At 31.7% G+C, this 72,089-nt stretch overlaps 5 protein-coding genes across 5 annotated transcripts; 1 reads left to right on the forward strand and 4 right to left on the reverse strand.

The window, feature by feature from the left end:
• Window positions 1–3,586: 3,586 nt before the first annotated feature.
• Window positions 3,587–10,877, reverse strand: LOC122597160. The gene is made up of 10 exons (XM_043769791.1): window positions 10,628–10,877; window positions 10,192–10,316; window positions 9,557–9,802; window positions 9,109–9,346; window positions 8,804–9,007; window positions 5,687–5,947; window positions 4,885–5,012; window positions 4,548–4,793; window positions 3,967–4,204; window positions 3,587–3,863 (listed from the first exon to the last, which is right to left on the reverse strand). Exons 1-10 carry the CDS (start codon window positions 10,875–10,877, stop codon window positions 3,649–3,651), a joined length of 2,151 nt encoding a protein of 716 aa, XP_043625726.1. The 3' UTR covers window positions 3,587–3,648.
• Window positions 10,878–13,222: 2,345 nt separating this feature from the next.
• Window positions 13,223–20,965, reverse strand: LOC122597161 (GDSL esterase/lipase At1g29670-like). Its single transcript, XM_043769792.1, has 9 exons — window positions 20,873–20,965; window positions 20,312–20,557; window positions 19,880–20,117; window positions 19,327–19,529; window positions 14,779–15,043; window positions 14,372–14,496; window positions 13,966–14,211; window positions 13,615–13,852; window positions 13,223–13,540 (listed from the first exon to the last, which is right to left on the reverse strand). The coding sequence occupies exons 1-9, from the start codon at window positions 20,948–20,950 to the stop codon at window positions 13,326–13,328; spliced, it is 1,854 nt and encodes a 617-aa protein (XP_043625727.1). The 5' UTR covers window positions 20,951–20,965; the 3' UTR covers window positions 13,223–13,325.
• A 9,950-nt stretch (window positions 20,966–30,915) lies between these two features.
• LOC122595969 lies at window positions 30,916–37,893 on the forward strand. The gene is made up of 8 exons (XM_043768455.1): window positions 30,916–31,111; window positions 31,223–31,292; window positions 32,756–32,846; window positions 32,915–32,976; window positions 34,280–34,554; window positions 34,645–34,678; window positions 35,489–35,614; window positions 37,486–37,893. The coding sequence occupies exons 1-8, from the start codon at window positions 31,064–31,066 to the stop codon at window positions 37,659–37,661; spliced, it is 882 nt and encodes a 293-aa protein (XP_043624390.1). The 5' UTR covers window positions 30,916–31,063; the 3' UTR covers window positions 37,662–37,893.
• A 1,863-nt stretch (window positions 37,894–39,756) lies between these two features.
• Window positions 39,757–42,081, reverse strand: LOC122595968 (GDSL esterase/lipase At1g29660-like). Its single transcript, XM_043768454.1, has 5 exons — window positions 41,820–42,081; window positions 41,594–41,718; window positions 41,106–41,351; window positions 40,277–40,535; window positions 39,757–39,985 (listed from the first exon to the last, which is right to left on the reverse strand). Exons 1-5 carry the CDS (start codon window positions 42,061–42,063, stop codon window positions 39,762–39,764), a joined length of 1,098 nt encoding a protein of 365 aa, XP_043624389.1. The 5' UTR covers window positions 42,064–42,081; the 3' UTR covers window positions 39,757–39,761.
• Window positions 42,082–52,669: 10,588 nt separating this feature from the next.
• On the reverse strand, window positions 52,670–55,780 carry LOC122595967 (GDSL esterase/lipase At5g45670-like). The gene is made up of 5 exons (XM_043768453.1): window positions 55,451–55,780; window positions 53,853–53,977; window positions 53,479–53,724; window positions 53,125–53,380; window positions 52,670–53,001 (listed from the first exon to the last, which is right to left on the reverse strand). Exons 1-5 carry the CDS (start codon window positions 55,704–55,706, stop codon window positions 52,778–52,780), a joined length of 1,107 nt encoding a protein of 368 aa, XP_043624388.1. The 5' UTR covers window positions 55,707–55,780; the 3' UTR covers window positions 52,670–52,777.
• Between the last annotated feature and the right edge of the window lie 16,309 nt (window positions 55,781–72,089).

The following is a 72,089-nucleotide window of genomic DNA, read 5'->3' on the forward strand; positions in this document are numbered from 1 at the left end:
ATCATTGTTCTCCATTATAAGTCCATATATATATATATATATATATATATTAACGAAATTACATGTAATTCTATTTTGGGTGACGGTATTTAGTTAAATTAACTAGATTTAGTCAACCAACTCCACTTAGGTGGTTTGGCCAGAGGTATTCTGAATCCACTATATATGCCCGGGAAATGAGTTTTTCTCAAGGTCTCGGGTTCGAGTCTTGAGTTTCTTATCTAAAGGTATTTTTTATGAGGAGAGAGTTAGAGGTCCAACAATTCGTTTGTTAAATCGCCTTCAGCACATCTGAATCGAAACTAACTTTACAAAAAAAAAAAAAAAAACCCACCGAATTTTACAAAACGAAAAAAAAATTGGCACATGAAACTACGATTTACTAAATACTATATGGAAAAGTGAATATTGTCCGACACCTAAGCTTAGGTGTAACATCTCTCACATACTAATATTTTAGTATTTTTTTTTAGGGATTTGATAACTAGTGCCCCTAGTGCACTAGTTAAGAAACATTTAATGAAGTATTTATTGAAGTCTAATTTTCCTAAAATATAGAAATATGTATTAATTATTCAATTAAAAATAGAAATTGTTGAGTTAAATTAATACACATTAAATAAAATTTTTGATTAATAAGGAAATAATAAGTTCATTAAATGCTTCTTAACTAGTGCACTAGGGGCACTAGTTAGCAAATCCCTTTTTTTAATGAATAAATGTTTAGCCCCAATGAATTTTAAGGATTAAAAAATCAATATGTGAATGTTTCACATCTAAGCCTAGATACCCAACAGCCTTATATTACCATTCCCTTACTATCTCTCTATCTATCTATCTATTCTATCTATCTATAATAATATAACTAAAAGAAAAGGGTTGGGGGTACACGTACTTGGCACCCCTAATCCCCTTCCTTTATCCTAATCATCTATCACCAATTTTCACTTTAACCCTAATCTAAAACAATTAATTTACACTTTTTGGTTTTACATCACAAATTTACACTTTAACCCAATTTAAAAATAATTAACTTACATTTTTTGATTTTCCATCACCAATTTACACTTTAACCTAATTTAAAAATAATTAATTATACTTTTTGATTTTTCCATCACTAATTTACAAGTAAAAATAATTAATTTACACTTTTTGGTTTTTCATCACCAATTTACAATTTCCCTCAATTTAAAGATAACTAGTTACACTTTTCGGTTTTATTGGTAATGTATAATATAACTCAGGTACGACAAAAAAAAAAAAAAAAAAAAAAAAAAAGAAGAAGAAGCCACTATCAACTACAAAAGGGTTTTTCTTTTTATATACTTTGCACATAATTAATCATTATTATTATTTTTTAACATTGAATTCTTATGTTATTGTTATTATTATTAATTTTTATTTAGTTTGTTGACCGTTATAGGTTCGTTATGGCTTTTTCTTCAACAACAAAAAATATGACCACATTAGTTCATGTTAAAGATCTTAAGGGGACACATATCAACCATCATTTACGACTCCGTGTTGTGCATGTATGGACTGTTTCGGAGTGGAACAACCCGAAGAAAATCAAAACGTTCGAGATGGTCTTTGTTGATGAATTGGTATGTATTTTCAAATTGTATAGTTTACAATTTTAGAATATAAGAAACTGTAAATTTTTTTATTTAATTAAAGTTGGAAAAAAAAGGGGTAAACTGGAATCAATATTTATATTGAGTTCATTTTCGTATTGATTAAGTTATGATATATGACTTAACTAATCTAAATATTATATATTAAATTTTGTATTTGTAACCTATATTAACTCTTAGGATTTACTATTATATCTTTTCATAACCTTTTAGATATAAAGTCAAAATTTGCTATGAGTGGGTTTCTGATTATTTTAATATATTAACTTTGATTATTTTGATATTGTTTTGAAAGTAGCTCATTAATGGTGTATACTTAAGATTTACGATTATATCTTTCTATAAGCTTTTAGATAAAAATTCAAATTTTGCTATGAGTAAGATTATGATTATTTTAATATATCGACTATTAATGATCTAACTTTTTAGCCGCTGTTATTATATCAGGGAAAAATGTTACATATTGAGATTGTGTTGAATGTTATAGTATGATTATTTAGCATGGTGGAACAATTCATCATTTTAGTTTGTATATGACAGATATACTTCGGAACTTATGAAAAACATGATCCACGTTATGTTTAGGATTTAACACAACAGGAGATGGCTTTGCGAGGTTTTTGGCTCGACTCCTTTTTTTAATCAAGAATATGTTTCCCTATCTTTCTTGCATTAGCCGATAAAATCATTTCATCGACGTTTGAAATGTCCTTGGTTGGGTTCCTTTTTACCCTGAATAAATTTCCTGGATATGTATGCAAAGATGTTTATTCGATTCTTATGGTTAATTTGTTAGGAGTTTATTTTTTGAAATTGGATTAAATACATAGAAACACTAAGAGAACTTACCAGTTTTTTCCATGTTTTTTTTTTGCTATTTGCAGAGCACTATCATACATAGCCCGGTCAATGGTCAATGGGTGGAAAATTTTAGGAGTATTTATACCGATGAGTGGCTATTCAGCTAACAAATTTCCAAGTTGATTTCGGTGTATCTATTTAATAAATTTGAATTTCAATTTATTATATTTGATTAATATACTTTGAGATGACCCGTCCATTAGACGGGCTTGAACACTAATACCACGTTAGTTAATTAAGCACCATGTAAAAGATATATAATTATAGTGATGATACTTATGTTATGATGATATGTTGTTTATTTCCTTTTAAGTTATTGAATTAATATGTTGCTAGCTACTAACACCATTTAAAAAGTGAATAAATTGATGGTTGTTTATGGAAGTATGAAGATGAAAGCAAGTTAATTGTTGTGAATTGTTATGAGGGTGGTAAAGGAAAAAATTGCACGGGTGGTACTTTTTGAAGTCTCGTAGCGGTTCCAAAGAAATTTTGTAAAGGAAGACCTCGAGATTGCTTTGTGATTGGTGAGAACACCTGTTTGACTTTTAATAAATTTTCAACATTGCTGAGTGTTTCCCGTACCAACAAAATAAATTACAGTAGGCTTGTTTCTCTTTTGTAAGTTTTTTTTACCTTTTTAATTATATTGTCTTTATTGTAGTTGATTTAACTATTACTCTCTGTCCTATTTTAATTAAATAATCTATTTTTACTTTTTAAGTTTTTTTTTTTTAACTTTGTGTGTAAATTTCTTTGTTTGTATAAGTTTATATTAACGAAAAGTATATTTAAAACGGAATCCATTCGTATCCTTTTATATCAAGTGTTATAAAATATAAACGAAATTATATATAGTCAAAGATGAATGTAGAAGACTAGACAAGTCAAATTGTTATGATATCAAGGTAATTTGATATTTAAAGTGTAAGACGTTGTTATTGTTGTTGTACTGATCAAATTTATCAGTATATTAGTACGTAATCTTTGTTGAAACAGAAGTTGTTCAATCATAATCGAAATTCGAAAGTAGTTTTGTATATAAAAAGATTTTCGTATATTATCACAATTGATACTTTTGACTTGCACGCAAACAACAAATTAAAAATCAAGATGTAACTTTTTTCTGTCATGAATTCTCATACATTCGATTTTAAAGGCGAGCCAATTGTCTGATATCATAAGGAGAAGCATCCATGGGAGATTGTGCGACATATGATCGTGCTGCAAAGAAAGAGTTCACAATTTCCGTGGGATGAAAACCATCGTAGAAAATAGTGACATCGCGGTTGGGGCAAGGGATGGAGTTTGGAATGCATTGTCCATCTGACCTCACTTGGCAACATGGAGGATCTGGCGATACTAAACCTACAAAATCCAAACACTTTTGTATTATTTATAATTCTAACTAAAAAATAAAGCAATATTATTTATATCAAAAATTGTAAAGTGTTGTATGATTTCTTTATACCTCCTTCTGGTGTTGAAATGCCGGTCATGTTAATGAAAGTGAATCTTGCATCTTGGAAGTTAGTGTTAATCTCATCAATAACCGGCTTAAGCCTGTTGTTAAACAGTTCAACTGCATCATTGATCGGCTGAACGCATGGTTTTCCTTCTGTGCCAAACCTTGCGATCTCAGCTGGAGTGCACCCTATTAGACTCAACCCAAACACTGCAATTTTTCTTGCTCCCAAATTATACAAATTCTGTCATGTAAAAGATTATTATGGTTCAGCTGTTTAATATGATTGCCTCTTCCAGATCATATGATGAGGTTTTTCGGGATATATAGTCTCAAACAGAAATTGAATTTTTTTTTTTTTTTATAACTTTTAAACTTTAATCCTAGCTAATCCCCAACCTACACTACACTAAGCCCTCAACAAATTTGAAGCCAAAAATAAAATAAAAATATCTCATCTAAAACTTTTATTATGCAAAAAAAAAAAAAAACATGTTTTCACCTCCGTTCTTTAGAATTCAATTCCTTGATCTGCCACTGAACAAAATTTGTACAAACTATAATTATGAGAGTGCTTAATTAATTACCATTAGTTGTTTAGAGTATTGTCGGACGAGGACTGCTGCATATTGATCCGGAGTATAGATACGGCTTGTCACGTAATTGTTGGGCATCAAATAGTTGTTGATGTAATCGTTGCTTCCCATTTCTAACACGTAAATGCACTTTTTAAGGTATTCATTAGTAAATGTCTTGTTTCGTTGCAAAAGGGAAAGTCGTGAAATTATTGATGCGTGGTTAAGTAGTTGCCTATTCAAGCTGATCCGATCACCCTGCAAATGTAAATTAATTAGTTACACAAAAATAAATTCACGAATTGAAGCATATATAGTATTAGTTCGTTGTGAACGTTGATTAATTTACCAGATTTCTTCCAGTGTCATCGCGAATACCAGCACCACCGCTACCATAGTTTACCCCCTTGCTGATCTCTGGGTTAGTTGCAGTAGCATAAGGTGGAATGAAGTTATCCACAAAACCTAGAAGTTGTCCTGTAATTAAGCAAAATAATCTTAGTCTCACCATGGAGCTAGCCAGAAAATTTATTTCGAGTGGGCAAATCTTAAAATGTTACTTTTATGATCTTTATTTATTCCCTGAGGCAAAGTTACAAAATATACCCTGAAAATGAAATTTTTTTTTACATTGTACCAAAATTCGTACAGGGACACACTACAAAAAATTTATTGTTTGTACGCACTTTTTCTACGCATTCTTTAAAAGTATGTAGAAATCACTTGCGAAGAAATGATCTTCACACTTATAAGTGCATAAAGTATAAATTTCGTACACACTTATTAGTGTGAACATCTTTTCTCCACACTTTTAATATGAAGCTTGTAGCTTTTTTTCACTTTTTAATGTAGATTATCTGTACACATTTTTAAGTGCGAACGATTCAATAAAATTTTACGCACTTTTTGAAATTGTGTAAAATAAAGTGTGTAGAATTGACTAATTTCTTGTAGTGAAAACTGCTCACACTGTCCATGCTAAATCCGTCCATGGTCACTATTTAATTATATCGTTAGTGTTTTTAAGTTAACATATTCAGTATATATATATAGCTTAACAAAATGTGTAGCTAATTCACTATTTTTCGACGTAGATAAAATTTAAATAAACTGTTTAACCAAAAGCGAGAGAGAGTGGGAGAAAGATAGACCAATGACGTCTGCCTTGGTTCGGCCATTGGTAAATCTTCCGGTTGTGCCTTGAGGAAAGTCAATCCCGTAAGGTGGATAATTTGCTTTAGCCGCGGTTGTGAGTCCGTTGTTATTTCCACTGTCTACCAACGAGTCTCCAAATATGAAGTAGCACGGGACTTGTGGTTCACCGGCAACGACGACCAATGTTTGAAACTGGATCAATGTTGCAACTATCACGAGGATACGAAAGACCATGGTGAAGTTATAAGAAGCCATATGTTAATTTAATTCTTTTATTTTCGATAGGAGGGATATGGATTTTGAATGCAAATGCATGCTACTTAAAGAACGAGAGAACGAACGGACTACAATTTTAAATTTTATATATATTACAAGTTGTGTAACGATTTAGTGCCCATGCTTTTGGAAACTACTAGTTAATTTTATGCAAGTTAGATTTCTTTTATTTTTTATTTTCTCTTCATTATGATCGACGAGGTTTCTCGTTAGTTAGTCAACTATGCAAAATCGAGGATCCATCATATCCTGTTTGTTATTTCTTTAGTTGTTTTTGCCCATAAAAAGTGAATAGAAAACAACAATTCTGTTCGAGTCTACGTGTTTGTAACAATCTTCATACTTCCATTCCTTTTAATAATATATATTTTTTTCGGCCTATAAATAGTTTAAAGCTTTGCCACGTACGTCAACATCTAACGTCTTTCATAAAAAAGTTTTATTTATAATACATGAATTCAAAGTTTATCCATACTCCTTTATAAAAAATATCATTAATTATCACACCCCTCTCCTTTTTAGAAATAATTATACAATAGTTATATACGGAATTACTAAATTACCTCTAATAAACACCCACTATAAAAAAGTTTTATAAATACCAAATTAAACCTTAACGAATTAAATTACATTCTAAACCTTTATTCTAATAATTAATACTTTAAGCTCTTATCTTTTAAAAATTTCTACTCTCACAATTACATCAACCTATATCACTTGACACCGCCACCACCACCAATAATACCATCACCAGACATCACTATACCGCCTGCCCCACCACCACCGCTGCATTGCGCGGTTATGTATCATTTCAGATTTATTTAGCAAACAAATATTGCACTGGCGCAACATAAAGTGGTGGAATATTTTTTCATAAAAAGTTAAACTGTAATGTAAATAAACGTCGCAAATATTATTAAAGTACATGTGACACGAGGTGATGATGGCCGCAGCTAGCTTCGTTGAAAGCCGTTTCTATATTGTGTACGCGATAATATATAAAATATACTCGTATTTATTATCATTGTTAGAATATTTAAAAATGAGAAAAGATTATGTAAATTAAAATATAAATAATAAAAATATTATATAATAAGGAAAATCAGAATATTTAAAATTTACAAAGATTAAGACCTATCCAAATAATAGTTAAAAATGTTTAAAGATAACATGGTTAAATTTATTTATGGATTTTAAAGAATTGCTTAGACGCTAATGGGCCTTAAGTTTACTCGGGCCTATAAAGTAATAGTTATACATAGGCCAGATATTTGGTGCTTATGCATGACCACTATTGGGCCTCTTCTATGTTAAAATAAAACGTTGACATCAGTCTTCGTCCTTCCTCGTAAAATAGTTTTTATCTTTATCATTATCATTATATACACTAAAAGAAAACTGATCTAATAGCTTATAATCAATTATAGCTCTCTATTTTATCAAATTGCAAATTAATGATGTAGTAATTATAATTATAATTTACAATTTATAGATGTGGTATATCTTAACTGAACATACGTATAGATATATTCAATTAAATTAAAAAACTAATTCGATTATATAGACACAAGATATAGATAGATTATAAATTTAGAATACTTATCCATATTATATAATAAAACTTATAACAAATACACGTACAACAAATAATATGTTATTTAGGCCTCACTTTTTAGTAAACAAACACATATAAAAACATAATCTTTATATTAAGCACATATGACATTATTTATTTCTAAATATTGTTTAATAATTATTTATGATATGTTTTATCTAAACATAAAATATAATTTCTAATATTGTAAAATAAAAATGTAATACATCATGTATCTATAAAGTAAATAAATGGTAATGACTTATTATGATTTTTAATATTCATATATCACTAAATATGTCATAATTTACAAATTTGATGGACATATTATGATGTTGTAATATTCAAATATTGTTAAGCATGTGTAAACAATTTCGATAAGCATATATTTAACAAACTATTTAAATATAAAACTCAAAGTTTTAAAACATAGATACATTTTTTATTACTAAAAATAAACTAAATGTTAAACCATAATAAGTTAACATTTAATATTGATAACAATGTAAGTCTCGTGTTAATACACGGGCCTAGCTAAAATCTAGTAAATGGTATTAAAATCCATAACCTGTTTTTATCACTATTAACAAATTAAATTCATACTTAAAAAGTTTGGAAATTAAATCAACTTAAGTATTTTGTTTTTATCATGTTAATTAGAAAGTAAGTACCTTACGTGAAAAAAGAAAATAAATAGGTACTTTCAAAATGTCGTGTTTGTAAATAAGAATTCTGGGTACAAACAATTAGAAGATCAGAATGATGTACCAATCATGAGAATCATAGTAAGACTAACAACGATACAACATCATGCTTAAAACAAACTATTTCAGTTAATTTTTGTTATTAAGTTAGTTAACTCATATATATATGAGACATATCTACATATAAGGTTTCATTATATATACTAGTATAAGTTTTTTAAAAAAAGAGAAGTGTTTTTAGTCTTATAAAATACTTGTATGGGAACAAAAGAAAATTTGAGTCTTTTCTGTGTATTATTAATTAGAATTTTGGTACCCGTAGCTTTTTAAATGATGATCAACACAAAAGTAAAAGTTTCTACACAAAATTAACCGTCCTAAAGGTAATTATCAATCATCACATGCATGTTATATTGTTAAGAATATTGTAACTAAACATAATTGATATAGAAATATTTCATTGTCATGTATACAAGAAAACTCAGAATAATCCAAAAAAAAAAAAAAACAAATATCGTGAAATCTTCTTCAAGATGAACTTAATTGGGAAATATCATAAGGAGACGCGTCCACCGGAGATAGTGAGTTGAATGATCTTTTCGCAAGGACTCTATTTGCGATTTCCGTGGGATGAAAACTGTCGAGGTAAACAGATAAAGCCCGGTTCGGGCATGGAATTGACTCAGGAATGCATTGTCCATCTTCTCGTACTGGACAACAAGGTTTATTTGGCAATGCCACTCCTGCAATTCCAAACATTATTATTATCTCATAAACATTGCCAAAAATTCAGCTTCGATGTGTCTAATTTAGTTGGAACTTTCTATATATAGTAGTAGTCTACCTCCTTTTGGGGCTAAAATGTTTGTAAGGTTAATGAATGTGAATCTTGCATCAGGGTAACCATTGTTGAGCTCATCTACAAGAGGCTTAAGTTGCTGATTAAATACCATAACCGCGTCATTAATCCATTCCACGCAAGGTTTTCCATTCGTGCCAAACCTTTCTATCTCAGCCGGGGCACACCCTATCATACCTAAACCGAATACGGCAATCTTTCTCGCCCCCAATCTGTACAAAGTCTGTCGCATCATTCATTTACAATTTATGAGTATCTTTTGTTAAAGATCCAAAAATATATTTCATAATCATAACAATTTACATTGAAATAGAAGGTAAACAGGCAACAAGCTACAGCTAATTCTAAACAAAATTTCTAGAATAAATAGGTAGCTTTTTTCTTTTGTTTTTTTTGGCAAACTAACTTGAATAAGAACATTGAAAATGTGTACCTTAAGTTGCTGAGTGTACTGTCGCATTAGGACGGTTGCAAATTGATCCACTGTGTATTGGTGACTCGAAGGGTAATTTGTCGGCATTAGGTAGTTATTGATGTAATCATTGTTTCCAATATTTACTATGTAAAGACATTTACTGAGGTATTCCTCTGTAAATGTCTTGTTATCTTGTTTGAGTGAAAGACGTGAAACTATGGCTTCATGATTAAGTAGTTGCCTACCCAAGCTCACCCGATCACCCTGCAAAAAAAAAATGTCGATAAAACACCTAGAATTGATTCCAATACAGTCTCAAGGGTTTTTGTATGCATGTATATCAGGTCTCGTGGCAATGTGTAAACAATTCCAAATTCAAACACCTAACTATTTTGACAAGTTGTAATTGATATGAAATATGTTAAGGGTAATATATGATATTTTTACACAATTCGGGCCTCAACAACAGCAATGTCCAATCCCGTAAGGCAGGGCATAATGAAGGTAAGATATAGATTGTCAATACTTATATTCAATGGTAGAGAGACTGCTTCGAATACAATACGCGCCTTAAGCAATATAGAAAAAGAGGCCCTTTCTAAGGGAACTAATAAATCAACAATGTACATAATGTGCTACAAAATTGTGATTACCAGATGACTTCCAGATTCCTCTCGAATACCAGCACTACCGCTACCATAGTTTACGCCTATGCCAATATCATCGTCAGTTGCTGTAGTATATGGCTCGATGAACTTTTGAAAACCAAGAAGTTGACCTGTAACCATTTGTTTTTAACCAATAGGTATCAGAATATGTCAAGTTTACCATAACTTGAAAAATCATAAGGTTGAATTTTTTTTTACAAATTAAGTCTTTAATGTCATGTTTGTGTGAAAGGTGACCTTTTCTCGGTAGCCTTAACCAATAACCATTTCCGAATATAAATTTTCTAATTGAACTAATATCAAAATGTAACAATGGCCAACAATTTGATCAATAGATGTCCTTAAAGATAAATGTCCATTTTTCAACAATCAAACATCCAAAATTTACAATTATCAAACGCTATCACAGAAAGAAACAGACCGATAATGTCTGCAATGGTTCGACCATTGGTGAATCTTCCATTGACACCATCCGGGAAATCAACCCCATACGGCAGATAATTAGCTTTTGCTAGCGTATCAAGATCATTGTTGTTGCCGCAATCTACCAACGAGTCTCCAAATATGTAATAACATGGGACTAGTTGTTCTCTAGGAATTCCCAACGCCCTGACCTGCGTCAAACAAATAATCAAAGGAATCGAATACAATAGCCTGAGTTCACGAGCCATGATTGTTAGACTAGAAACACAAGGACAATTATCTATTTTGAATCCAAAATGCATGTTACGTTTGACACGTGACAGATGTTGACTTGTAGGAATTCTTTTTCAACGGTAAGTAAAATTTTTGTTTTCTATGGTGAATAGGAAGTCAATATCTTGAGGTATGGATCGAGGGAATTTAATTAAAAATTGTATTAAACATTACAAATTCACAATGTATTCCATCTCTGATTTCTAATTCCTTACGATATATTAATTATTAAATAAAAAAATTTGTGTATTTCATGCTTAATTTTTCTCTTCTTTTTTTCCTTTTCTTATGATACAAAAATCATACTTTTTTGAAATGTGTGGATCAAGTAATCAAAAGATGGAATCTAGTTTATGTTGTCTTGAACAAATTCACGTTAGAGAGCTCCTCACCCTCAATACCTTGTATGAAGAAAATCCCCCAATTAAACTGGCTAAAGGCACATCATTTAATTGAAATAAAATCTTATCACTTGACAAGATTTGAACTTGGGTCTTACATCATTGAGAGATTTGTGTAGATAAGTTGTACAAGAAAAATACTAAGTGATTTTTACTATTGAAAAATGTAAATTCATAAAGAGTCCATTATAATGTAGATATAATTAAGTATTTTTGGATATTATTGATTTCGAAATCGGAAGAATCTATTAGAATCTAAAACTTAAACAAAATTACAGTAATTGGTACTAGCCTGATCGCGCATGCTATGTCAAATGCTTTTAAGATCTTTATTATAGTGTAGAAATCAAAGATAACTAAAACAACTTTATTCAATGCAATACCTAATCTATTACGATATACGAGTACGTAGTTAACACCTTGACTTTTAGAGACAAAGGTCATGGGTTCGATCCTCATCTCATGCAAAGCTTGGAGGGCTTTTCCATATAGGTAGAACATGGAAGCAGCCTCTCTACTTAGATAGAGATAAGGTCTGTCTACTTCTTAACCTCCTCCATACAACGTCGAGGTATTGAGACTGAAAACCCGCAAAAGGCGGCACTGCAGTTTGTTTCTTACTTAATCTGTTAAACTTATGATGCTGCATTAATGAGTTTGTCAAGCTAAACATCCAAAACCAATGTAAATCAAATCTATGAAAAAGAGTTTATCACAATGATTTTTAATTAATGGTTACAAATTTTCATGATTAGGACATCAACTCTAACATATTTTACTATTTAATATCAATAACATATTAAGATCCGCCTATGTGATGACTTATGAGCACGAAGCAGACGTTGCAGGCTGCTGGCGACCCGGAAGTAGTGGAGCAGAAATTGATTCCAAATAACGAGCACAATCACCAACGGACGGGTCTTTCCACAATTCATGTGTCATATCAGGCAAGCCGAAAATCTTGAGAAATTTCTTCGGACTTTTAAGACCACCGGCCCATTATGTCAACAATAGCCTTGGACGTGATGTCTAATAAGCTCGTGATCCCCATCAGAGAAGCAGCCTCCATAAGACGGACGAGAAGGGAGAGCCGGTGGTTTTTCTCGATAAAATCAACATCAAATTAACTGATGCAATTTTTTCGTGAGGCATTCTTTTTTCTTGTGTTTTTTCGGAAGGGGGTTATGACATCTGAAGACTTCGGCACGTGATACACAAAAATGGTTCACAATTGAAAGGATATTGCTGGTGATCTGTACGGGGATAGGACTATGGCCGAACTTCTCGTTTTCGTCTAAATAATTCCACCAGGCGCCCTAATTAATCCCCTAGCGGAACCGACTCTTTATCCTTTTCCTCGATTCTCAACATATGGTTACGAACATGGTAAGATTCGTGACAACATATATAAAGGATCCACCAATACAATCTTACCGTCTATACAGTGGTACCATAGCTTATCCGAGTTAATTGGTTTCGTTGATATTTGTTCGCCCATGGTAACAAAACCGAACTCTTTTTTTTATATATATATAATTTATTATGTACAAGGCGATTCAATATATATAGCAGCAGCAGCAGCAGCGAGAGATATTTAATTTTCAATTAATACTTTTCAAACTGATTCGATGAGAACTTTTGGAGTTTTGAATTTTGATTGGGAAATTTGGATTTTTTCCTTTTTATATAAGGAAACAGCGTCGTTTTGAATTTGGGTTAAAACTTTAAAACATTTGACTTTGGTGAAGTTATTGCCTTATTGGGCCCATTTAAGTTTGGGTCAATATAATTTGATGATTTCACATTGCAATACAACATCGTAAATCATATTTCGTCTTTAGGTTGGAAGCAAACGGCTAGCTAGCTAGTGGCGCGCAACTTTTCGATCACACATATATTTTTTAAGGATGCTATCAATGTAAACACGCAAACAAAAGAAACATTTATTATGGCAATTAGTACTGCCTATATATATGACAAGCTAGCATACAAAGATCAGTAAATACATAATCTTATTATGTTTTAATGTCGAGCCAACTCGCTAATATCATACGGGTAAGCATCCATGGAAGAGAATTTAGTGTATGATCTTGTTGCAATGAAAGTGTTTGCGATTTCCGTGGGATGAAAACCATCATACCAAATAACTAAATCCCGGTTTGGGCAAGGAGTCGAGTTTGGAACACATTGCCCATCTGCCCTAATTTGACAACAAGGAACGTTTGGCAATACTTCACCTGCAAATCAAATCATCTTAATTAGTAAATTGACAATGTTTTAACTGAAGCTTGGATATACTAGTGGATTTTACCTCCTTGTGGAGCTGAAATGCTAGTCATATTGATAAAGGTGAATGTGGCATTAGGTAAAACTCTGTTCAACTCATCAACAAGAGGCTTAAGTCTATCATTAAATAGTTTCACGGCATCATTGATCGACTCAACGCATGGTTCACCCTCATTGCCAAATCTTGCTACTTCAGCTGGGGTACACCCTATGAATCCCAAACCAAAAATGGCAACCTTTCTAGCTCCCAAAGTATACAAAGTCTACCATATGTATATGAAATAAGTACAAGGGTTATTCAAACTTATAATAATTAAGTTATCTATTCTAAACCATGACGAATGATATTACTACTTGTTTTAAAAGTATACTATACCTTCAATTGTTGCCTATATTGCTTAATGAGGATCGATGCATATTGATCAGGGGTAAATAAGCGGCTTGATGGGTAAATGTTAGGCATCAAGTAGTTATTGATATAATCGTTGCTTCCAATATTTAGTAAGTAGATGCATTTGTTCAAGTATGCATTCGTGAAAGTTGGGTTTCGTTGTAGGAGTGAAAGGCGTGAAACTATTGCTTTGTGATTTAGTAGTTGTCTATTCAAGCTCACACGATCACCCTGCAAAGTAACATATCAATTCAATGAACATATCATTTATATTGTCTTAACGATATGATAAATGGATGTTACTATACATTGTATGGTTACGTTTCAGAAGCCATTATTCGCGTAGAGTTTACAAAGAAATTAAGGGGAGTTTAAGGGTGATGATCACTACCAGTTGACTTCCAGAGTCCTCTTGAATACCAGCAGCACCACTTCCGTAATTAACACCCATGCTGATATCTTGGTTTGTTGTATTCGCATATGGTGGTATGAAATTAGTAAAACCTAGAAGTTCACCTGAAATGCAGCAATATATATAGCCATGCATTTAATTTGTTGATCTTAATATTCATGCATAAAACGTTGAGCTGAGGGAGTGATAAATCTATAACAACGATTAGTCATTCACAACAAGATATGTTTTGAACAGTTGAATAGTAAATATATTTATGTACGTTATATATGGTTAAAAGTCGTTATAAGTTATCAGAGCGACTTAGTTAGTAATAGCTAGTACGTAATTGCTTTCCAGTAATATCATAAATTGACAAATAGCTAGAAAGAGAGAAGAAACTAGACCGATGACGTCTGCAATAGTTCGACCGTTGGTGAATCTACCGGTCGCTACTCCTCCTGGGAAATCAATCCCATAAGGTGGGTAATTGGCTTTTGCTTGTGTTAAAAGTGCATTGTTATTCCCACTGTCAACCAAGGAGTCTCCAAATATGAAGTAACATGGGACTTGTGGTTGAGCAAGTATAAGTGTTGGAATGTTCATCAACCCGACCACTACTAAGAAATGACACATAATTAGGGTAACCTTACATGCCATGTTTAAAGGATTTCAATGTAAAGAATGATGATTGATTTTAGATCAACGAGCATTGCTATTTATAGCAAGAAACATGAAGAGGTGTATAGTAGGCATATGTGGGAGCTTTAATTTTTCGAAGACAATTATTGGTGCAATGGCCAATTTGGAATGATACAAAGGAATTAGCGACTCCAAAATTCAATAGAAAACGTATGCTCCCAGCTAAAATAAATGTATGCCAGACTTTCATTATAGCCCCTTTTCCCATAGTTAATGATCGATTCAAGAGGGTGAATTCATTTATCACATTCTACTGTATTTTCTCAACCTATATTAACGATTTATACGACTTTTTTTTTTTTTTAAATTATTTTAGATATTTATACGAATTATATGAACACCATTCTGATATACATTAAGCTAGTCTACCATCTTATTAAATCTATTTAAGAATCGTAAAACTACAAGTATGCTCTCGTTAAATATGTGACATAGCCAAAAGTCAAATTAAAAAGTTAAACAATATATATCACTTAAACTCATTACTTTCATTTTACACAAAATAAAAGTCAACAAAATATAAGCAAGTTGAACAAACGCTAATTAAAAAGAAAAATACGCCATTTCGTTATAGCATTTTTGATACTTAAATCTTTTTATATAGTAATTAAAATATAGCATTTTTGGTATTAGCGTAATACGCGAGTAAACATATATATTTATCGACATGGAATTGTTTCATGATTTCAAAGGTTTTTTTTTAAAAAAAATTTGACCGTAAATATTTTTGTTTGTATTATATAGTAATTTATGAAAGTTATATCAACGTAAAGAATATAAAAAACTCAATTCATTTATATATTTTATATTAAATGTTATATAACACAAACAAAGTTATTTACGATCAAACTTGAAAGAAAAAAACCTAAAATGTCAAACTTAGACAATTAAATTGGGAAGGGAGAAGTACTAAAAGATAGTTGGGTTAATAATCTATTAACCAATCATAATCTTCGATTTTTTAGTTTTATATTAGCTATTATTCTTTATTTATTATATTAGAATTACTGGTTTAAAAATGTAAATTTGTGATTAAAAAACAAAAAAGTATAAATTAAAAATAAAATTAAAAACAAAAGCTAACATTAAAAAGTGAGAATTATTATTGGTTGATAAGTTATTAAAACAACTATCTATTATTATATTAAAAAGAAAAGAAAAGATTAAATGAATACGAGAGCCTTTACGTCTTACGACTACTGGTATGTTTTGGGCTGTTTTTATTACGGCTTCAGCTATAAGCTACAAAGACCTAAATATTTACGTAGGACTAAAATTTGAAGCCCAATATAGGTGTAAGTCATGTACGGTTGAGAAGCCCATATAAACTCATCAATGGTTGGTTGAGTTTAAATTAATGAACTTTTCGGGTTTTTTTTTTTTTTTTTTTTTTTTTATTTCTTTTGGTAAAATCATGGGAGTATCACTAGACTAATCTCAAGAGCTAACTCGTTTTTGTGAGCCAGAGTCAAAGCAAGTGATTGAACCTTTATGACCATTAGGATATTTGTTTTCAAAAAACCAGAAATTAAACATTTAACCTTCAGGGAGTTTAACCTTTTTAGAGACACAAGCCAAACTATTAGACCACCATCCTAGTGGTTTTAATGTAATGACGTTGAAACGCTTTTGAGCGGTCTATCATTTTTATGTGTGACGGTAGTCTAAACGGATATGTTTTGAATATCATGAGAAATATTATTGATAACACTGCATTGATGTAAGTTAAACTTATGTCAAGTTTTGACGTTTTGTTATTAATAAAATAATAAAGCATGTTAAAGTTTGTTTTGGAACGTGTGACAAAACTATATACTTTGTTAATTCTCATATACTCATTCATACAAATTAAAATAACAAGATTTGATATTTTGAAACTTTTTATAAAAGAAGAAAAATTGTAGATCAACGCAAAAAGATTTAAGGGGAGTGATATATCTACAACAATTTTTTGTCATTCTCAAAATGTATAAATTATATTGTATACTATAACATTTAAAAACATCTTTTTATATATGTATTCTTGAAATTATTTAGACTTTAGAGTGTTAGCATGTAATTGTGTAAACCAGGATATATATAAACTCCATTACCATGTAATATGTAGCCTTAGAAACCTTTTGACACATTAATACAACTTTCAACTTATTTACCGTGCTTTACATGATCACATCTCTCATATATTGATGAATGGCTAAAGATCTAAAAAGAAGGTTGTTAAGAAGAAAAATGAGAAAAGATCCGTTTTTATTTATTTTAGCTTGTTTTTTCTTTATTTTTCCTCATTTTTTCACTTTTTTCATTCTTTTTTAATTAACTCAATTCATAAATAAAAATTTTAAAAACAAAAACAAAAAAAAAAATTCTAACCAGAGTTAGTGAGTTATACATGTAAGGGTACGATAAGGGTTTCGCCCTTAAGTATATTAACAAGGGGTAGCTAGTGGAGTGATAGGTTGTATACATATGGTGATCGGTGATCGGGTGATCTACCTAACGAGTTTCGCCCTTACCATCATGGCTTGCCATAGATCAAGAGGCTTCGCCTATAGCTTACGGGTTACGCCCTTTGAAAAAAAAATACTTTTATAATTTTTTAGAATTTTTCTATCGAATTAGTGAATTAAAGAAATAATGAAAAAAGTAATTAAAAAAAAAGTCCAAAAGAACAAGCTTAAAAAAAAAAAAAAAAGCATTCTCTCCCTTTGTACTTTCTCATTAGATCTATATCCTATTTTCCAATTTGTAAAGTGAGTTTTTTGGTTAAAAATTTGTAAAACATATATCCGGTACTAGCAATGTCGGGCTCATACGAATCAGCTTAAATCTGATAATAGCAGTGCCGATTAATTTCACCTTAATTTTGGTTACAAAATCGTACAAGTGTCAAACCCGACAATGCCTATATATGCTAACTCCGATTATTGGCATGAGTTTGTGGATTTAAGCTCGGTTTCTTTCTTAATCTTACAAAAAAAATTCTCCCAAAAACTTTGCTTTGCAAATTGGAAGGCATTTATGCTTACTTTACCAAAAAGTTTGATAGATTAGACCATTGAGTTGCAATCGATCATATTCAGATTTCAATCATTAAAAGTCCTTTGTTTTCTTCCATATATGTATTACAGGCATTATTTTTCATACACCTCTAAGAAATGTTCTTGGTTTCGTGCCAAAAATAAAAAAACTGTTGTGACGTGCGCTCTTAGACTTTAGTGAAGATTGCACACTATATGACACTAAATTACAATTTCCTTGCAAGTTGTAACCTATGCTTTCAATTAACTGAACGTCGTTTTGAAAGAATCAATCCTAAGCCTTCATTTTAGGCACGTAGTACCACATTCTTAATTTGGAAAAGAAAAAAATAATAATAATAAGGTGACTCTCAATGCCGTCTTTTATGAGTTTTGTTCTTAATACCATCTTCGGCGGTATATACATTCTTAATATGATAGTAGAAAGAAAAAAAAAATTGTTTAAGTATTTTAAAGAAAATGCTAAATGCATCCTTTAGGATTGTCTTTCATATCAAAAGCTCACCCTTTGAATTTTATGATAAATGTACAACTATTTAATGCACCTTAACTGTAACCCTAAAAATCGGTTTCGCAAAACCCCTATCTTAATCAACTTTATTGAAATCCCCAAAAAATATATAAAAAAAAAAAAAACGTGCCTTGGTGATTCTAATTATTAGGCATGTACTACGTAACATTTTAAAGTTTCATGTGCTAGCTAGAACATTGCTTTATTTGGTCAATTCGGAACTTTTAAATTTGTTTCTTAATGTACGTGCTGAATATCATAAAAAAAAATCATATCTCCCTCGATAATACGCTAAAGAACATTTGCTATCCTATTAATTAGGTAGATATTATATTTATGAATAATACACAAGAATACACTTAAGCAGCATGTTTTGATCAGTAGTAAACTCCCTTGTCTCTGGAGACAGAGGTCATGGGTTCGATCCTCATCCCATGCGGAGGGCCTTTTTCTACCATTTAGGTAGAAACTGGAAACAGCCAGTCTTCCTACATCTTAACCTCCTCCATACACCGTTGAGGTATTGAAGCTCAAAATCCGCGGAAGACGGCACTGAGTAGTTCCTTACTTTTTTACTTAAGCTTATGATACAATGACATTGACTACATTCTTATTTTTTATTTATCGTGTATACAAAGAATCACAAAACAATATACATGTATATATATTTGCAATTGCAGTTTGATTTAGTTTTAAAGTCGGGCCAAATGGCTAATATCATATGGAGATGCATCCTGGGGTAATAGTCTAATGTATGACCTTGTTGCAATAACTGTGTTTGCAGTTTCTGAAGGGTGAAAACCATCATAAAACACAGACAAAACCCGAAGAAGACAAGGAGTTGAGTTTGGAACGCATTGTCCAAATTGCGTTACTTGACAACACGGAGCACTTGGTATTGGTAGATCTGCAAGATTTTGTTTTAAAAAAAAAAAGTACCACGTTAAAACTTAAACCAACATATAATCATGAAACACCATAAATATTTCAGGGTGCCAATTCACAAAATGTTTTTTGTGATTGAAAATTGTTACAAGAATTTAAATTTAAAGGAATGTCTATTGTTTTTGGAGATTCAATAAAAAGAAAAAAAAATCATCCAAGACTTCATAGAGATTATTCCATCTAATAAAATTCCTTTTTTGACTAAAAAAAAATACCAAGAACAAGAATTCAATTTCAATTCCATCAGATTTTATCATAGTTTATGAACGAAACGCAACCTGAATCTTTTGTGTTTGAGCTTAATATATTTACCTCCTTGTGGTGCTGAAATGCTAGTAAGATTGATGAAAGTGAATCTTGCAGTCGAGTAATCACTATTGAGCTCATCAACAAGACTCTTAAGCTTGTCATTAAATAACTTAACCGCGTCATTAATCCATGACACGCATGGCTTCCCATCGGTGCCAAAATTCGCTATCTCAGCTGGGGTGCATCCTATTTGACCCAGACCAAAAACAGCAATTTTCCTAGCTCCCAAATTGTACAACGTCTATATCACAGAATCAAATTAAAGTTTTAGGGCCTACCGATTCACATGCGCTTGTAATTATAAGATCTAAAATATTAGCAAATAAGATTGATCGACATACACAAGTACAATGATTGTACGTGACAACACTATATTCTACCCGCGTTATGAAATACAGTACAAAGATATAATTACGCATATATATATATATATACCTTTAGCTGTTGAGAGTATTGTTCCACGAGGACTGCTGCGTATTGTTCAACGCCATACATGTTGCTGGTCGGGTAAACGTTAGGTATCAAGTAATTGTTAATGTAATCGTTGCTTCCTATATTTGACAAGTAAATGCATTTTTGTAGATATTCATCAGTATATGTCTTATTATTCTGAAACGTTGTAACACGTGAAATTGTTGTTTGATGATTAACTAATTGCCTGTCCAAGCTGATCCGATCACCCTGAAATTATGTAATGCGACCAAAAAAATTAGTATGTTGCTTCATACGTAGATACAAAACCAAAATCGATCGATTTGAAACCATTTTTTTATGATAATTAAAAACTCAAAAAGTTGATGAAATGTTGTAGGTAATACGTGAAACGGTTACATATATATGCATAATCGTTCATTATTAGAAATGTGTTGGATTTTTAGACCTTTTATAGACATGTCCTTGCAATAGGCCTATAGCGAGAACTTTTTATCTGTCCTTACTAAAGGCCTTTTTTTGTATATAGTGCCAAGGTAGAATCAATTCATGGAGTGTGATTACCAGATGACTTCCAGATTCCTCTCGAATGCCAGCACTTCCACTACCGTAGTTTACACCCGTGCTTATCTCTTGGTCCATTGCCGTAGAAATCGTAGAATAAGGTGGAATGAACTTTGGAAAGCCTAGAAGTTGACCTGAAATCATATATCATTGAAATAGTTGTAATTAATTAATTATATTACGTCAAGATTATTAATTAAGTTTATTTGTTGTGTATATATATGCATAATTGTGGTGATGGTCTGATGGATGATGTAAAATTGTTTATGATAACGTGTAAATACTTGCATTTCGTAAGAATATATATAGTTGACTTGATTAAAGATATACGATCGAGTATATACGAAAAGAGAATGGAAAGTGTCGTCTGTCGTACGTGTACCGAAACTGAAAAGCGACCAGTTCGTTTCATACTTTCAGTAGTATTATATACTCGTACTATTGATAAACATAAACGTGAAGCACCAAAAACATAACATAATAATGCTAATGCCATCTAGCAACAAAAAACTTGTAAAGATTATTAAAAACATATGCTTCCGAATGTAATTACTAGCTAGTATGTACTACTTAATTATAATCTTATATATAAAAATCTTGATCAGAGACAAACCAATAATGTCTGCGGCTGTCCGGCCATTTGTAAATCTTCCGGTTACGCCTTGTGGAAAGTCAATCCCGTAAGGTGGATAATTGGCTTTAGCCCCGGTCGCGAGTCCATTGTTGTTCCCACTGTCGACCAACGAGTCTCCAAATATGAAGTAACACGGGACTTGTGGTGCGCCCGAAACCACCACAAATAATAATGTTTGAACCTGTATTACGACTATTATAAATATTAACACCGTGAGCTCACGAATCATGTTTAATTTGTTGGACTAGCTAGAAAAAGAATTGAAGGATGTGATAATTTATTTTGAATGCATGATATATTCATACTACTTATAGAAAGATATGGGATGAAAGGTGGGCAAGTGGGAATTCTATTTGTTTCAACGGTTATGCGTGGGCAAATGGGAATGTAATCATTTATCATAAAAGTCAATTAGAATCAAGTATTATTTTATTAGTGATTTAATCCCATGCTTTTGGCATATATTGTTAACTATCTATGCCATGTGGCTATTGATGGAAAGCTCTAATTTGTTTATAAGCGATTGTTCGCTCCTGAATGGCCTATATATATGTTCTTTTGATTACGATGACGTACTTTTGAATCATTTGATCATGATATTATGTTAAAATAATGAGATTTGCTTAATTAGCCAAATCTGCCAGCTTATTAATTGTTGTTATAGTTTATCTATTACTAGCTTAGTAATTGACTTGATTTGTTTAGTGCAGGAATGACACGTTGTGATTGTAGGGACTGAAAGAATGAAAAAATACGGAGTGAACCTATGCAAAAAGCATTTTTTTTAATTAGCGTGACAAAATTTTTAATTTGTTCACGCTAACTAAAAATGTAAATAAATGCAACATTATTGGTAGTAAAACCAAAAATGGACGATGAGCGGTGAATGGAAGATGGATTTCTTTAGTGAAGATAGAAAATGGTAAATGAATGAATATGAATGATTTGGAGAAAGTAGAGGAAGACGGAAACGAATGGATGCACGGAAGATGGGTGTGGTACCATGTGATACCGTTAGTGGTAATGATCAAGTTGGAAGATTGGGTTCGGATGATGCCCATTTCCTTTTCTATCTTTCAAAACTATCCATATTGAGTTTTGTTTTGTATTTATTATTTTATGAAATATTAATATTCAAAATAGAAAGTAATTAAAAAGTAAGTTTGGAAAAGATGTGAGATGAAGAGAAATTTTTGCAGAGGTCGCCGTGTGGGGTGGTGTAATGGGCGATCCACCCCTCGAAACAGGGGTTTCATTTTTGCATTGACATTTTACTACAATAACATTTAACTAAAGTTCGCTCGCTATGACATTTGAAAATACATATCTGGTCAGACAATATTTCTAAATATATCTTATATCAGTGAAAATAAAAAGAATAAAATTGTGGGGCATTTCCACCTGCCACTCGCTATGACGGCAACCCATATTCTTTGAGTTTGAGATATCAATCGCGAATTCAAGAATTATTTATCATATATATGTACCAAGGTTTTATACCTACACGATATGCAGCTATTTACAAATATTTATTTAATAAAGTTTTGACTAATATTATTTATTTTGTAGCTATAAGAATAAAGATAAACATGTATTAATATTTAATCACATAAGTAAAATTATCAATAATATGATATGGATTGTTTTTATTAATAATACTAGGGAATCAACCCGGGTTTAACCCGAGCATTTTAAATAATATTTAAACGAAAATAAAATGTAAAATAAAATATATGTATTTTTTGTTACTTAATATATTATAACTTGGTTTAGAGATATTAAACTGAATAATATTATATTATATATAAATACTTATTGCATTAATAAAACATAATAAGATATTTCCAATCAAAAATAAAAGTTTAAAATTTTTTATATATAAATACTTATTGCATTAATAAAACATAATAAGACATTTCTAATCAAAAATAGAAATTTAAAATAAGTATTTAATGGGTTATTTATCTTTAAAAATGTTCAATACTAAATATAACATCATAAATAAAATAAAAACCTTTTAAAAAGAAATATAGACATATCACATAATAGTTTTTCTAAAAGTAACTTTAGAAGACAATTCTCTTTTATTATAATAAAGAATTGTAATAGTATTAATAATGTAATATCTTTATCTTTATATTAAATAAAAGATGATTGTTGTGACATCATCATTCCATAAATATTGCTTATTTGTCACATCCAAATTATTTCTTAATATTAAGTTTCTTTTTTTTAATTTACTTGTAATAAACACTTTTATTCTTAAATTTTATTGCATTTTTGTTTTTGTTATTTTATAAAAAAAATTTAGAGATATATATTTTTTAATTTTTTTAGAAAAAAACTCTAATAAATTATACATTGTTTTATAAGTTTCATCGTCTAAATATTTTTATAATAACATATTTTTAATTATTCACATATTATGCGAGTTAATAAACTAATTATAACTTATAAGATATACTATTTTGAGGAGACGAGTACTCTTAGACTATTGCAACTTCGGTAACGAAAATGCAATTTTATAAAACTTTGATTGATATGTCCGGGTTAAACCCGGGTTAATTAGCTAGATTAATAATGTAATATCTTTATATTAAATTAAAAATGATTGTTGTGACATCATCATTCCATAAATATTACTTATTTGTCACATCCAAATTATTTCTTAATATTAAGTTTGTTTTTTTTAATTTACTTATGATGTCATAAACACTCTTATTCTTAAATTTTATTGCATTTTTGTTTTTGTTATTTTATAAAAAAAATTTAGAGATATATATTTTTTAGATTTTTTAGAAAAAAATTCTATTAAATTATACATTGTTTTATAAGTTTCATCGTCTAAATAACTTTATCATAACATATTTTTAATTATTCACATATTATGCGAGTTAATAAACTAATTATAACTTATAAGATATAATATTTTGAGAAGACGAGTGCTCTTAGACTATCGTAACTTCGGTGGCGAAAATGCGATTTTATAAAACTTTGATTGATATGTCCGGGTTAAACCCGGGTTAATTAGCTAGCTTAATATTAAATTGTAAAGTTGTAATCGTGTTACATACACATAAGATTTGATAATTTTGATGGAAGATTTTTATTTATTTATTTTTTTAATTTCAAATTTTTATTAATATATGATAAAATATAAAATATTGTTAAAATAAATATGGAGATGTCATATAAGATAAATCCTACATGGCAACTTTTTAGAATAATCTTGAGTTTGAAAAGCTAGTGCTTTAAAAGGCTTGATTAACTACTCTTTTAATATATATAGTACAGTTATTGTGAGAACCAGTAAAAGGTCGAGAACTAATCTAATCCATTAGATTATCTAAATCAACGGTTAATAATACTTAATGGCAATTATGTAAATAAAGTCTCATTTAAAAGGCTGGAACGTGCATAAAGGGTAGAATGGGTATAAAAAAGAGTACTGATAAAACAAATCACTTACTAAAACCAAAACACAAAAACAAAAATCCCCAACCCTCAACCCCCTAAACACTCTGTAAAAAACTCTAAAAACGTTTTTTTAAGATTCAATCCAATCATAAAATAAAAACAAAATCAAGAATTGAAGAAAAAATTCGTGGTGTTTGTGTTAACAATTAAGAGTCTGGGATCTATTATATGGAAAATTTCAATTATAAATACAGGATTGTCTTTTGATGAAGAATAAAAGAGGTATTTTACTAACCTAAAAAAATTTGTAATTCGATTCATATTGGTTCATCTGGATTTATAAATTAGTGTTGCTTCATGTGTTTGTATAAGTAATTTCGATTCATGTGTTTCATATTTTTCTTGTTTTTTCATTGGTAGGAACAATTAAAAGGAGTGACAGGGTAAGAATGTTGTAATGATTTAGCAACTTTACCAATAAAAAAGAAACGACGGTTGATTTAACTGGTCTATCAAGTGAAGCCGATGAACGTATATCTGAAACACTATGGTTTAGCTGTAAGTATATTGTTTTTTTTTTTGTTACAATGTTATATTTGATGGTTGCTGTAATCAACGTTAGAAATACGGACACATGTGTTTGACGTAGTAAACCGGTCATAATGGACTGGACACATATGTTTAGATGTAGTAAACGGGTTCATCAAGTTATTTGTTTTTTTTAATAAATTTTTTAACTTGTTTAGATGTATTAAACTAGTGATAATGGGCTAGACACATGCTTAGACGTATTGTGATTGTGCTACTGGATACATTTTCTATCCATATCCATACCAAAAATTGCAAATTTCATACATGATAAGGGCAAATTTGATGTATGCGAGTCAGATAACATATGTTTATTCAAAAGTCGTCAAAATTAAAATTTGGATATGTGATAATAGGATAAAGAAACGTGGGTTTATTTCAATGTACACATTTGTATGTTAGGGCAATTGAACATGTGATGAGTTAGGTGTACACATTTATATGATGGATGGTTTCAAATGTGTGTTCAGTTTGATGTACACATTTTAATGTTTGGTAGTTCATCTGTGTTCAGTTTGGTGTACACCATTATATATTCGGCAGTTTACCGTTGTTTAGTTGGTACAACTATGGAACGAATGTTTGGGTACAAGAGGTTTCGGTTTATCATGTGTGATTTTGTGTTTGAATAAACATGTGTTCCACTATGAAACTATGAAACATATTTATGTAAATGTGTTGTAGTTGTAAGGAAATCAAATGTGTTCCACTGTGTGAATATCAACATGTGTTTTATTATTATTTGGTTCAGTCTTGTAAGATGTGTGTTCTTCATTGTTTCATTTAGTATTAAGTAATGTGAGTATGTGTTTTGTTATCATTTAGATTAGCCTTGTTTAATCATATACCTGTGTAAAAATGATGTTGTGACAATGTGAACAGATATAAGGGAATCATCATTGGGTCAAGATGCCCGGGGAGGATTTAAACGGGAACAAGGATGGTTGGCTGTTAAGTGATCTAAACAGAGGTGAAGGGAGTTCATGGAAAACACGGTTTTCATCGATCGATGAAAATATGTTATTTTATGAATGTCAGGGATTCCTTTAAGATTTGATCAGTTGTACATGTGTGTTTTTTTAAGCAATCAACTGTTTCACTTTAGAATGTGATAATCGGTCAGGGAAACATGGGTTTTCCGATGCACACATTGTATGTCATTCATTTTACAATTCTCATGCGTTCACAAATGTTAATGAATTTATGCTTATGAGGTCCGGAATATATTGGGTGTGATTTACGATGAACAAATGAGTACCACATTGTAATACATTTATGTAAATGGGTTATAACTTTGTTTCGTTTGGTTTATCGTAAATGCATATATACATATAGTACACGTTTTGAAAATTTCGTTGTGATCTTTTTAACACCAGCACAAGTCTGACAATGTTGTTAGAAGGAAAGTAAGTGGGTCGGTGGATGAAAATCATATATAGAAACGGAATTAAAAGAAAAGGATAGAAGCAAGAATCTAAGAGTAGCTTTTTTTCATAACTATGCATGAATAATGTCAAAATGGATATAACGATATTGGCTGGAAAAGCGAATCAAGGGGGTGAAGGATTCAGGATTCAGGAAAAGCGAAATAATAGGCATTTATTTGTTCCTAATGCTTTTATTTTTTTCTTTTATAATTCATTTATCAAATTACTATATTATCCCCAGGCTTTTTAATTAAAATATAGTTCTCATGGTTCTCGACCTTTTATTGGTTCTCATTTTATCTTTTAGCTATATATATATATATGTATTGAGGGTAAAGTTATTTTGAGAACCCCTTTTTTTGCGAGAACCTTTGAGAACTTTTCAAATCAAGTCCAACCGATTATTGTTCTTTACATGAAAATTGTTTTTTGATTGTATTCTGAATAACTTATGTGTAATTTTGAAGTTTATAATTGATTAATAATATTTCAATTATGATGTAAATGTTAAATATGAAAAATGCGAAAACAAAGCTGATTGCATAATAAGTAGACATTTATACAACATGCCTTAAAAGTTTATTCCGCTAGATAAAGAAATAGAAAGAAAAGTGTCCAAAATAGAACATGATACCAATACTAACTTAAATTCAGAATGTTATTTCGATGTGTTAAGGGATCCAAATATAGTTTGAAAACCATCAACGCGTTCCCATCGTCGAATATTCAAATTGCATATTGTCTTGGAATCAGCCCAATTTCCTAAGACGAAAACATGATCTGTAGGAGACTAATTTTTTTTTGCCGGACTAAAATGATCTAGGAGACGCTATAATTGTTAAAATTTATAAAACCCGATCTAAATAACCCGAAACTTGATTAACTCTACCAAAATAATAAATCATTCGATGGTACCCAAACAAACTAAAAAATAATTAGAAACATAACTAATGATTATAGTTGTGAAATATGCTAAGAGAAAGAATAACATAAACTTCAATAATAAATTATCAATAAGGGGAATTGTGTAGATAGAAAACAAAAATTTGTTTAAAGATATAAAATAAATATAACTTGATGAAATAGATGGTTGGTATTTCTTCGTTTAAAGTTAATGGTGACAAATGCGTATAATTTAATTAACCATAAATAAATCAATTAGTTTATGCTAGAAAAATTTGGAGAATAAAATAGGAAAAAAGTTGAATAATAATTGATCGAGATGTTTGTTTAAATCAAATTATTTAATTATTATATCTTAACATGCATGATGTCATAAATAGATGTTTTTAAACTAAAGTTAATGAATGAAAGGCAAATAGTTGTGCCAAATTAGATTTTTTTTTAACTATTTTTTAGGGATGGACTCCAACTTTATGTATGAAAGAAAAATTTGATTTGCTTTATAATACGAGACAAAGTACCCGCACATTACGGCGGTAAGATGGTGGGGGTGATAGGTCATAGAGTGTGATAGGTCATAGGAGATGATATGTCATAGAATGTGATAGCCAAATGTTTTAACCGTACGTGCTCCCCTCAGATTTAAAAATTCGTCGAAAGAATATCGAATGACATATCTAATGAAAGAGCATGGAATTTTAAGAACACCCATATAATTTTTATAATTTATCGATGTACGGTTTTTACAATAAAAGATTTTGAATAAATTAGAGAAATAAAATGATTTATGGAGAAAGAGAGAAAAATGATTGGTTGAGATTTGAGTGAGGGAAAATGAGTGGTTGAGATTTATATAGATGTATTGTACCTTATGCATTAGTAGGTGTAGATTATTGAAAAGTTAAAAAAAAATTGGATGGAACAAATGCTTTATAATGTAGTAGAGATAGATAATAATAAAAATTTAATTAAATATTATGTCATAAATTAATTAAATAAAAATAAAATTATTAATAAGAAAATACCTAATAATGCCAAGAAGGTTTTTGGTTAATAATAATGAGGTAATAATTAACAACTTTCTTTTATTTATATAAGAGATAGTAAAATATAGGAATGACAATGGGTCGGGTTCGGGACGGGTAGTGTCAAATCCGAACCCCCGACCCGACCCGATACCCATCGAGTACCGTATTGGGGACCCCGTTGGGGGGTAAAATAATGTCCCGAAACCCGACCCGATAAGAATAGATATTTTTCAATAATAATTACCAAAATCTTGTTTAATTTGAGAAATGATGCTACATGCTCTTGATGTTTTGAGAAATGGATATGCAAGTGTGGAATGACTGCCAACCCGAATTGAAGGTTTACCCAGCCAAGTTACATTCCGAATAATCCAAGTCTCATTTTTATGAACATATTGTATCATCATCTCCCATTTAACGTTCACTGACAACCTAACGATATCATCACTGACATAATACTACTTTTTTGGCCACATATTGTTTTAATGGAACAAAAGACGGTAACACTACCACGGGAAAAAATCCGGCAACGATACAGGTAAATTAACACTACCAAGCTAATTACAAACATGCGATTAACGGTAATATTAAAGATAACATTACATATAACCGGGAAACCCAAAAAGAGCTTGTCGGAAAACTGAAGCAATAAAAAATCCGAGAAAGGGGTCACTGGAAAACCGAAGCAACGTTAACAAATACCCCAAAGAGGGGTAGCCGGCTAACATGCAACAACGGTTACCAGATCCCCCAAAAAGGGGGTCACCGGAAAACATGTAGCAACAGTAAGAACAACTAGAAACCCCTAAAAAAAAGTCACAGGAAAAGCAACAACAGCGGAACAGAAACCCCAAAAAGGGGTGGTCGTAAAAGTGAACATTTTGTTCATCGCCGTAACGAAAACCCAAAAAAGGGGTTTTAGATCTCGCTCAGAATAAATGTGTAGTACGTTAGGAATATCGACAAGTCGTTTCCGGCATCGATTTCGGCAATACAAGCCAAGAAAACGATAGTATTTGCCTAACCCCCCCCCCCCCCCCCCAATCCTCCCTCGCATAAAAAAATAAAAGTTTCAGGTCAAAGACAATTTTGACACTACAATTTACATAACACGCTCCCAAAGTTCACTTACATTGACTTAGTTTGACAAATATATAGCTAATGCAAAGTATCAATGCTTGCCGATGGATAGGATACAATGAAGCCAAAAAGCCGATACTTATCAAAGGAAAATGCCGTTACAAAGTGGCGACTAATCCTTGCCCCTTAGACCATCTTTAATGGTTAGTGTATTCTCAGTGTATTACGATGAATACGCCAGGTATCCGACATATTGGGTTAAAGATGCCGGCGTATTGGCCCAAAGTATTCACCACCGTGCAAAAAGGATTTATGTATTGGCTTTTTAATGAGTGTTTTTGTTTTTTTTTTCTGATGACTGATGATATCTCAAGGAGTTTAGAAAAAAAATTGTTCACTGTGTTTTACATTTGCAGGTACCCAAGGTAGAAGACGATCATATAGTAGATATAGATATAACCAATTATATGTAAAACCCATTTTACCCCTTGAAGTTATTTTTAGTTAAATATATCTACATTAACTTTCATCTATGACTATGAAGTTTGAAGCTATTTGAAATTAAGTTGCAAATTACCTTACGCATAAATTTCTGAGTACTCTTATTTATTTTTAAATTATTTATTGTTCGATAAAATGTTTTTAACTTAATGTAATGTTGTTTTTAATTTTAATAATAAATGATGATGTTGAACCAATAAACTGATAGTCAAGTGTGAAGTTTAATGGTAAAATTGATTTAGTGTGGAGAGTCAATGTGTTGTTGATGTGACATAATAGTGGGTTAAATATGGTTTGATCCGTCCATGTCTATTACCAGTATAAAGTTATAATTTATAACTCGTAATGACGTAATTCCCACCCCACCCAACCCACACCACATCAGAGAGAGTGAAATTGTAGGAATAACTTTTTAAGAAAAAACTCCTTGGAAACTTTACTAAAATCCCGCCCATACAAAAACATTTCAAACCTCAACTATTTTTATAACCTGTACCCGCCCCAATACAAATTTCAGGGTCCAAATCTAGGGTTTCTCACAATATTTCATCAATTATACACATATATTTAATTTTTCTTTATAAACCAATTCTGTTGAATTTTCCAGTTTAGAATGGAAGGCCTGTATGGAAAGCTCTATGATAAGTACACTAAGCTCAAGGTAAACATAATTTAATTATAATTACAGTTGTCAGTATTTTTATTTATTTATATATTGTAGATGTATATATATACATTTGATTTGGTTTAATAAATAAAATAACGTATTCAGGCTCAAAAGGATAATGAAAAAGACCAGATCAATTACGACCAAGAAGAAAAATATGTTGACTATGTCTCTGGTATGTGTATCTATTTTCCCTTTTTTATCCATTCAGTTGGCCCGAAGCGGTTAGTTGTGTATCCGTTCGATTGAGATAATTTACGGGTTTCGGTCCATGTCTGTAGTTATATAGCACATTCCCTATTTTTGAACGAAAGCTCATCTCTTTATGTTATCTTAGTATTATGAATGAATGAATTGGGCAAAAAGAGTCTGTATCCGTATTTAAGCTATTTGTTCGCTCCGTTATTGCTTGTTACCAATATTGTGCAGAGGCAGACATAGATAGCACATAGCATTAGTCACTTTCATAAATCCAAAGATTATAAGAAAAACATAATGAAACGGTCACGCTTTTAAGTTGTGTTTGAACAAACTTGAACTAACAGTTTTAGGGCTTTTCAACATACTGCATCTAATTGTCGTCAGTCATCCATTGCAGAACGTATCTTTCTTCTTTATGCATTTCTTTTGAGTAAATTCATTGATTCTGTTTAAGTTAGCGAAACCTTTAATTTTTGTTGCTGTAAGGAAATGAGATCACAGTACTCAATCAACTTTTTTGGGAATATGGTTGCCTATCCAAGTGCACTAAAACAAACAGTCAATTCTTGAGCTCTTTCTGGGATTTTGTGTAAACGATAAAATTCGGATTGTTGAACCTCTAGCTGTGAGACGTCTCAGGTGCCACTACATTAGTACATTGTCAAACCTGCAGTTTTCGGTCAATTTTCTAAACTCAGTGTGAGTACTGACTACTGAGTATGTCAATATGTACTGGGACAAATTTGTGTGTCAGTGTGTGCTAATAGCATGCAGTGGATCACTAACAACTTTTCAGTACCTTAAAGTTTACATGCGGAGTTATGAATTTTGATAATCATACTGATCCTGATATATTATAATGCTTCTGATGGATATGCAAAGGTAACCTTATATATTTTAAGTAAAGCCAAAGAAGCATAGAATACCTCTTTTATGAAAGAAAATTAATTTCTTTGGCAACTTTTCTAGTTGAAAGGTTTAAAGACATATTTTCTTAAACCATTAGTTAGCTGAAGGTTAAAAAAATCATGCGTTATGCCTGTTCATATACACTTAACACTTTCCTCTCTCGAAACTTTGTTTCTCAATTTCTCTCATTTCCATCTAGGACTTTATTCATTTTCATTTTCCTTTCCATGAATTATTAAAAAGCCTTGGATGGCTCCAAAATTCCTTGCAGCTCTGTATGCAATTTTAATGATTGAATGGCTATTATTTTCTATAGCTGATAAACAAGGAGCTTAGAAAACAAACAACATAAGTAACTTGAAAACCATGGTCTCACTCGTCAGGGTCTATGAATAAGTAGTCGTAGAAAACTTCCTATTTTCTATTATTGTATAGCGTTCAAAAGAGTTTTTCTGGTATTAACTTGGACTTCAAAATTTTTTGAAGATAGTGTTTAACGTGAGTGCAAAATGGTTTTTTTTAATGCAGTTGTAGATGATTTGATTGCTCATTTAACCAGTGAAAAGGACAGGTTATCTGCAGAAATCAGTGAATTGAGGCAGCAAGTTATCTCAATCAGGCAAGGGATTTTCTAGGGTACTTCATATTATTTATTGCTATTAAGTCAACTAATCTCTTCATTTGCAGATCGGCCAAGGATGAAGAGCAAGAAAAGTATGAAAGGATGTTAACAGAAGAGACCCAGAAAAGTAAGGCAATTTTTGTGTTTTCATGAATTATTTGATCAGATTAGACCACAATCATGATAAGTACCTCATTGCTTGGCAAATGAGTTCTCTAGCCTCCTTTTCAAGCTTGAAAATTCACAACCCAAGAAATTTAACCCAATATTGTTGTTTTTCTCTTTGAATAGAGTCAATAAAAACAGTAATTACCATAAGTAAAACACATCTATTAAACAGTTTGATCAAAACCTCCAAAGTGCAGGTTGCATTATGATTTAGCAGCTTTCTTTTTGTCATTACAACTACAACTTGCATCTAAATGTGATATTTATCGAATTATCGGTCTCTGTCTAGTATCTAATTGACCTGATCGTATATCTAACTACTTTGTCTTCTCAAAATACACCACCAGGCCAAAGAGGAAAGGTTTACCAACTTTCGTTGTTACGGATAATAACGTATTAGCTGCTTAAAATTGTATTTTTTTAGCCATAGCTCTAACTGCTGTTGAATGTGTGCTGGGACACGGTAACAATTACTACAAACTCATGCAATGTGATAGATGACTTGCAACTCATTTACTTATTAAGGGCTGCTTGGGGTTAGTCTATATATTTAATGAGTCAAACTGATAAATAGGATATTAAAATCTATGTTATCAATTTCGGTGAAATTTTTGTGAAATTTCGGTTTTCGGTGGTGGGACATAATTTCAGTATTGAATTTCGGTTTAGATATCGTTTCCGAAATTTTCGGTGGTTTTGACCGACATTTGACCGAAATACCACCAAAATTTCCGAAATTTGACCGAAATTTCCGAAATTTCGGTGAATTCTGTTTCAGCACTTCCAGGTTTTATGTATATATATATAATATTAGAATTACCGAAATACCACCGAAAAAAACGATTTTTCGTATACCAGTCCGTGACCGAAACACCGAAATTTATGTCCTTGACTACTTAGATTAAAATGAAGCAAGTCAAATGGGTAGAATAGATCCAATCGGTTAAAACTGTACTTTTTTAAATGCATCAAAACATTCTAAGTTGTTTATCTACATATCAGATTTAATGAGCTTGTGATGTATTTTGAAAGTTAAGAAGTTTTGGTCACATCAACCGACCTCTTTCAATATTCACAACATAATTACCTTCTTAAGTATAGCATGCCTCGCCCATTCTGCCAGCTCTACTGATTAGGAACTCCTTACACCTCATTATATGTGCAACTGAATGGATCTTTTAACTTTTGTCCCTAATTCACACATTTCTGTATTATTGGGATATCTGTCTTTTATCAATTGCGTTGACTTCATTTTTTTGTAGACAAAGAACTTTCAGAAGAAATTCAGAGGCTTCAAAATAGAGAATCTATTTCCACCACTTACGATGACACAATTGGCTCTCCACTTTCGTCAGGCAGAACCAACAGCTCAACAAAGAGAAAGCGACGCAGGACTTCCATACATGACCCTGAAGTTGAGGTTGCTCTTGATGTTGGTGGTCAACATGATCAAAATAATCATACCTCACAACGCAAATCAGAAAATGCTCTAGAGAAAGAAAACATGTTCGTTGTTGCTTTTAATAATGCTACTCAGGTACTGTGTATAGTGTATGTCTCCCGTAGCTGTAAGTTCTTTTGACTTTGGTTGTAGTTATTATACTGACCATAGTAATGTGTATTGTAGCCTAAATGCTGTCGTCAGAGGCTTGGCAATTCAGGTATTTCTATGGGTATGCAATGGTTGTACATTGAAGTGGAATTTCTATATCTGTTACTAAAGAATGGGTCGAATCATGTTATGATTCATCTACAACTGTTTTTAATTAGGAAAACAAAAAGAAGGTAAGCAGAAAAGGATGGAAAGTCCGCTAAAGTGTATGATTGTTGTATTAATATAGTATTTTATATCTGAAATGCTTGATTATTATGATCATAATATAGTGGTGGCCAAGTTTTTCACACACCAATAACTTTTTCTATAACTATTGAAAGTTTTAGGTAAGAAAAATATGTGATTTTTGTGTCCACCAACCAAGCTTAGGCAAGGTGTTTCACCGCGTACAAAGTATTACCTGTTTTGGCTCATAACTAAACTAATAGTTTGTCTTTAAAATACTAGATTATTATGAAAGTTATATAGTAGCTGCAATTATTTTCAAGATACTACTCATAATTTTAAAATACTACACGTTTTGGGGGAAACAAAATAATCTTTATGTCCATCAAGCTTAGCTAAGCTGTTTTAACACATACAATAGATGATCTGTTGTGACTCTTTAGCCAACCCAATAGTTTGCCACCGAGAAAGGCTACACTTACAAACACTTTTTTATAAACACACGTGTCACTAATCAAATTAACTTTTTTTTTTCCTTCTGTTTTTTCTCTCACTATGTTAATTGGACCATCTCACATGACACAAGTGTTTGTAAATATAAGTTAGTTTTTTTTTAAGTGTAGCATTTATCTATGCAACCACTAGTTATACATTAGTAATCTGTATCTTACTGAACTTACTTATGGTGTAGCAAGTGCCTCTGATCCTACCATTTGCATGTTTCAAGAGCTTGTTGAGTGCCTACTCAACCTGAAATTTTCTATTGGAACTCAGAGCGGTGATAATACACAGATAACTGCAGTACATGAATCGAGTGGTAATTCTCTTGTTCACTTATAATCTGATATACGGTGTTGGTAGTTTATCTTCGTCATATAGTCTAATATCTCATTAGAATTCAGCATTAGATGTTTCCCTATAAAGAGTTGTTTCCATTTCTACAAGAATGTTATTAGGTTGGGTTTGCTAAGCTGTAATGAAAGGGGGAATGGAATACACTATTACGATGCAATGAAAGAAACATGTTTCTTTTACCTGTTTTAAATGGAATAGTTCATTGCTTACGGAATGTGATTCCGTCTATAACTATACCTACCAACAGTTACAGGGAACGGTAATGACTCAGTCAGTTACAATGTTAATTCTAATACCCCATTTATTCCATTCCATCATTATTCCAATATTCCATTCAGTCCAACCACATAGAATAGCATTTTATCTTTAATATTGTGCTTCACACTGAATAAAATAATAAATATCGACATGGGTCGTGTACAACTCAACTTGGAGGACTACGTGTAAGTTCTACTTTGTCTTTGCACGATACTACTGCTAATTAGATCAAAAATAGATTTATTGTTAGATCATGGAGGGTTTGGGTTCCAATTTTTAAGCCACTAGATTTTTACCATTTCTAAGATAGACAATCAAGGAAGCTAATAAAGGTTTGAAGTCTTTATTTGGTCGTATGGTGATTTTGCCCAAAGTTTACACACCCTTTAGTATGTCACTCCTCTGTCATGAAATGTGAAGCAGAGTGATTGTGGTTAGTCTTCCTCTTAAGGCTCATTAAGTCAAAGATTCTATGACTAAGGGTTCTGTCAGTATGTAAAAATAATATAGCTAATAAAGAAATTGCCCAAAGTTTGTTTTAATGCATATGATTGTTTGGCGCATTATTCAAGATGATTATTGTTATTGTAATCATGTTATAAGAACAGAGAAGAAAGTTTTAGCAGGTCAACCCAACCTGTTTTCACCCATGCTTAAAATTACTTGCCACCCATTCCACCTCCGCGATCCATTCTGCCACTTGTACTGAGTTTTTTCTATGTGATTCAGCCATATATATATATATATATATATATATATATAGGGGTGGGTTAGATTAGGGACTCCTTATTTTAGGGACTGTTAGGGACTCGATCTAGACCGTCCATTTTCATCAGATCTAATCACCACCGATCATCTCCGGCGACATCTCCGGCCATATTCATCTCCGGCGAGACTTACACATGTGTAAGTTGAATAAAAATTATGATTCGGAGCGGGCTTTGCCTTTAAGGATATTCATAAACCAAAGCTGGTGAGGGTGATAGGTCATTGAGGGTGATAGGTCATAGTGTGATAGGTCATAGAGGGTGACCGGTGATGGGTGATCTACCTAAAAAATTGTATTTAAAACATGTGTAAGTTACTTACACATGTGTGAGTCTCGCCGGAGATGGTCACCGTCGCCGGAGGATCATGGTGGTGGTCGGAGATGATCATGGTGGTGGTGGTGGCCGGAGAAGGAGGTAGAAGGAGTCCCTAACAGTCCCTAAAATAAGGAGTCCCTAATTTAACTTTTCCCTGCAGCAAAAAGTGCAACAGATTGTTTATCCGAAGCCAAATTGACAATGCAGAAAGAGGATTTTTGGTTAGTAATCCCGGCCAATGTAGTTAACTACCGGGAAGAATGAAGCAAAAAGTGACTTAGGATAATAGTATATACAATGCTTATGCTCTACCCTCGTTGAAGACCAAAGGATTTAAAGCTCATGTGCTATAATGAAGAATTGATATTTACTTTTTTATTTGAAGTATATGATTGGTGAAACCTGTGAAAGTGTAATGTGTTATCTTTCCGATAGATTTTGAAACGAAAAAGAATTGACACCTTGTGTTTTTAATGATTGGTCTTGACAGGATACTCATTTAATTTGGGATGGGTGAAGAATGAGTTAGGAGACGAGGAGTTGATGTACCGCGCGTCTTCATTGGGAACCTTTGAGAGAGTGGCACCAGAATGGATGAGGGATGTGATCGTATTTAGTAAGAGTATGTGTCATGTCTTCTTCAAAAGAGTATCCGCCATTCTCTAGATTCATGATTAAAATGTCCTTGCTTTACATTCTGTATAGTTAGATGTTCTAAAAGCTTGAATACAAAAGAGCTCTTGTTTAGCTTTGTATGAAAAATGTTGCTTTTGAGGATTATGGGGCTAGCTGTTTTTTATGTGTTAAATGTCAGAACTGATGTAAGATTAATGCACATATTTTTGTTATATATTTGGCTTAGTATATACATAACAAGCTGTGTTTTGTGTTTTCGTAACTGCTTGACTTTTGTTTGCTGTTGAATGTTCTTTAGTTTGTATCAAACTTAGCAGAGGATGAGTCAATGAGGTTGGTGGCTTATCGGTAAGGTTTTTGACTCATATGATCTTATGGGATCAATATAGTTATTGTTATACATGTTTCTTTATTGTCACATTTTACATGTTATCGTGATATGTCATCAACCAGAATTAAATTCGTCCATCAATCATTGCAATTACATTCGTCCATCAATTGTTTCGTAAATCTTCGTGTATCAATTTAACCATGATCTACGGGTCAAAATCTTGTCTTATTTGTTTTACTTTAATACTTGTTTTACAATACCCAACCCCAGTATAGCAAATAGTGTTAATAACTATTTTAATGTATTGAATGTTTTGTAATATTTGATTTACATAGTATGTCCACAAACAAATGAACATGAACATAGCAATATTTTAATGAACAAATACCAACACATCTTTATGTTTCAGTTATTTATTCTTGAGCCATTGTTCAGTTAGACAAACAATTATATATATAGTTTATGTTCATGATCAATGTATAGTTAGAGCCCAGGATATTATGTTTCTCGAATCATAACATGTCTTCTACGTTGTTAACTTTACTCGACATTTATGCTTAGCTAACATACCTGCACTTGCATTGCCCAAAGGAGCTGACCGGCTTTGAAATATTCAGCTTTGCCAAGACAAAGCCTTCAAAACTTTGAACAACATTAACATAAAAAGAAAAAACTAAAGAAAGATCTAGGTTTTTTCTATGGTTGCAACTTGCAAGGTAATATGAATAGGACAGGAAACCATTGCGAAAAATGGGAGCTTGTTGGGTATAAGCTCATGAGATAAGCAAAGTATATAAAGTATAAACACAAATCCACGAGACTTGTTTTGTCAACATTTAAGTGGTGCTAGTTCTTCCAACAAACACTTAAGAAACATAAGTTTCTATTCTGGCAAAAACCTTTTGAGCTCACCTGAATATTATGTTTTCGTGCCGCCATGTGGTTCTTTAGGAGTTCATATAAAAACAGAGTCAAAGGCTACAGGCACAAAGGAAAGGCCAAAGTCAGAGGCTAGAAGAAGAGAGGGCGGTGGTGCTAGTTCTTCCAAATGAAAAAATGAGGGACGGGTTCTGTGGGCACACGACTGTAAATAACTTTAGTTTTATGTGACATTTGAGGACAAATTATGCTTCCCCCTATTTTCCTCTTGTTGGGTTTTGTAAGCGAAAAAATGTGAAGTTTTGCAGCAGAATTTAGATGGTACTTCGGTTGTGTATGCGCTCATCTTGGGTGCAAAAATTTATGGTATTTTAAATTGTGATTCATCTATTACTTTGTTTTGGAGCCTAGCGTTCAAATTTTATGGATAGGAAAAAGTAGAACTGTTGGTACATTATTATTGTGACAACAATGAGAAAGATATAAAATCGTTGGACATCTCTTTTCTGGATATATTACGAGTTGAGTTGGATTGGCAATATATCTTTATACTAGTCTTCAAGTCCATTCGATAGCCGGGTGGTTTTAGAGGATATGTTTTTTAGCTTTAGTTTCAATATATTTCCTTTCTCTTGACGGAATATCTCAATACCCGAGCTCCTGCTTTCCTAGTGTTTTTTAGTTATATTATAGGTTATGAAATTTGAAACACTAACTTAGTATCCTCAAAGTTTAAAGGTTATCTCATTAAAGTGTTCAAAATTTTAAAACGAATACACAAAAATTTAATAATTAATTGTTAAACTTTGGCCTGAGAAGTTATATATATCATCGAACCTTATAGTAAGAATTCGTCTTTGTAAGGTACCACAAATATCCTTATTTAGTATAAATCCGGACACCATGCTAATTGATCACAACTATAGTTGAGCCAAGTGATAAATGTCTATGGGAAAAACATCAGAGGGATTAGTTGATAGATATGTTCTTGTGGCAGCTATCTTGTTAGCAGCTTCTGTAGAATGATATGCATCCCAAAAGAAATATTCATTCCTATTAAGACATGGTACTTCAAATGGTAGACATGAGAGACCTCCATTGTCCACACCCGTTCCACAACATGCACTATTCACCACTTTAAATCCTATACAAACAAAAACGATGAGTCAATATATATGTAATTCAAATGGTTTTTATGAAAAAAGAGCTAAAATAAAGCTTAATATAAAAGCGAAAATTTCATTACAAAATGAGACAACACCAAAAACAATATTCAGTTCTGTCAAGGATGGTAAAGGTGAGATGTAAACAGTCATATCTCTATCTGAAGATAGAAATACTTCTTACAGAAAGACCTTAAACTAAAGTATGTGTTAAGAGAATACATGACACACAAGTATTGATGTATGTGGATATAAGAAAGTTGAGGTTTTACCAAAATGTGAAGGCTGATGGATGGCTTCCATGCTCATATCGTAGAAGTTTAAATAGATAAATTTCGCATCTTGTAGCCTCATGTCATTGTTAAGATCATAAACTAGTGATATGAGATTGCGATTGAATAGTCGAATTCCTATATCAATGTATTCAACACAAGTGTCATTCTCAGAGTGACGCGCCATTTCGTATGGGGTACAACCGACCGGACCCAAACCGTGCATAACAAACTTCCTTGCTCCGTAGTTGTACAATGTCTTGTATTGAAATTGATAGAACAAACATTAGTCATACATCCTTCCATTTTGTATTTATAAGGAGGTGAGTGTTGGAATAGTAGCAACTTTTAATAAATAAAAAAAACTCTACAAAATATATAAACGGACTCTTTTAATGTCAACATAATGAAATCTTTTGAAATTTAATTAATTGTGTATGACTGTTAGGATTTAATTTTGTTAGTTCGGGCCGGAGTCCATGTTACGAATGAGGCCCAAAGTTATAAGAAATACCGAATAAATCTTTAGATATATGATTTGGGCTGGAGTCCATGTTACGGTTGTTGTTTCTATTTTAATATTTTATAATTACATCCCTAACAGTAAACATCAAATGTAGTACGGTAATTTTTTTGTATAACATAAAAAAAAAAAAAAATTTTACAGCAATTTTTTTATAACGTTAGATCTCAAAATTTTGAATACTCTCTAAGACTCTAACAACCAAACATAACTTTTTATCATTATGAAATAGGAGTATTTTTTAAAAAAGTTACAAAAAAAAAATAAAAATACTAAGAACTGAGATATTAAGTAAAACGTACTCACCAAAATCTGGCTTCTATATTGTTGAATAAGGGCGTCCGTGAATTCTTCAAGCGTAAACAAGTTGCTGGTTTCGTATACTGCTGGTATATAATAGTTGTTAAGGTAATCGTTACTGCCAAATCCGACACTATATATGCACTTATTTAGATGTCTTGATGCCAAATCAGGCCCTCCGAGAATTTTTCTGATACTAGACATTGTCATTTGGTGATTTATCAGTTGTTGATTAAAGGTTATCCGATCTCCCTGCATGTATAACAATTACATTACATATATATACTACATTTGTATTAGTATAACAACTTTAAAGTATACGTAAGCAAATCTTGTTATTAATTGTTTATGTCCATATATGGGTGTGAAAATCTATTTTTTTTTTACAATAGTACACTAACTTTGAATATCATATCTTTAGTAATAGACATCAAGAAAAAGGTGTGAAAAGGTTTGAATTTTTGTTGAAGTGAAATATGAATTTAAATCATTACCAGATGTTGTCCAGTCTCGTCACGAATGCCTGCTGCAGCCGAGGCATAATTTAGTCCAAGTAGTATATCGGATCCATTTGGAAACGCAAATGGGGGAATCCGACTAGTAAATCCCAAATTTTCAGCTGCAAGTGCATGGGAAATGTGTCACATTAACGACATACATACATATGTAACAATATTGGATAAAAATTATGTAACTTATAATAGGGTCAGAGGGAGAGACCGATAAAATCAGCATAAGTCCGGCCGTTACAAAACCTTCCGGTTGGTCCGGAGCTGTAATCAATACCGTGAGGAAGATAAATAGCTTTGGCAAAAGTAACTAATTTGTTGTTGTTTCCGTTGTCAATTAAAGAGTCTCCAAAAATGAAATAACATGGTACTACTTGTTTTCCAACTACCCAAGTTGGTAAGATTGTTAGACCATAAAACAATATGATCATACAAACTTCGTGAATGTATGCCATTATATTGGGGATGATTAGGATTTGATGTGTTGTATGTAAAGATTAAAAATGTGTATTATTTATATAGTTTTGAAGTTGAGCAAACGTTATGGTGTCTAGCTAGGTAGGTTTGGTGGTACTCTAAAAATAACAACCTTTAACTAAGTATTATACACCGTAGTATAATTACCAACGATTTATTTTTCCCTTTTTTACAGAAGACATCTTTTTATTAGAGACACTAGTCAACCTGACCCACAATATATTAAGGTCTATTAACGTTGGATTAGCTCATATCACAGAGAATTTAATATTTTGAATTGAAGTTCATAATCCAATCTCTAACATGAATGATTTTAAGATTAATTGACTGGAATAGTTTAGAAGTATAATAAATTTGTTGTTGGTACCCTACGAGTTGTAGATTGAAGCTATAAGGCCATGAGACGGATCTTAATTGCTAGAGACCAAAGGGAGGCGGACTTTTTAAACTGGGATCATCAATGTTTTGTTTAATTTACCACCTTATTAGCAATAGTAACTTAACACTTTTAGTGACAGACGCTTGGGATTTTGAACTAGAAACAACCACTTGAGATTTTGGAATAGTTTTAGTCAGTCGGGATTTGGGGGCTTTTGGGCTTAGGTCGGGGGCGATGGGTGTTGAAATGGCAAGGATTTGGCCGGGTTGTATGACATACATTTTTTGCTTTAATAAAAAACAAATTTTGAACTTGGTCGGGGAGGTAGGATTTGGGGATTTTGGTTGATTGGGTTTTGAAGAAATGTTGTTAGAGGGAGATGAGATGAGTTTTCTCATAATTAGAAATTTGCAATGGTACTATATTTAGGGGTGAACAGATCAAATTTTTAAAATGTTTATATAGGTTCTTTTGTGAAGAAAATTTCTTCTTGTTTTTTGGGGGTGACGATACGAGCTATATTTCCAACCGTTGATCTTTATAACCTGAGCTTATGATCTAACCATTCATTTTAGATGGATCTGTGTACTCTTCTCCCATCGGCTAGAATTATATGTAACGGATTAGGAGATGTATTTTATGAATTTCTTGCAGTTTGTGATTTTGTAACACTTTTAGTGATAGACGCTTGGGATTTTGAAGTAGAGACTACCACTTGAGATTTTGGAACAGTTTTAGTCAATCGGGATTTGGGGGCTTTTGGGATTAGGTCGGGGGTGATGGGTGTTTGGAATGGCTGGGATTTGGCCAAGCTGTAGAACATACCCTTTTTGCTTTGAGAAAAAAACCATTTTAAACTTGGTTGGGGAGGTGGGATTTGGGGATTTTGGTGGACTAGATTTTGGAGAAGTGTTGTTCAAGGGAGAGGAGATGAGTTTTCTCATATAGATTTAGGGTTGAGCTGATCAAATTTTTATGATGTTTATATATGTTCTGTTGTGAATAAATTTTTCTTATTGTTTTGGAAGGGTGACAATACGAGCTATATATTTCAAACCATTGATCTTAATAACCTGAGCTTATGATCTAACCATTCATTTTAGATGGATCCGTGTACTTTTTTCCCATTCGCTAGAATTATATGTAACAGATTATGAACTGTGTTTTTTGAATTTCTTCTTCCCCTATTGTTATTCTAATTTTTTACGGTTCATTTCGTTTGCTATTATTAGAGGATATGATTTCCTTAATGTCTTACTACTATGTCTAAACTTGTATGTCAGTTTACAAATTATATTAAAATTTTTAATAAGAATTTAATTTGACCCCTCCATATAAAGTTTTTTATATTTTATCCATTTCAATACAAAAGTACAAATACTAGCTAAATCAAACTATATACACCGGTAGATGATAGACATACACCAAAACTAAGCAAAGGTAGAAAATCATAGAAACTTCGTTGATTTTCTCATAAAGCTTAATTTCGCTACCCTCCAGCTAAATAAACGCCTTGGTATACGCAGCCTCATATATAATATGTTGTCCTAGGAAGACGTAACATCCCACAAAGCCTTATTCACGAAAGATGGCTAGTTAAAAGCCTTGAATACTCGCTCCTATGAATTAAAGTCGGCATTTGAGTGTATTCCGTTAATAAATATCTAAGGTCGCGTTTAGTTGTTAAAAATATTTTTTAGTTTTTCATTTCTAATTTTTTAGAAATGAGAGAAGTTTCTTGGAAAACAAATAAATATTTTAAAAAACGTGTTCAAAACTTGGAAAATAGACTACAATTTGAGGTTTTCAAACTTTAGAAAATGAAAAACAATAAAATAGTGTTTTCTAATTTTTCATAGAATAGTAGAAAACAGTGTTTTCCTTTCCTTTCTTTCACTTTCTTTTGTTTTGAAGGAATAAAAAAGGAAAGAATAAGAACTTAAACTTTTATTTTTATATTTTTGAGTTTTTTATTAAAACAAAAGAAAGTGAAAAAAAGAAAAAGTGAGAGGTTTTTGAACCCTAAATTTTTCTGCCATCTTTTGCATGATTTGTAAGAAAAAGCCACAAATTTACTAATGTGCCTCTCAAAGTTATATATAAGTTTTAATGACTATAAAGTTATATATGTAAAATAAATCTTTTTATCCTTTCTTTTATTTTCCTTTTAACTCAAAAATATATTTACCTCTCCACTTATTTTTCCTTTATTTGATTTTTCTTTAAACTCAAAAATGTCTTTATTCATGTATATAAGTTAATTTTTTTTCTTATCCAAACTATTTTTACTTTTTTTAAAAACTCAAGAATGCATAAGTAACTATAGATCCAAAGAAATCAAGAATAAACACACAATCACTAGACATACATGTATCATACTGTAGCACATACTGTCATAGACTACCAATCAACTATTTATCAACTACTTATATGTTTGGATAATGATATATCTTTCGTATCCATAACCGTTCAATAATCGTTCAGTGCAAAACTTATATCGTAAATAACATGTGGTACCTGAGAACGTGTGGAAACGAATAAATTTAGTTGATTGATTTGTGTGTTTTATGATTCGATCAAGAGATAAACCAAATTATCAAATTTTAGAAATAAATGTTAAAATTTTAAACGAATCAAAGTGGCAGCACCACATATCATTAACTTTTAGTTGATTTTTGAAAAGACGGTATGTTTATACTCACAAAATTAACTTTTATATATATATATATATATATATATATATATATATAACTTCATAAAATTCGGTTTGGTTAAAATATCATCTTAACTTTGTATTGATTGTGGATGGCGGTCGCCGGTTAATTTTTCATGTGAAAGATGATATGGTTTTTAAGTGAAAATACCCTTAAATTAAGAATACGCTGAGAACTTAAAAATGTCATTTTGATGAATTGAAAGTCCATAAAACTAATATAGTGTATAACTAATTATCATTATTTAAGTGTTTAACAACACATTGATCATTCAAAATCAAAACAATCACGGCTTTTATTTTGTACATCTATTTTGATGAATATGCATCCAAGATGGATGTCCAAAACAAAAAAAATATGATTTTCTCGATTTTAACAGATCAATGTGTTGTTAAACACTAAATAATGATAATTTATTATACACTATATTAGTTTTAGACTTTTAATAAAATAAAATGAAGTTTTTAGTATGTTTTCATTTTAAGGGGTTCTCATTTGATTGTCCCCTATTTTTGTATTATGTAATAATGTAGTAGACATAATCACATAAATGCACAGGAAACCTTTTTACCAATTACTACTAGCTTCTTTCCAACTAGGAAATTTTAAGCTGTCATGTTGAAACGATTGTGTTATTTAGTATACTTTCGTTAAATTAATAAACATTCTGTCATGGATATGTTTGTTTAAAAGTTCATCATATCAACCACAATAGTTTCCGTTCACGCATTGTGCGGTTTCAATTAATTCGATTACTTTTTGTTATTAATCATTTATGTTTGCTAAAAACTTTCACATATAAAATCTATACACATTCAAAGACAATACCACAAAAAAATTAATAAACATTTATAATTAATTGAAAATCTATAAACGATTATGTTTTGTGATAATGTATCGCTATATCTGTTTGTTAAAACTTTTGACATATGATATAGATATTATTCAAAGGCAATAGCACAAAAATATAGTTTTGATATACTATTTGAAAACCCAAAAGAAAAAAATATATGTAAGAAACCAAAAACTAACCCGTAATTTTAAACCTTAAGTGCTCCAATGTGGTAAAATTTGAATATTGTTATAAAAAAAAATAGACGTGTTTAATATAATTATTTGAAAAGCCGAAAGAAAAAACATATGAAAAAACCAAGAAGTAACTCGTATTCAAAAACCCAAACAGGATGCGATTTGAAAAAATCCGAATAATGGTGCGGTTTATAGTATGGACGAATAGTAACTCGCCACGCAGGCAAGTTACTATTCACAACCTATTCATTTAGTATAACATATAATAATATATAATATATAATATATAATTTGAATATCTTAATCTTAATATATAATAATATATAATATATAATTTAAATATCTTAATCTTAATATATTATTACTGTAGAACATGTAATAATATATAACTATTCACAACCTATTCATTTAGTATAATATATAACTAATGATTTATTAACCAATCAAATCACTCAATTTTATTTAATTAACTCTCGCTTATGTCATCTTTTACTTTAATTGTAAATAAAATCCTAATAATCATTATCTAAATATATTATTACTGTAAAACATGTATAAATTAATACCCGATAAATTAATACTATACCTCGATGAAATTAATATTTTGTCAAGTCCCAAATTAAGAGAAATATTATAAATTAGCACTTGATATATTAATAACTCGTTAAATTAATAAAATATACGATTTAGCAAAGTCCAAATAATGGTATGAACGTGGCGAGTTACTATTTACAACCTATTCATTTATTATAGTATATAATATAATATAATAGTTGCTTTCACTTTTCTTCAAGTTAAAATTGTTAATAACTAAGACATGATCACCAATTTGTATAATATAAGTATAATTATTGAATGGAAACCTTGTAAAGTTCTAGATCACAAAAACTTGTATTCATATATATTATGATCGATGATCTCAAAAGGTCCAAACATTTAATTAAAGTTGTTAATAAGAAGTATCCCATTTCATTATTATTGTTGTTAAATTAAATTATATATATTTACTTCTAACACATGTTTATTTTTGTTCTTTCAAATCGTTAATAAATGTTTGATGTTTCTAATTCATATATTATAACAATGTCGGTCCATTACCGTGTAAATATAGATGCTTGATTATCACAATTCAACAAATCATTAAGAAAGTGTGATATGCATGACTTTATTACCATCGAGCAACTTAACAGCTCACATGCCGTGACCAACAAATATATAATTACTTAGTCCCAGATCTGTCAATTAGACGAGTAATTTCAAAATATAAAAATTATATAATAATTGTGAAATAAAAAGTGTATTATCAATATCACAATTTAATGAATACAAAAACTAAAGAAGAAATATATGAAAATTAACATCATATAAATATTGATTTCAGTTTACCTTTTTTTTTTCCAACTTTAGTTAATTAAAAATAGAAACAAAAAATGTATGACCAATATCACAACTTAATCAATACGAAAGCTAAAAAAACAACATATGAAAATTAACTGCATATAAATATTAATTCAAGTTTATGCTTTTTTTTTCAACTTTAGTTAAATAAAAAGAGAAAAAAAAAAAGCAGACAGATAATAATAATAATAATAAAGATTTTTTTTATAAAATTTTTATAATAAAGGTTAGATATTTTTTATTAAATAGATATTTAAAAAAATAGAGGATTAATGAGTAGGGAGTATTAAGCTAAAGGAGGGGGATTAGGGGTGCCAAATGTACCCCCAACCCCTTCTTTTAGTTATATTACTAGTGCTCAGAGCCGTCCATTGGACGGGTAATCTCAAGATATATAAATCTTATAATAATTGTGAAACAAAAAGTGTGTGACCAATATCACAACTTAATGAATACGAAAGCTAAAAAAACATATGAAAATTAACTCCATATAAATATTGATTTCAATCTACCCTTTTTTTTCTCAACTTTAGTTAAATAAAAAGAAAAACAAAAAGTGTATGACCAATATCACAACTTAATAAATACGAAAGTTAAAGAAGAAACATATAAAAATCAACTCCATATAAATATTAATTTCAGTTTACCCTTTTTTTTCAACTTTAGTTAAATAAAAAGAGAAACAAAAAGTGTATGACCAATATCACAACTTAATCAATAGTAAAGCTAAAGAAGATAACATATAAAAATTAAATTCATATAAATATTGATTTTAGTTTAACTTTTTAGTTAAGTAAAAAGGAGAAACAAAAAGTGTAGAGTATATAATTTGAAAAATATGTTAGGGTTTTTTCTAGGTGGTATATATATAGATAATAATAATAAAGATTTTTTGTATTAAAGGATGACCATTTTTTATTAAATACATATTTAAAAAAATAAAGGATTAATAAGGAGATAATATTATGCTAAAGGAAAAAGATAAGAGGTGTCAAAGTGTACACTTAATCCTCTCTTTTAATTATATTATAGATAGACATGTTAATGTTCTTATCATATATCTAACCTGCAATAGCCCACCTCGTTAATAACGGTTCACCAGATGGACAAAAGCACTCGAAACTAATAGTACTATCTATACTTCTATATTTATACTACTATATAAATATTATAATCCCTATGTTAAAAGTTTACAAAAATAGGACATGCAAATTGACCAAAATACCCTTAATGAATTGAATTACCATCAACCCTTAATATTAAATTATACCATTAGTTAATTATATTATAAAATAACTTTACTAAACCCTTTAAATCAAATACTTTTACCTACATCAATAGATGTCACCACCTTCATCGTCGGCTCGCCGCCGCATTGCGCGGGTACCATGCTCGTACAATTTTATTATTTTATATAGCTAACCGGCCGGATATATATTTAAGAAAAAAGTTTTGCTAATAATAATTATTTATTGAAAAAATATGCAGGTTTGTTTATTCTTATATGCAAAATTTTGTATGGAAAATAATGAAATAAATAACGTAATAACAATCAAACACGACACAGCAAGTTTTCTAACATTGAAACCTATTTACATTTACAAAGCTAAAAAATAACTGAAAACATCTAGAATATTAGTGAAATTCAAATGAAACCAATCACCTAAAACCATGGGTGAAGCTAGTAGGAGGACTAGGGGTGTTTAGCCCTCACCAACCATTCATGTTTTTTATTGCAAATCTAGTTCATAGCCAATTATTACAAATGTTTTTTTTTAAGGAAGCCACCCCCAATCTATAAATGTATGATTTCTAGCGATGATAGTTCAAGTAAAACCTTTACATTTGATCCATAAAAGTAAACCATCGCAATAAAATTCTAAAGTACTAACATTTTATTAAATGATTATGTCTTTCACATTATATTGTATACAACGATTGGAAAAAAAAAATACAGTTGAGCCCCCTCAACGTGAAATCCTAGCTCCGCCTCTATCTAAAACTATCACATCATCCGCATAAGTTAGATATATAGGATAAACACATATCACAAAAATTAATTTCTTTGAAAATGAGCCAATGAGTCTCCTTGGCAAGACACGACCCAAAGAAAATTCCGTAGTTGAGCTGTCATTAGAGGTGCAAATACCAGTTAATCGATTTCGGTTATTTTTTTTAGTAACCGATTCTGGTTATTTTTATAAAAAAAAACCAATTACGGTTAACCAGTACCGGTTAATAACCGGTTTGGGTTTTAAAAAACTATAACCGGTGTAATCGGTTTCGGTTAATAATAACCGGTTAACCGATACCGCTTAACCTAATAGGTTATTTTTTTAACCGCCCACTATCAATAATATATAAGCCAAAAGGGGTTTTCTTTTTCAACATAAAACAAGTTGTTCCGTTCGGATCTACCCACAAACACCACTGATAACACCACTTCCCTTCATCATCATCTACCCCTCATGGCCGCCACATATATCGATGTATATATATATATATATGACTGGGCGGTTAGTGGAACACACATACACACACAGCCACACAGCCACACAGTACGTAATATTTTTGATGATCTTGAAGAGGTGATCAGTTGGTTCTTTCTCCGGTCTCCGATGTTTTTTTCTTTCTTTCCAGATCTATGTGACTTCATTTTTCTTTTTATATCTCGATGTATGTATATATATATATATATATATCACCCCGTAAGTGGTGAGTGGTAAGTATAAAATAGAAAACAATCCTAATTCTATATAATTAATCGATTAACCGGTTAAAACTAAAAATAAAAACCGATTATCGGTTAACCGATTAGGAATCGGTTTTTGGTTTTGAAAGTGCAAATCGATTACTAACCGGCGGTTTTTTCTAACCTATAATCGGCTTGTACTGTATCAGTTACTAACCGGTTACGATTATAAGTTAACTTTCGAATCGGTTCGGTTAACCGGTTTTATTGTGCACCTCTAGCTATCATTAACAAGAACCGATACTCGAGTAGAACTTGGACAAGCCTTTATCCACCCAAAATGTTTATACCCAGAGCTCTTATCTATATCTATACAATATTATAAAACATATCTCCATTGTTTACATTTTAAGTTTCAATATTTACTTTTCCAAAATGTCCATATATTAATTCTATATCTACCTAACACCCTTTCTCTCTCCTCAAATCTCAACCAATCATTTTTTTCTCTCTCCTCCATAAATCATTTCTTCATGCAATTCATTCAAAATCTTTTATCTCAAAAGCCGTACATCGATAAATTATAAAAATTATATGGGTGTTTTTAAAATTTCATGCTCTTTCATTAGAGATGTCATTCGATATACTTTCGATGAATTTTTAAATCCGAGAGCGAAACCCATACGGCTAAGTCATTTGGCTATCACACTCTAGGACCTATCACCCCCACCTTCTCACCGCCGCAACGCACGGGTACTTGCTCTTGTCTATACTATATTATAAAGCAAAAAGTCTCTGTCTAAATTTAAGTTTCAATATTTACTTCTCTATAATGCCTCCTGTATATTATATATTTACCTAAAATAACTATATTACCCTTTATCTCTTCTTAAATTTCAACCAATCATTTTTTTTCTCTCTCCTCCATAAATCATTTATTCTCCCAATTCATTCAAAATCTTTTATCTCAAAAACCGTACATCAATAAATCATAAAAATTATATAGGTGTTCTTAAAATTTCATGCTCTTTCATTAGAGATGTCATTCGATATACTTTCGACGAATTTTTAAATTTAAGGGTGGAGCCCGTACGGCTAAGACATTTGGCTATTACACTCTATGACCTATCACCTTCTATGACCTATCACACTTTATGACCTATCACCCCACCATCTCACCGCCAAAACACGCGGGTACTTGCTGTGGTAGTTAAAAAGCGAGAAAAGATATTTCCAACTTTTAGAACTAGTTTTCTTTTAGAACTAGTCACCAAATATGTTTCTTCATGATATCTACTTTGAATAGCATAGCCTTCTTTTAGAACTAAACTTTTCTAAAACATAATCAGATTTTCACACTTACAAATAAATAGTGACTTTATTTGTTTGGTTAGAAATAATTTTTTACCATCTTTTATCTTTACAATCGATAGTAATGGTGACGTCACATGATGTAATTCTTATATGTGTACCATTTTACAAACCATAAGCTTGATTTTTCATCATTATTTAAAGAGTAAAAGTCATAAAATAACAAAATAATTTTTTCTATTATCCAGTATAGTAATTAAAACTTCTTTTTTTGTGTGTGTCAATTTAAGTTATTATGACTTTATTTGACTGACTGATTTTACCATCTTTTACCTATATGGACCAGTTAATTAGTACCAATTAGTAGCCCAATAATCACTAGCAGGTCAATTAAAGGGTATAATTGTCTAATTTATACCAAATGAAATTATTGGGTGTTATTTAAGTTTTTTATTTGGGGATATTTGTGATATTTATAACTTTTGAAGGTGTATTCGGGTATATATAGTATGCATTTGTCCTATAAAGAAAAGAGAAGGAATACTAAATTTTGGCTGGGAGGCCTGGACTGCTGGATATTTTTGTTTCATTAATTAGTACTATTTCAGATACGTCATGGTACGAGATTATTTGGACTGCAAAAGCAAACCAAATTATCGAGCGAACACTAAAATAAACTATGGGCATAATAGTAGAAGGCGTTTGTCCTTCTGAATTGGGCCCAAAAACTAATCCAGCTACAAGGCAAAACAAGACACTTAAATGGGCCGGGTTCCACTGGTTCAGACATTTCGTCGTGGGTCAGATTGTCAGAACAGGCTACCTCCAACCTCCAATCCATAGGACATCAATCGCCATAAGTTTTACCATTGTAAGTTTGTAACAAGGATTTTAAGGGGAGTTTGGAATTGTGTTTGGAAGATTGTTTGGCAAATTTCATTTTGAGAACAAAATGACAAACACCCCTCTTAGGCTCTTACACAAATAGTAGCAGATTTAGTAACATGGATTAAACACCTACTTTTACTTAGAAACCTTATTGTTCATATTTCATTAATATAATTAAAAAAATATATTAAGTACATTTTTCATAATAATCGCGACAAAAAAACAATCATCAAACACAAAATCGATACAAAGTAGTACACATCCAACAAGAATAAATACGTCTAAAGCTGAGCCAATTGACGAATATCCATAGGATAAGCGTCCGAGGATGCCTGGGCACTGTAAGATCTCCTACCAACAATCACATTCGCGGCTTCACTAGGGTGAAAAGCATCCCAAAATAGATGCTCATTTCTATTTTGACAAGGTGTTTGACCAGGTAGACAAGTGATTTGCCCATTGTTCTTTCCCACTCCACAACATCCGGCATTCGTGACTGTGAAACCTACACATGTTTAAACAAACACAAACAATATTTCTTTAGATATCACGGATATAATATTTAGGGGTCTGTTTGGTTCTCAGAATTTATAGGAATATAGTGGAATGAAATAGTTGAAATATATACCATAAGATTGGGGACTATTGATCAGGTCCTGGAAAATGTCATAATTGTTGATGTAAATAAATTTAGCATCCGGTAAATCTCTGTTTGCGTTATCAACAAGAGATTTCAGCTGGTTGTTGAACATTTGGTTTGCGGAATTGATCTTTTCGACGCAAGTGGATCCATCTTCGCTGTTTTGAGCCAATGCATTTGGACTACACCCAATTTGTCCTATCCCATTCAACACAAATTTCCTTGCACCATAGTTATACAATTCCTGAAATATCCCAAAATCATTTTCATTTTCTTAGTATATCAAAAATAAAAAAAATCGTTCATATCATTTGTCGATGATTAACACATGTATATACTTACTCTCAGGAGTTCAGAATATTGTTGAATGAGAACCGAGGCATATTGTTCCGGTGTATATTGATTGCTAGTTTGGTAGTAATTAGGCATGAAATAGTTATTAAGGTAATCATTGCTTCCTAACCCAACCGAATATATGCATTGTCTAAGATAATTTGCTGCTGAATCTTCATCTCCAAGTATATCCACAACTCGTGAAACCGTATTTTTGTAATTGTTTACTTGCCCACCAAAGCTAATTCGTGCACCCTGTAACATAATGTATCGAAAACTATAAGATGAGTTTTTTTTTTTGGGGGGAAAATTGGAGTGATTGAATGATTAGTGTTTGGTCATTTTTGAGAAATGTAACTCTAAATTTTTAAGAAAATGTGTACCAATTGTTGTCCAGTTTCGTCTCTGATTCCAGCTGCTGCTGAGGCATAATTCACACCGTTAAGTATGTCACGACCCCTTGCATTTGCATATGGAGTGATATAAGAATCGAATCCCAGAAGCTCAGCTGTAGATGGAGGATTAAGGATTTGCTTAGAGATTGAGATTGACAAGAAATAAATAAATAAAGTTGGCTAAAGATAGCTCTTAATAAGGCTATGGTTAAGTTACAGAAAAATATTGTATATATATGACGTTTGAAAATTATTAAAAAGCAAGTTACGTAACCTCAATTGACCAATAATATAGTTCTCGATGTATGACATTTACTAGAAGTTAGCTATATTCAATTAGTTAAGAATGTGTCTTATGATTATTAGCAAAACATCCTAAATAATACTAGTATATATTAGTGTATTACTTACAAAACACGTACACGAATGATCTTAATTCGTTTTTTGAATCTAAAATTATGTAAGACAAGTATTATGATTATCAATTTATCATTCATTGAAGTTCTCTATATATATAGCACAAATAAATCTCGTGATAGAGCAAAAGAATAATATCAAACACACGTACGTACTAGACTACCTTTTGTAAAGATAATAACTCTCGTGAAAAGGCATAAGAGATAAATTTTATTACACTTAGAAATGATATATACTTCAAATCTTATATCACAAACATTGCATGAAATATATATTTATACAACTTAAATGCATTATTGAAGACGTGCATGGACCACACTCGATGATGATAAATTTATATCAAATTCGTACCATATACAACAAATGCAGAACAATAATGATCGTTGTTTATGATAAAAATTTATTGTGACGATTATCATCACCCCTATATTATATATAATTCGTGTTTTAGACATTAGTTTTGGTCTTTTGGAGTAATACCGACCAAACTTTCAATAATAACCTCATGAGAAAGTATAAGCTTATACACTTATAGCTAGTAGGAGCACCCATATAATTCGAATGTTACTTAGGTTTTTAACATTATTGTATGTTAAAATAAATCCAAACTTACAGAGTTAGTTAATAAATACTTAAAAATAATACTCGTAGTTGGATGGGGAGTACTGGTTAATTATTGGCTTCTACATTTTTTTTTTGAAAGGTGTGGATCATTTGCTCGCAACAGAGGACTTCTAGCTTACGTTGTCTTAACCGAGTCCGGCTAGAGAGCCCCCTCACCCTCAATACCTAGTAGGAGGAGAAACTCTCAACTAAACCGCCCGAAGACACGACATTTAATTGGGATAAAACACTGCCCCTCTGCACGACATTTTATTGAGACCTACAGCATGTAATGATGGTGCTTAACCACTGAGCTATAATAGAAAAAGTACAATTATTGGCTTCTACATAGTTATACTGATTTTAAGGTATGCCTAAAACGATGGAACCAGAAAAGAGTTTGATAGGTCTAAGTACCTTCTCTAATTAATTATTCCTAGCTAGCATTGTCTAAACTTTATTAGAAATATTTAAATTAAGTAACCTGTACAAAGTACAAACATACATTTGCTATATATAATTAAAGCTAACACAAGAGCAATAAAAGTAAAGACTAATAAGCTTACCAACAGTATCAACAACTGTTTTGCCATTGCTAAAGCGTCCAGTCGGGCCATCCGGAAAATCAATACCATAAGGAAGATAATTTGCTCTAGCTAATGACGCGATACGATTATTATTCCCATTATCGACCAAAGAATCACCGAAAATGAAGTAACATGGAACTTGAGGGTCACCATTAACACCAAAAGAAACCATTTTCAATACTAAAAGTGTTACTATTACTTGCATAACAAACCATCTTTTTTGCTCACTTGCCATATTTGTAAATGCGAAATTGCAAAAGTGAATGAAAAAGAAATAGGTGTAATTAAGAGCAAAAGGTAACAAGAAAAGGTAGAGTGTGCAATGATATATATTAATTTCAAGTTTGTTGTGTATATATACACAAGTTTGCGCGAGAGTGTTTAAAGATTGAGAAATGAAGAGGACCAAGTCTTTACATTGTCTTTATGATCGTTTTACAGTTGGGAAGTTAGATGATGGATAAACATTTATTAATTTCACGCGGGCATAGTGTGGGTTGTTTCAACAGTGAGCAAGAAACATTTTTACAAAACATTTGAATAGTTGCCTTAGATTATTACATTAGTTGTCGATCATGATATTAGTTCAGTTTAACTAGGTGGGATACTATAGATTTCATCTAGGAGGCGGGGGTTCAAACATGGTTAATGTCATTCGATAGGTGCCTATAAGGTTTTTCTTTCGACGCCTATTCAGCACGAGCGTAAGAGGTCAGTTAAGATAACCTACTATTCTGGTCTGAGTAGGTTCTCACCCTTCAATAACGGGCGACACTTGCTAATACTCATAAGGTAACCTACTATTATTACATTAGTTTTTTTAACTTGTGAACAAGAGTACGTAAGTTTTTTACTATATACTCGTAATATATAAGGATTAATGGCTTTAAAATGTATCTGACTATATACAATTGATATCCGAGGTCTCAGTCAAATGTTAAGTTGTTAGTATATATTAGTTAGGGTGAGAATTCCTTCAAGTTATTTGGGGGTAAAGTTAAAAGATTATTAACATTTGGATTAAAGTCAAGATTCAATTATCATTTTTGAATATTGATCTTTAGTTTTAATTAAAGGTCGATATTATATCAACTTTATCCTTCAAGTTACTCCTAACTTGAAATTGAAAAGATCTCTATCCTATTAGGTTGTTAATTTTAATTGATTAAGTACATCCAGGTTTAAAAATTAAAAGTTAAAAAATATAATAAATACTATTATAATTGAATACGTAATATAGTATAGTCGTGTATAGTGACTAAAATCATTATTCCTTTACTTATTCCAAACAATACATTGGGGGAGATTAAACAAAAGCTAGGAAGTGGTAATTTATTGTATCATAATTTTTTTAATTATGTATCACACATGTTTTATTCATTTATATAGTGTGCGTTAATAATTTTACTGTGTGGTAAATATACAAATATCTATGGTATAAATGTCAATTCTCTTGAATAAAGGTATTTGATTATATATTCACACTTATTACATGATTGTAATACTAGCTAACCACTTGCTTAAACCCAGTGGCCAGGGGTATCTCCTAAATCCACTATGTGGGTCCCGGGGGTAAGTTTGCTCTAGGTCTCAAGTTCGAGTCTTGGGGTTCTTATCTAAAGGGAATTTTCTATGAGGATGAGATTGGAGGTGCAGAAAATCTCTTGTTAAAATTGTCTCCAACACGTCTGAATCGTACGCATTTCACTAAAAAAAAAGAAAAAAAAAAAAAAACTAGCTAGATCGAATCAAGACTCTTTAATTAATAACATAACTTTTAGTTTTACTTTTCTACAACATCATTTTAGAAGAAACCAAATAATAGTTAGTTAACTTCTCGTTGTAGATGGCCTCTAATCTTCTAAAATGCCGAGCGATACCTTGATTTTAAGCCATAAATAAAACTTCAAGTCTATGTAATCAAACGGGATAACTAGCAATAAATCATGAGAAAATAGTGATAATAGTTTCAATCATTGGTTGTGTTGGGCTCACATAAGTGGAGCCTTGCTTGATAAGCCGACAAGTTATGTATGGAAGTAACATGGGTTTTGGGACCCTAGGAATTAATGTTGCAGTGTTGATTTTTTTCATCTGTTCAATAAAGGCTCTGTATGATCATAAAAATGTGTATCATGATTTCTCATTGTGTCTTACATAAAAAGGTTAACATTGTTCGTTTGAAAATTAGCGATTAGATCATTTTTTCAATGGTTAAGGTTGATGTGATTTATCTCTTTCCCCGACGATTGTAGCCACCATGATCTCCACCACCACCATCTCTGTATCCAATCACCATCATCTTTGAGGGCGAAACTCGTGCGGCTAAGAGGGATCTCGTACTGTAAATCACCTCCACGACCTCTACTTCTCTTTAAAAAACAATTAAAAGCGGAGCCCGTACAATTTAGTTAGCCATGAACTACCATGACAAAACTAAAGTAGCCAAGTAGGTATTGTTTTGGTTACAATTATCACAATTTAGATTAAGGTAATCAAGAGTTCAATGATATAATAGTATTTTTCAAATTATATATAAAAATATTGGTAAATGCATTAAAAACCTTTCGGATCCATAAGCTGGTTTGACGTTTCTTTTTAGTGTATAGCACAAGGCTACAATTTAATTTGCATCCAACTAGCCCAATCTATAAAAGTCAAACCCAATATCATTATCACCGACTTGTATTTATGACGAAATCCAGCCCATTGCAATCTTCTTTTTCCTTTTATTCTCGATTGACTTGTTCAAATCTTACAACCAATTAATGGTTGACATTTATATGTTTGACTTCACAACTCATCTAACCTGTTGTTTGCTTAACAGTGACAAAGCAATAAACTAATACTAGTAGATATCAATATGCATCTTTAACATAGTTATTGACTTTAAACATATTATAAAAACGATACAACAAAATTTTAGACTTTATTTGTTGAATTGTTGGTCGAAAATAATATAGACCAAGATGTACATAGACCAAGATGGTAATTACAACTCAAGTGTTAAAATAAACATGATATGAATTCAGTGAAATACTCAACTAATAATCCAGTAAAACCTGTAAGAGTAAATCTGTTTGTCATTAAATTTGATTTCTCAAAACAAGATGATTGGGTGATAAGGGTTGATAAATTCGGTTGGAGTAATGCAAAAATTTAATTGAGGAGAGACTAACAAATTTAGGTGGGTTACTATAAATTTTTGAACTCGGGAACCGGGGATCAAATTTGTCCTAAATCAGGGTAAGAAGTACATGGACCTAATTGGTAATTACGGCTCAACTGAATTTATTAGCTAGTAGTCTAGTGACTCTACTCTATATGTTTCAGCTGGGCCTGATATTTAATTGAGACTATATTGGACCGAGATAAGGCCCAAACATATTCTTTTAAAATTCTAAGTACTGATTTTAGCGCATACCTTTCGTTAATTTTAGTTGCATTTGCATGTAAAATTGTAGATAATGCCCAATTTACTATTTACTAAGCTAAATAAACCAATTATATCTTAATCAAATAACTAAAAGATTCTTCGTTGTGATATTTAATCTATATCTGTCAACAACAAAAATCAGTCATAGATGAAATTGAAACTAGTTTTATTAAAATAAAAAATAAAAAGCGAATTAAATTTCTCAAAATAAGTTGAATTGGTAACTAATGCATGTTAGGTAGCTATTATATGAATTGGTCAGGAGAAATGAGGTTGGAAGGCCTTTCTTACCATTTAGGTAGAAACTGGAAGCAGCCTCTCTACTTAAGTAGAGGTAAGGTCCGCCTACATCTTAACCTCCCCCATACACCGTCGAGATATTGGGGCTCAAAACCCGCGGAAGGCGGCACTGAGCAATTACTTATCTACTTTTTGTTAAGAGAACATCTTCAAAGAAAGATTAATGAAAGAAAATTTATGTCTTCAATGAAAGAATAATGAAAGAAAATTTATGTCAAATAGTTATTGAAAAGCATTCTTACCATTAGAATATTTTTCGTGCCATATTCAACAACAATTGCATCGAGTATTGGAATAAACGGAATATGATGGAGCTAAGATATAGGCACTCTTACATGTTAATGCTTCCAGAATCACCTCAAACTACTTAAGTGGTTATGTTCAACAATATATCTATTTGGATACTCTTGTTGCAAAGAAAATAATCAAAACTAATTTTATAAAGCGAGCAATAGTACTCGTGCAATGTGGCGGTGAGATGGTGGGTGATAGGTCATAGGAGGTGATAAGTCATAGAGTGTAATAGCCAATGGTATTTGCCGTACGGGCTACGTACTCGGATTTAAAAATTCGTCGAAAGTATATCGAATGACATCTATAATGAAAGAGCATGGAATTTTTAGAACACCCATACAGTTTTTATAATTTATTAATATACGGTTTTTGAGATAAAAGATTTTAAATAAATTAGAGGAATTAAATGATTTATGGAGAGAGAAAAAAAAATGAGTGGTTGAGATTTGAGAAGAAAAAAAAAAATGAGTAGTTGGAATTTAAGGGTATTATAGGTATATTAGGTAGAAATATTTAAATTAATGAATAAAGAAGGAAGATAATTTATATAGTTCAAATCATCTTTTAAGATTTTAAAAAAGAGCAAAATGCTTTATAAAATAGTATGGATAGTCATGACTTTCATACTCATAGACTTTATGGTTATTCACTCAAACAAAACTAATTCTAGATGAGATTAAAGTCATTATCGAGAGCCAGGTAATGTCAATTAAACCTTCATCAATATATTAAAACGGATAAGGTTTTTTTTGTAGTACAGATTATTTAAGCTAGTAATTAATAAGATATTGGAAATATATTTACTTAGTAAGATCTCACCAACGAAATTCCCAAAACATGATTGGCGAAGTGAAAAGTTAAAATTGGACTATGTGAATAATTTATAATTTTACTCTACAGTGGACATGCTACATACAACTTAATAACTTATTATTATTATTATTATTATTATTATTATTATTATTATTATTATTATTATTTTATTTTAAGAAAATAACACTTTTATTAAATTTTCATAGAAATTACAAGAAATTGAACTCTCACACCTCTAGCTATAGCAAAGCTAATCCTATAAAAAAAAAATATAAGTAGAAACGTGTAACCTAATGTTTTGAGTCACATAGAACTTTTGGAATAATTATATTATTCTGGTATAATTATATTATTATAATTATTATTAAATTATGTGTTTTTTTAAAATAACTATATATTTTAGGACATAATATTATTTTCTTAATGTCGTTTGATAAATATTTTTGAGCTTTTAAGCTGTTATCATATTCATATACACCGTATGTCATTAGTTTTATAATTTAAACCGGACAAACTTCTATTCATGATGACATTAAAAAAAAAAAGTTAGTTGTAATAAAATCGTACTAAAAGACAAAACAATACAATAAATGTTAAAAATAATTGATGGTTGGATTAGATCAAGAAAATAGAGGTTGTATACGTAAGAGCTACTATAAACATTGACATAATGACATGTTATGGACCAATGAAAGAGTTTATGTACGTTTTGTAGCGTCTTAATTTGCAACTCTACACGTGGTGATGATTGTTTTATTGATTGTCGTGTTGCGTCTCTAAATACTATTCACGTGGTACGCAATCATTTGTTAAAATAATTAAATTGAATGACTTGCTAAATGCATTTTCCTTTTTGTGATAGTTTTACCGTAACCTTCGTTTATCCCTTTTCATTCTTTTTCTTAAAGTATGGGATTTTGTCTTACTCCACTTATGTTCAGAATAAAATTAGTTATTAACTCCGTGCGTTACCGCGGGTATGTTTTTGGCGATCATTTGTTAATATAATTAAATTGAATGACTTGCTAAATGCATTTTCTTTCTTGGTGATGTTTACCGCAACCTTCCTTTATCCCTTTTCATTCTTTTTCTTAAAGTACGGGATTTTGTCTTACTCCACTTATGTTCAGAATAAAACTAGTTATTAACTCCGCGCGTTACCGCGGGTATGTTTTTGGCGATCATTTGTTAATATAATTAAATTGAATGACTTGCTAAATGCATTTTCTTTCTTGGTGATGTTTTACCGCAACCTTTGTTTATCCCTTTTCATTCTTTTTCTTAAAGTACGTGATTTTGTCTTACTCCACTTATGTTTAGAATAAAACTAGTTATTGACCCCGCGCATTACCGCGGGTACATTTTTGGCTAGCGTCTGGGTGAGTTGAGTGAGAAAGTGATGGCCCTGAGTAAGCGGAGGGTATAGAATAAAGTTTTGGCAAATTTATGTCAAATATTCGAACCCAAACTTTAAAAATTACAACTAACTATCTAGCAATAACATTAAGAATATTGTAAAGGAATAATAAGTCGTATAAGAACACATATAATCATGAATGTAAGACGTAAGCATAATGAAAATTATTATATATTAAGAACGTTAAATATGTGTATAAATACGGAAAAAAACAATCAAAAACTAAATCTTCACAAGTAAAACCAAACTGTGTACAAATTGTATGATGAAAACCTGAAAACCCAAAAGTTTAGTGTCAATAAAAATGAAAACAAAATGTTTGATGTGGGATATAAGTTAAAAGATGAAAACTTGCATTAAAAAAACAACTAAACATGTAGCAATACAATAAAAATAATGTAGAGAATATTAAGATGTATAAAAACATGAACAATAACTATATTAATGTTTTAAATGTAACATGAACGTAAGATGTAACAATGATAAAAGTTATTGTATAATGAAAACGCTATATTGTATGAAAAGACAAATGAAAATAATCAAAAACCAAATGTTTAAAAGTAAAACCGTAACTGTGTAGAAGTTGTTGGATGAAAACATGAGAATTTAAAAGTTTAATGTCACGAAAATGAAAGCAAAAACTTTGATTTTGAGTAAAAGTTAAAAAATAAAAATTTTAGGGGGTTAAAATGAAATTTGATTTAAATTAAGGGGTTAAAACGAAATTTGGTTAAAATTAGTATGTGCTTCAAAAGCTTGTACATTCCATGCATAAAGTACTTGTACATTTACATAGTTTTTAAGTATATATATACTTATTTCATAAATCGTCCATTAATCGGGTGGAAAGTAAGCCTCGACCCTAAATCGATCGTCTTAAAAGTCAAAGATTTTATCATTGGATCACTAACCCCATAACTAAACAAAAATCTATATATATCTAGCTACTAGATCCATAGCGGTTTCATATTGGTTTTGATACTGATGGAGTGATGGTATCAAATTATTAATTTTTTAAATCAACAAAAACCTGAGATCGGTTCCGGTCCCATGTGAACCTAAATGGAACTGGCACGACATGCATATCAATCCAATAAACCAACAAAAAATGGCATTGGTCAGTACTTATCGAATCTCGATATCATATTCGAAACAGTACTAAGACAATTAAATGTTACGTATCCCTATAAAAAATATTGTATAACAGGTTAGATTGTTGAGCTAGATATAAATGCAGAGTCATTTAATTGGTTATTAAAGGAAACTTGGTGGATAAAAAGTTAGATAGTTTTGAAGATACATATAATGTATCTGAAGAAATATCATTAAAGAATGAAGAAGCCATCAAAGTCAACTCTTGTACAGCAAGAAGATGGAGTACCAAGATGAAAGACACATTGTACAAAAGCCTCATCCATTGCAACAAAATGTAAAATGAAGACTTCAGCCAGAAAAAAGGAAACTATTATAAGTTAGAGGGTTATTGTGTAAATATATGTAACAGAATTAGTTATAAGCATTTATCTTCTTCTCTTCATGTATAAATAATACTGATGCTGTAATTAATCATTTCAAGAAATGAAAATGGAAATTACAACCACTTTTCTCTCTGATTCTCAAATTCTAATATGGTATCAGAGCAATGATCCATAACTTCCGATCATTTTCTCATAACTTCCGATCAAATCTCCGGTTGTCTTCTTCAAATTCCGATCGCCAGACTTCGACTACTATCTTCATTCTCCTAAATCACCTAAATCTCAGGTTTTTCTGTTCTTTTTTTACTACTTTTATCTTCATTTTCCTTTCAAAACTAACTTCTGAAACCCTAGAAATCAATAATCAATTCTCCAATTATGAAACCCTAAAAATTGGGGATAAATCAATTACAAACCCTAGAAATAGCAAATTCACAAATTAATCATCAATCATACCGGAAATTACTCTTGAATCATCAACTGAAAACCCTGGATCATCAACCATGGCTGATAACATTGAATTGGTTCATCATCTGCTGTATCTTCACCCAAATGATCATCCAGGCCTCAAATTAATTGCGAAAAAGCTAACTGGAAGTGAGAACTATAGTTCATAGAAAAGATCGATGATGATTGCATTAAGTGCCAAGAATAAGATCAAGATCATCATTGGTGAGCTTAAAGAACCTTCTACTACTTCGCCTTTGAAAGTTGTGTGGGATAGAACAAACGATATGGTAATCTCTTGGATCCTTAATTCTGTTTCAGAATCAATTGGTAATAATCTGAGGTTTGTTCATACTGCTTCTGCACTTTGGAAAGAACTAGGAGACCATTATGCTCAGTTAGATGGACATAGAATTTTCCAAATAACTGCTGATCTCACACAACTTAAACAAAATAACATGAGCATAGAGGTTTATTACCAAACCATGAAAGGTTTTTGGGATGAGTTAGATGCACTTGAAGCACCTTATGCTTGCATTTGTAGTTGTGTGTGTGAAAATGGCAAGACAATTGGTGAGAGGGAGCAGGGGAAAAGATTGATTCAATTTCTAATGGGACTAGATGAGTGTTACTCAAACATAAGGGGCCAAATCTTGTTACAACAACCTCTACCCACAGTTCCTAAGGCTTATGGTATGCTTAGACAAGAAGAAAAACAGAGGGAAGGAATATTACCAAGGCCAACAATTGTTCAAACTGCCTTATCAACTTACACCAATTCTCAATCATTTCACAAAGTCTCACCCCTAAATTTCAAATCTAAAACACCTTACCTACCAAAACCCACTGATAGGAAAAGCTCTTTCAAGAAAGGTGTCTATTATGAGAAATGTAACAGAGAGGGGCATATCAAGGATGAATGTTATCAAATTGTTGGCTATCCCCCTGGCATCCACTACATGGGAAGTTTAAACCAGCACCATTTCAAAAACCAAAGACTGTCAATGCCATATTTCAGACTCCTCAAGGACCTATTGGTTTGACTCCCTTTCTTGACAGTCTTCCTCCAACAGAGATCCCTGATCAGGTCATGTATAGCAGGATGGACCAACTATAAAACCAGCTCAACCAACTTATGCTAATGATGCAACAGGCTCCACAACAAACCTCACAAGGTGATATCAATTATGTCTCTCTTTTTGACATGGTCTATGCATTCATTTCTTCATGCATTTATAATCTTGTTACATCATGTGCCTATGACCTAATTAGAGCTTGGATTATAGATAGTGGTGCTACTGACCATATATGTATCCTTCTTGAACTCTTTACCCATATCTATACTTTACCACAACCTATAACTGTTGGTCTTCCCAATGGACAAAATATTCAAGTAACTCAAATTATTACTCTTCACAATGTTCTTTATATTCCAAGTTTTGCCTATAATCCCATTTCTGTGAGAAAGCTCACTAAAACCACCAACTCTCCTATCATCTTCACATATACCAACTGTTATGTGCAGGGCCATGATGGACAACTTCCATTTGGTTCTGTGCTTCATGGTTTGTATATCTACACTCCTCCCATTTCTGTCTGTAGTTCAGTTCTGACCAACACCAACAATGCTAATCTTTGGCATGCCAGACTTAGTCACCCCTCTACTCAAGTTCTCAAGAAAATTCCATTCCTTACTTCTTTCATTAAAACTAGTGATTTGCATACTTGTAATATTTGTCCTCTTTCTAAACAGCAACATTTATCATTCCCTGTTAGTACTTCACATGCTGATGATTTGTTCTCTTTGATTCATGCTGATGTATGGGGACCTTATAGGCATCCTACTATTAATAAATGCAAACATTTTCTTACTATTGTTGATGATTTCTCAAGAGCAACTTGGGTTTATCTAATCCCCACTAAACAACATGTCTCATCCACTCTTAAGTTCTTCCATTCTTATGTCATCAATCAATTTAAGAAAACTATTAAAATCATAAGAACAGACAATGGATCTGAATTTACAAACCATGATCTCACCAATTTCTTTCAATTCAATGGAATCATCCATCAAACCTCAAGTCCTTATACTCCCCAACAAAATGCTAGGGTTGAAAGAAAGCATAAACACCTTTTGGAAATGGCTAGATCAATTCAACTCCAAGCAAATTTTCCAATACATTTATGGGGATACTCCATTTTGGCTGCTACCTACCTTATTAACAGACTTCCTAGCACCATTTTGAACTTCAAAACACCATATGAACTCATTTACAACACTCATCCTTCTATTGATCACTTAAAAGTCATTGGCTGCCAATGTTTTGCATCCATTTATACCTCTGATAAACTGGCACCCAGGGCAATCCCATGTGTTTTGCTTGGTTATCCTCACACTCAAAAAGGTTATACATTATACAATTTGGATACCAAGATTGTTTTTGTTAGCAGGCATGTCACCTTTCAATAAACTATTTTTCCCTGTCATACCAGCTCTCCATCTTCCTCATCTATCTCTACCAATCAATATTCTCCAATTCACTTTCCTCCACCAGATCTTTCTTTCTCCCCTGCAACAAGTTCTACTTCTTTTTCCACCCCTGATCAAAATGATCATCCTATCAATTCTCCTATCCATTCTCCAATATCTACAAATCCCCAACCCTCACCAACTCAATCCCCACATTCCTCTTCCTCATCAACACCCCCACCTCCTCCTCCTCCTCCAATTCTTAGACAATCCAACAGAATTAAGCAACTGTCCACAAAACTCAAAGATTACTCATACACTCTTCCTTCCTCTAATGTCCACTCTACCTTCACCAAATATCCTCTTCTCAACTACCTTAACTATTCTAATCTTTACTGACGCGGGGCCTGAATGACGTCGTCGGAAATCACTGGGTCGCGGTCAATAATAATGGAGGTGGAAAACGAGAAGAAATAAATGGAAAGTCAAGACTTGACCAAATACACAAGTATATGGCAAATATGACACAGGTGTCGAACAAGGAGGCGGTGAACTGAAAATCTTATGTGAATTATAATGATAATGCAATGCACTTTGTTAAATTTAAAAAGAGAGATTTTTGGTTGATTAATTAAACTACGAAAATTAAATGCAAACATAAACTAAAGCAAAGAAACAAACACACAATCAATAATCAACAAAAGTGTTTGGCTAGGCGAATTCTTCCCACATTGTGACGACCATGGTTGACTAAAATAAAGCAATGAAAACCGGTTGACTATTTATGACTTGCGATTATTGACTTATACTTGAGAAATGGTGTGACTTAATTATCCAATTCAATTAACTAGACGGTCATCTACGATAAAAGATTTAGACATTAAAATCACTAGAAACGGTAAAAATGAGTATTGCGATCACAAGTATTCCCCACTCCCACCGTTTAGCATGAAAAACGACTCAAGAGGCTTAGATTAAAATACAAGTTGGTGTCCCTTTATGTACCCAAACCAAGCTAACAATTTATAAAAACATTTAGACGCTCATCTTTTAATGCAATTATAACCTATTAATTTATAAATCTTATTTGACTAATCGACTCCAAAAGCAACATATGGTTTTACGTTCATAAATACCATGGTGAAAAATCACCAACATATACAAGTTCAATCAAACGGTCTTTTGCAAAGCACTAATATATATCATGTTATCCTAATTCATCAACTAGTCGAAATATGACTTTTAAAGTCAACAATTTCAAAATCACAAACAATCAACCTTTCAACCATCAATTACACAATGCCATCACAAAGTGGGTCTCATTCTAATGCCTAGCCAAACACCATATTACACTACTCACAAATCATGTCAAATAAACAAACATAAATAGCTATATTATCATATAAAATAGTCATGTTGTTTACAATGAAATAAAAATAGAGTAGAGAAATACAACTCTCAAATGCAAAATCAAATCAATGGATGAATTGGATGACAATCTTCATCTTCTTCAACCCTCACAATGCTCCAACCCAGAATCCCCAAAAAGTGATGAATCTCTACTTTATAGATGAAAATGGTTGATCGGTTTTGTAAAGGGAATGATATAGATAAAGATGGTGGATGATTTTTAGATGATAATGGATTGATGGTGATTTAGATGATGATTTGATGATGTAAAAGAGGGTTTTTGGTGATGTTGCTATGGTGTGTGTGTGTTATGGATCGGATGGGAGAAGGAAAGTGTGTAATAAAAATATCAAGTGTGGTGTCTCAAAATATCCGATCCTCCTCTTTTTCAGTCACAAGAACAACCGAAATATAAAATGTTGATGTGTTCCTTTCCAGCCGCAACAAAAGTTAGAATATGATTAAGGTTCTACTGCGTGGCTCGCTAGGATTGGCTAGTCATCATTCAACAATCACCAAATGAAATTAAAAGAATTGTGGGGTCGATTGGTTGGTCAAAGAGCAGACTCCAAAATAATTGAATTTGTGTGCTCCTCTGCTTCTATTCTTTTCTTTATTTGACTTAATATTCAAAGTGAGACATTGAGCTTCTAGTTCTGTTACAGCCCAGGGGGCTGCTTGGCAGGGCTTGTTTTCTCGCCTACAAAAGTCAAGGGAAAAAAATGATGTGGCCATATGTGGTCGGCTAGCATCTTTAACGAGTGAAAGCTTCACCAATGGAAAATAGAGCTGTTGTGAGTGATGTGCATCCAGAAGTATAGCAGCTTAGCCCATATAGCAAATCTTGATCTTAAAATATCACCAATTCATTTAATCATCATTTTTAGGCATCTTTAGCATGTCTTAGCTCCATTTTACTCCATAATCAACCAAGTCAAATTGTGAACCTACAAAATACTTATGCAAGAAAATAAGTAATCAAAAGTTCAATAAATGGGCACAAAACACATACAAGTAAAGGATTTATGCCAAGAAATGGATATGCAAAATATGTATAATTAGACTAATATCATCTATTTTCTACCTTTCATCTAATTAACTCCACTGAACCACATACCTATCTCCAAGCCTCTAAAGATCCCAAATGGTTAGAGGCCATGGCTCAAGAGATTAATGCTTTAGAATTGAATAATACATGGACCCTTGTCACTTTACCATCAGACAAACGTCCAATTGGATGTAAGTGGGTATACAGGATCAAGCACAGGGCAGATGACACCATTGAGAGATACAAGGCCAGGCTTGTAGCTCAAGGATTTACTCAGAGGGAAGGAATAGATTATAAAGAAACTTTTGCCCTAGTAGCCAAGATGGTGACTGTCAGAACACTATCAGCAGTTGCTGTTCAAAAAGGTTGGTTGATAGAACAGTTAGATGTCAACAATGCATTCTTGCATGGAGATCTTAATGAAGAGGTATACATGTCTATACCTAAAGGATACCAGAAAGATCTACCTCCTAATACTGTTTGCATGTTAAATAAATCATTGTATGGCCTCAAACAAGCAAATAGACAATGGTTTCACAAGCTCACCTCCTTTCTTTCTTCACTGGGATTTGTTCAGAGCTATACAGATATATCCTTGTTTACATTCACCAATGACACACTTTTCCTGGCCCTGCTTGTCTATGTTGATGATATACTAATCTGTGGTACTACTCAGTCTCTAATTGACACTATCAAGGATAAACTGCATCAGAAACTCAGCATTAAAACCTTGGGCCCTCTTCATTATTATCTTGGAATTGAATTTCTAAGAATTTCCAGTGGCCTAGCCATGACACAGAGAAAATATGCTCTGGACCTTCTTGAACATGCACAATTATTGGATACCAAGCCTGCAATCACTCCCATAGATCCAACCATCAAGCTCACTGCAAACTTGGGTAAACCACTTCAAGATCCTTCTCTTTATAGAACCCTTGTGGGCAAGCTCATTTATCTTACAATTACCAGACCAGACTTGTCCTTTGCTGCCCAACTCCTCAGCCAGTTTACTCATTCTCCAACAACAGTCCATATGAAGGCTCCAAACAGAGTTTTGAGATACATCAAATTCAATCCAGGCCAAGGTTTGTTCTTTCCAAAACTCAACTGCTTAGAACTGACCAACTTTTGTGATAGTGACTGGGTAAGTTGTCCTATGTCAAGGAGATCAGTTTCTGGTTTTGCTATTTTTCTTGGATCTTCTTTAATTTCATGGCAATATAAGAAACAAACTATTGTTTCTCGTTCTTCAACTGAGGCTGAATATAGAGCCATGGCAGACAGTACCTGTGAGATAACATGGCTCACTTGTCTTCTCAAAGATCTCAAAATCAACATCCCGACTCCTATTATCATACTCTATGACAATGCTTCTACAATAGCATTAGCTTCCAATCCAGTTCATCATGCCCGCACCAAATATATTGAGCTTGACTGCCACTTTGTGAGAGAGGAGATCAGAAATGGTCAAATTTTTCCCTAGTTTATTCCTTCCAAATTCCAGGTGGCTGACATTCTTACCAAAGGCCTTTTCAAGATCCTTCATTATAATTGCTTATCCAAGTTGAGCTATTGTAATCCATACAATATATCAACTTGGGGGGGGGGGATGAAGATACATATAATGTATCCGAAGAAATATCATTAAAGAATGCAGAAGCCATCAAAGTCAACTCTTGTACAGCAAGAAGATGGAGTACCAAGATGAAAGACATATTGTACAAAAGCCTCGTCCATTGCAACAAAATGTAAAATGAAGACTTCAACCAGAAAAAAGGAAACTATTATAAGTTAAAGGGTTATTGTGTAAATATATGTAACAGAATTAGTTAGAAGCAGTTATTTTCCTTTCTTCATGTATAAATAATACTAATGATGTAATTAATCATTTCAAGAAATGAAAATGGAAATTACAACCACTTTTCTCTCTAATTCTCAAATTCTAATAAGTTTAAGCGGAATATAAGCCGAAGCCATTGGATACGCCAAATAGCATGCTTTTAAAAGCTAAAACTTATTCTTATGTCGCATATCTATGTATATAATAATCATCCTCCCTTTCCACACTCATCTCTTTATATGTATACTACAGAGGTAACACGCAAAGCGACCACAACTATGGTAACGATGACAGCAGCGGGCCGGGTGTGATACAATTATTATTTTTTAAAAGTTTTACTGTATCACCTAATTAAAATCTCAACTACGAGTAATTATTTTATCTAACTATAGAAAGGTGCCCACACGTTAAAGCGAACGACTATGAGATATAATATGTTAGGGTTGTTTAGGGTAGTTTGGGAATATTAAAAAAAATGTTGAATTTCTTAAAATAAGAATGCTAATTTCTTTTATAAAGGATTGTAGATGTAGATTAATAATTTCAACCATTTAATATTTCATATTAGGGGTGAGCAAAAACCGAACCGAAAACCGAAAAAACAGAAAACTGAAAAAACCAAAAACCATTGGTTTTGTTTTCCTAAAATCCGAAAGTTGTGGTTTGGTTTTGGTTTTTAATGAAAAACCGAACCATAAAAACCGAACCGAACCAAAAAAATATATTTTTATTTATATTTATATCATTTTATTATTAATTTTTGATAAATATTTCATTATATTTGCATTTTTAGGTGTATATAATAATATTATTTATATGTTTTAAGTGAAAATACACAACAATTTTAATTTGTTTTAATAATTGTATAATTAAACAATGCGTAAAAGATATAAATAGTTATATATAAATTTTGTTTGAAGTTTGTACAACTTACTTTTATGGATTTGTTGTCATTTTTGTAGTGTTATTGTTACTAATATTGTTTTGAAAACTTGTTGAAATTAATTAAGGTGTAATTATAGGGTATAAACTTATACACTTTTGAAGCTAAATTTGACCCAAACCACAAGTGGTTAAAAACCGACTAAAACCGAAAAACCAAACCGAAATAGACCTAAACCGAAAAAACCGAAAGTGAAAAAACCGAAACCCAATGGTTTTAGTTTTCAAAAACCGAATTATAACGGTTCGGTTTCGATTTTAGTTAAAAACCGAACCAAACCGAACCGTACTCTCCCCTATTTCATATAACCAAATGTTAATAATTTCAATCTTAAAATGAAGCAAGACAATTCATGACCATCATCATTTGTTGTCGACTAGCTACTTGTCGATCTTAAAGAATTAATGTTTAACCCCTACTGTGCAAAAGCCACTTAGGGGGAGGGAGTGGTCACCCATCCTCCCCCAACACTAACCAATCAAATATCGACACCTCAATTTTTCTCAATCTTTCCCCATCTTCCCCAAATTACTTGCGGCACTTTCCCTCATTTTCCCTCAATCTCCACCTCATCATTTTCCAACTTTTATTTTTAATAAATGATTAAAAGTCAAAAAGGAGTTAGTTTTTATTTTATAATAATAGTGGGGACCCCCACTAACTCATTCCAACCAATAATCCATCATCTCCCACCTCTTTCTCTCCTCTCTCTTCATTACCCT

Source organism: Erigeron canadensis, chromosome 4 (assembly GCF_010389155.1).
Source record: "Erigeron canadensis isolate Cc75 chromosome 4, C_canadensis_v1, whole genome shotgun sequence".
Lineage (NCBI taxonomy): Eukaryota > Viridiplantae > Streptophyta > Magnoliopsida > Asterales > Asteraceae > Erigeron > Erigeron canadensis.

What these genes read in the sequence shown, in the direction of transcription:
- LOC122597161 (XM_043769792.1), bottom strand. Translation starts at nt 20,950, where the DNA reads ATGGACCAAGAGATAAGCACGGGTGTAAACTACGGTAGTGGAAGTGCT. An exon ending in AATACTCTCAACAGCTAAAG is followed by an intron (nt 20,118 to 20,311) that starts GTATATATATAT and finishes TCTGTGATATAG; the next exon opens with ACGTTGTACAATTTGGGAGC. An exon ending in AATATAGGCAACAATTGAAG is followed by an intron (nt 13,853 to 13,965) that starts GTATAGTATACT and finishes TACATATGGTAG; the next exon opens with ACTTTGTATACTTTGGGAGC.
- LOC122595968 (XM_043768454.1), bottom strand. Translation starts at nt 42,063, where the DNA reads ATGGCATACATTCACGAAGTTTGTATGATCATATTGTTTTATGGTCTA. An exon ending in ACGAGACTGGACAACATCTG is followed by an intron (nt 41,352 to 41,593) that starts GTAATGATTTAA and finishes TTATACATGCAG; the next exon opens with GGAGATCGGATAACCTTTAA. An exon ending in CCATCAGCCTTCACATTTTG is followed by an intron (nt 39,986 to 40,276) that starts GTAAAACCTCAA and finishes TTGTTTGTATAG; the next exon opens with GATTTAAAGTGGTGAATAGT.
- LOC122595967 (XM_043768453.1), bottom strand. Translation starts at nt 55,706, where the DNA reads ATGGCAAGTGAGCAAAAAAGATGGTTTGTTATGCAAGTAATAGTAACA. An exon ending in AACAGTTGTTGATACTGTTG is followed by an intron (nt 53,978 to 55,450) that starts GTAAGCTTATTA and finishes CTCCATCTACAG; the next exon opens with CTGAGCTTCTGGGATTCGAT. An exon ending in ACGAAACTGGACAACAATTG is followed by an intron (nt 53,725 to 53,852) that starts GTACACATTTTC and finishes ATTATGTTACAG; the next exon opens with GGTGCACGAATTAGCTTTGG.
- LOC122595969 (XM_043768455.1), top strand. Translation starts at nt 31,064, where the DNA reads ATGGAAGGCCTGTATGGAAAGCTCTATGATAAGTACACTAAGCTCAAG. An exon ending in CTTTTAATAATGCTACTCAG is followed by an intron (nt 34,555 to 34,644) that starts GTACTGTGTATA and finishes TGTGTATTGTAG; the next exon opens with CCTAAATGCTGTCGTCAGAG. An exon ending in TGCAGTACATGAATCGAGTG is followed by an intron (nt 35,615 to 37,485) that starts GTAATTCTCTTG and finishes TGGTCTTGACAG; the next exon opens with GATACTCATTTAATTTGGGA.
- LOC122597160 (XM_043769791.1), bottom strand. Translation starts at nt 10,877, where the DNA reads ATGGCTCGTGAACTCAGGCTATTGTATTCGATTCCTTTGATTATTTGT. An exon ending in AACCATTGCAGACATTATCG is followed by an intron (nt 10,317 to 10,627) that starts GTCTGTTTCTTT and finishes AAATGGTTACAG; the next exon opens with GTCAACTTCTTGGTTTTCAA. An exon ending in CATTTCAACACCAGAAGGAG is followed by an intron (nt 3,864 to 3,966) that starts GTATAAAGAAAT and finishes TGGATTTTGTAG; the next exon opens with GTTTAGTATCGCCAGATCCT.